Raw genomic sequence first — 68,032 nt, 5'->3', positions numbered from 1 at the left:
ATAGTTGGCTAATACTGTTAGATTACCAAAACCTGCTAACTTATTGCAAGTGGTCCTTAAAACTAGTTTAGTAGATATTGCCCTTTGTTGATCATCCTTGACTAGAGACATAGTATCATAAGGAGGAGCAGATAATATAGTAGCTTGATCGGACGGTGATAGCTTGGTACCTGGTCCTGACAAAAAGTCTGCTACCTTGTTTGCTTTTCGGAAGCTATGTCTGATTGGTGGATTCCCCAACCTCTTCATAAGCAACCTTGAATGATTATTTTTTGTCATATAAATAGGTTGAGAATTTTCTAGTGCTTCTATTGCCTCAATTGAGTCTAGCTCAATTTCTATAGGGACTATAAAAATCAACAACTAATTTTAAACCATCGACTAGAGCTTTTATTTCAGTGAATCTTTGGGTAGTGATGTTACGGTAAACACTCATCACCAATTTTCACTGTGATCCCTGATAACTCCTCCAAGTACCACCCTTATTACAAACTTTGAAAAGGAGTCGTCTTAAGTTTGAAAGATCCTACCTGGGGTGGGGGTGGGGGGAACTAGTCGGATGATTCAGGATCTTGCGCCTGATGAGTATAATGTCATTTTATTATTCACCAGGGTAGACGGTATGGATGCGTTTTTGTTGTTGAAAATATTATGGTTTTTGTTTTTCCATAAACTCAAAATGACGAAAGGGAAAAAATCCGACTAGTTGGATTGGTTGTTATGTTGCGGCAACTTAAGATCTTTCAATGAGTTGAGCGAATGGGTATGGGGAGAGATGTAGGGTGGGTGAGATATGGTTTCATCCTCTTGTTTATAGAATATGCAAATGGATTCTTGGACAATGCCAAAGTGGTGCAAGTAGGGGTTGGTAGGAAATCTATGATGTGCGTACAACCAAAGGAAAAAATTGATTTTGTTTGAAATTTTTCTTCCAAATCCAGCTATGATGAAATGGATTGGGAGGGGGTTATTTCGGAATATGGAGGACGGATTTGATGGTGAATAAACCATTTGGGTTGCCCATCCAGTAGTGCTAGTCTTTGTGCAAAGGATCATGGTCTAATCTAATGAATTTTATTTTTTCCATGATATTCTGAGGGATGTGAAGGTTAAAGAGTGTTCCAGTTCCACTCAGAGTTAGAATTGTCCCAAATAGAAGAAATAGTAGCATTTTCATCTTTCAATATAAGGAGACCTTGAACTGTCCGAGATCCATATATGGTACCAAAGGCTAATAGATCTACCATTATTTGGGGATCAAGCTATATTATTTGAACAAATAGATTTCAGAGTAAGAAAATTAAGTAAGCTCGTACACACTGTTAGTTTAATCTTCACTATTTTGTCCTTTTTTCCACTTTCCCTTAACTAGATAATAAGTGGATATAGTTGTATATTTGAGCCTAAAGAGTTTTCAAATAATTTGATTGGTTTATTTTTTAATTAAGTTATTTCTTATATTTTTGCATAACAGAATTGATCAACCTTTATTCAGGTAGTTTCTCATATACATTTGTTCGTTAAATCATTGATCATTATATATTTAAAAAGTGTACTTTTTAGAGTTTGAACGAATAAAATAAGTTTATATATAATACTATTTTCTCATCATTTGATATTCCTTTTAAGCATTTTTCCTTCTTTTTCTTGTTAATGAGTGAAGAAGATTTTATATTTAGAAACGAAAGGATTCAATTTAGCTTATTAATTTTTGATAAAGTTGTTGAATTTATTAATCTATTTGTATTGTAGGAAAAGATAAACATGTATGAAATAATAAATTTGTATTGTATAAGATAATTTAATTATGAGATTCAAAACTCTAACATCGCTTGTGAAAATAATCTTCAACCAATATTTTTTCAACTTTTGATGTCTACTCAGGATGACTTCCTACTTTGCTATGATGACACAGATTTAGAGCCCAAGGTAATTTCTCACATACATATGTTTTATCATTGAGCATTACATTAATTTTCTTCTCCCTGTTAATCTCATAGTTGATTAGTGGAGATGGTCATTTATTTTGAGGTAAAAGAATTTCCAAATAATTTGGTTGGTTAATTTTTATTTACTTTGTCTGTTATGTTTTTTTCACACTAATTCTATTGAGGGGTCCTGAGCTATATAGTTGCAGTAAATTAGGTTGGTGATGGAGTTAGCTTCATCTTCATCAAGAGTTAGGGGACCATGTATTTGTTCCCTAATGGTCTTAGGGTTGGGTATCCATTTATCAATATATATATATATATATATATATATATATATATATATAGATAGATAGATAGATAGATAGATAGATAGATAGATAGATAGATAGATAGAGAGAGAGAGAGAGAGAGAGAGAGACAGACAGACAGACATACAAAGTGTATGATCAAATCCCACGATCTGGTCGACGAAAGTATGAAGCTTCTACAAGAGTAAAAGTCTCAAAAGTAGACCAAAAAGTACAGACTTGTCTAAAATACAAAACGCTAGTCAAAATTATATACAGATAGAGATAAGTCTAACTAGGACGCCATCAAATCGCCCTTAATCTCCGATGATCTCCACAAAGGCTCGAATTACCATTGTCGGTTGGCGCTCGAATCTTCATAAAGAAAAAAAAGTTGAGTGTAGGATGAGAATCAAAATAACAAGAACTTAATAGGAATCATCGGCCTACTGAGCTTTGAAAGTAAATACAATATGAAAAGCGAGGAAGTAGACAATGACAAGAGGTCAGATATGAACGAAGAAATAACAGAAAGACTAACTATTGAGCTCACAAATCTAGAAAGAACGAAGTAGTAGGGTAAAACAACTATATAAAACTGAATTGGACCTTATAGACCTATAAGGTACACTAGTGCATAATTTGAAAGTAAATAACCCAGACTGACCCCATAAACCCTATGAGTACACAGAAAATCTAGAGACAATGCTAACTAAGATTAATGTATTCCATAATTGAAATGGACGACCCCGAACTCGAACCGTGGCGAAGGCACCTCAAAGAACCCAATATATAAAGACACCATGTCAGGACTCGAATCGATCCTAGGAGAGATATGTCAGGGACTCGAACTGCAACTAATAGAGATGTGTCAGCGTCTCAAACAACTACTAAAAGAATCTGAATGTCTCCAAATCACATGCTCCTCTTCATGATGGAATGTACCATAAAATGAAACCACCTTCAAAGTCACAAGGGACCCACTCACACTCAAAATCCAAGGCCCGTCTACTATAACCAACAAGGACCAAAATTGCAAAAGAAACACCAACGCCAAAACATATGGGAAGTTATTGGTGGACAATTACAAGATTTGAGTTGTATCCTAGATAAGGATTCATACTATTAGACCCAATTCAGTTATATCAATCTATAGGGGGCTAAGCATTCCAAACCAATATTGGAGTATTTTTAAGGCATAACGACTTCAAATAGCAAGTCTAAGGCAAACATTTGCATATGCCTAGGCTAAGTCCAAGAATAAGTCACCGATAACCGACAATACACCAAACATATAGATACCATAAGTCATGATAAAACAACACAAATGAGGTAGACATGCTCAATTTCCTGGAAAAACTACTAGAGAAGAAGGATAAGGCATGTGTTCTATCCATTAAGCATGATACAATCTAGAAACCCTGACCAAAACTATCTAAGCAACATGAATTTACCAACACAAGTTCAATATAAGATCGATAATTTTGAACCTAGCTACCACAAAGTCGACTGGTCGAACTACAAAATAAACTAAACTAGAGTTTTGTCCTTCTGAACTACCTTCAATCAATTCCACACTTTCAAATAAATGATCAAAATGTCAATACAGACGTTTTGATACCTAAATCACAATAATTGAAGATAGGCTAAAAATGAGTCAAAATGGCATTGTGGAACCCACTATCACGATCGGGGAGCACCCCCTAGATGTAACTAGCGTCTGCGTCCTCGACGAGTCGTTAGACTATCTCTTAGCATACATCATGGCATATCATAGGTAGAGAAAATGTATAAAATTTAGATCTTTTACATTTGAAGTATACCTAGACTTCTCATTTATCATATATGAAGTTTACATAGACTTCTCGTTTAGCAACATAGTCAATATCATCAAAATAGTCTATTATTGTCTCACATATACCATATAATAGAGATTAAATTTGAGTATATCCCTTACACTAGTGCAATATGCCTCATCTAGGCTTTGAACAATGCTTTAAATATAAGGAAAAAACAAGTATCTTAGATATAGTCTATACTAGTAAGGCTAGAAAAGTGGCATCATCCTCGGACTTGAGGATTCACCAACAACTTGGGAAAAGTATCCAAGTCTTCCTTGCAAACGGCCTTGAAAATTCTTCAATGGCCCAAACCTACATATTTGTAGAAATGGAAGAAATATGGGTTAGTAAAAACCACATGTATTAAGTATAAATATATGCAAATAAACCATTTGAAGATATGCACAAAAGGGACTTTTCTTTAACGACATGCTAAGTAATTTTGAAAGCATTTATGTACAAATAAGAGCATATACAAATCAATGATCGCAACAACATAAGATTAATCGGGTCAAATTAGGTGAGTCAAGACCCAACCCATTTTTATCCCATAAAGGTCCAACCAATTTGAGCCCAAAATAAACTTGGACGGGTCAAGACCCAACCCAACTTTTATTCAACCCATTTTAATATCTCAAAATTATGATCTTAGAAGTATTACCTATGGCTTCAAAATCTCACCCTCAATTCCACAACATTTATCCAATAATCGTAAATTAAGTAATAACACTTCCAATTACAACAACTCTAATCAAGTATCAATCTTCTTCATAGTTAGGGTTAGGGTATACACATGAATTCATCAAAAAATAGATTCAATCCAACAAATACATGAAAGTAGACAGTCCATGAATGAAATAACATAGTTAACACAAGTCTAACAATCAATACACTCATTACTTTAAATCAATTCATAAGCAAGATCCAAGATTTGGGGAAATTAGGGAAGGAATATGGATCACACGAAATCTCACATCATCAACATCAATTACTCAACAATATGCACTTAATTAGCCTAAGTAATCACCATTTTTCATAATTAATCATCATTTTCAAGTTTAGAAGGAAACCCATTTGTAGAGAAAAACCCTTGAAGTTGGGTGATTTAGAAATTAACTTTGAATAGACCTCACGGGAAATGACCCAAGAGTGAAAGCATCCATAACTTATGAAGGCTTCAGTCATAAATTTGAGTATAAAACTTGAGGTATTTGGTCTTCTTGTTCAAGCTTCAATGCTTTTTCAATGCAGGTTAGGTAGAGAGAGAAAATAGAAAGAGGTGAGAGCCTTTGGGTTTTGATTTGAAATTTGATTTGAGTGGGTAAATGTGACATAAAATTGATTTAAAATCAATATATAACCCCCCCCCTCCCCTAAAATATCCCTCACTTAATTTGACCTTTTTGTGAAGTCAAACTTGAATTCGAATTTTAGATTTTTCGTCGAGAAATAAGTCCGCGTCGTGGAGCTTTTCTCGCAGGATTTCTGAAATTAATTTTTGAGACAGTAGAGTCCTCTACGTGGACCAATATTTTTGGACCTTCGTAAACCATGTCCGTGACGCAGATTGGTTTCATGATAGTGCAATTGCTTGCTGTCTTGGGCAGCTTGTTTGGCTAATGGTGGGGTCCCTTCAAGGACCCCTAGGGTGGTCCTTAGGGGGTCGGACCTAGATGTTTTGACCCTATAAATATTATTTTACTTATTTAAAATATTTTTACAAGTTTTAAACTTAATAAAACACTCCCAAACCTTAACAAGACCTAAAGATGTTTTCTAGTTCAATTGATCTAGTTTTCGAACGTCGTGGTCGTCCCTTGATATTTAGGCTCTAATACTCCTAAATAAAATTTACTACATTAGTATAGGTTTAAAAATGTCATTTAAACCCTTTTTAAATAGGTGAGGATCAAGTCTAAGTCATGAAACTTCCAAAGTATTACACCAATGTGGGAAATCCCTAAATTGACTCTGTCAATTAGTCCCATTAAGCTCAAGGAGCTTGAACCCCAAAAAGGGAAACAATCTAATCTCCAAAACGACCCAAAACAGCTCATGCAACAATAAATATCACAAATAACCATATAAGTCTAATAAGGGAGGTTTTGGACAAGTATTAACCTCCTAGACGAGTCCCAAACACAAAACAAATGGTCCTATCTCGAAGCCCCAAAATTTTTTAGCACTTACCAATAAAAATTAGCTCCGGCGAAGCTAGAATGATGAGAAATTAACTTTACAAAGTTATATAATGATATGAAATTCATGTTAATCACAATATAGTAGGCTAGTTAAATGACCTCGACGAACTGGGGCGGGCCTCATAGACGCGATTGTGGTGGCACTGGCCAGGACAACTCTAACCCTTCTCTGAGAACGCAGGACCAACTGGTTCGTGAACGACAAAGCGTGAGAAGCCCTACATCGTACGAATGATGTTTACACTATCAATTTCTTTTTACCCACTTCTTAAATTTTTGTAGAACGGAAATAATAGACTTTTGTTATATGAAAATTTAAACTTATGTTGTACAAGATAATTCCATAATGCAAATAATTGTCAATAAATATTTTTGTAACTTTCGATGTTTTATTTCAATCATGTGTAGCAAGCTAATCATGAAGGTCTTACTACAAAGAAAGGATTGCTCCAACTTCGTAATGATCCCCCAAACACAACACTTGAGGTGACTTCTTATCTACCTATTGTTTATTTAATTTTTTTCTTATGTTTTTGTCGTATATAAATGATATACTTTTGTTATATGAGTAGTTAAATATGTGTTGAATATGATAATGTGAAATTGAAGATCAATATTTATCATAATTGGCAAAAAAATAATGAAAAAATATTTGTCATAAAATGTACTTACAACTTTTGGTGTCATTATTTCACTATATGGAAAGAAAAGTATGCAGGTATATTATTATATATGAAAAAATGTTCTTTCTACATACATAGTGTTCTTACAAATTTAGAAGCTTTGATAGTTTTTAATATGTCTATGACTGGTCATAGAATATTATATTCTAAAAATATACTTACAGAGTTGAGATTTTTTTTGGATGGAAAGGTTATATATATTATATATAAACTAGGGAGTTACCAGGTTTTGAGGCATCTCTGGCTCTACATTGTTGCCATAGTTGACCATTACAGCTAGTTCACCAAAACTTGCTAGCTTATTACAAGTGATCCTTAAAACTTGATTAGTAGATACCGTCCCTTGTTGATCATCCTAGACAAGACGGTGTTAGCTTGATACCTATTCATGACAAAAAGTCTACTACCTTGTTTGCTTATCGGAAGCTATGTCTGACTTGGTGGATTCCCTAACCTCTTCATAAGAAACCTGCAAAGACTATTTTTTTTGTATAAATAGGTTGACAATTTTCTAATGCTTTTATTGCCTCAACGGAGTCTAGCTTAATATCAATAGGGACAATGGAACAATCAACAACTAATTTTAAACCATCGAGAAGAGCTTTTATTTCAATGAATCGAGCCAATGGGTATGGGGAGATATGTGGGGTGGGGGATACCTAGATCAAACTAGAATTTTTTAGCTATTTAAAAATGGAGGAAGATGTGGGATATAGTTTCATCCTCTCGTTTACAAATAGTGCAAATGGATTCTGGGACAATACAAAACTGGTGCAAGTAGGGTTGGCAGGAAGTCACTCACAACCAAAGGAAAATTTTGACTTTGTTTGGAATTTTTTGCTTCCAAATCCAGCTATGATGAAATGGGTTGGGAAGGGATTGTTTCATAATATGGAGGACGGATTTGGTGGTGAACAAACTATTTAGGTTGCCCTTCCAGTAGTGCTTGTCGTTGTTCAAAGGATCAAGGCCTAATCTAATAATTTTACTTTTTCCATGATATTTTGAGGGACGTGATCCCAAATAGAAGAAATAGTAGCATTTTCATATTTCAATGTAAGGGGACCTTGAACGTTTTTTCTTAAGGGAGGGATATTCGAGATCCATCTATGGTACCAACGGCTAATATATCTACCATTATTAGGGGACCGAGCTGCATTATTTGAGCAAATATATTTCCGAGTAAGGAAATTAAGTAAGCTTGTACACACTATTATTTTACTCTTCACTATTTGTCCCTTTTTCCACTTTCCCTCCACTACATAATTAGTGGATATAGTTGTATATTTTTAGCCGAAAGTGTTTTCAAATAATTTGGTTGGTTAATTTTGAATTAAATTATTTTTTATATTTTTGCGTAACACAAATGATCAATCTTCATTATCAAAATGTTTAATTCGTGTTGTATAAAATATTTCAATAATGAAACTCAAAATTATATAATAACTTATGAATTCTTAGTGCAATATTTGTCAATAAATAGCTAACAATTTTTGATGTCTGATTTTACTATGTAGTAAAATAATTATGAAGGTGTTACTGTAGAGGATACATCGTTCCAACACCACTATGATTTTCCATATTTGGACCTTGATGTAGTTTTTTTTAATATACCTACATATGGTTAATAAACATTTATATTTTGAAAATATAATTACAAAATTAAGAGATTTAAAAAAGTTTGTACACATTATCATTTTTTTCACCATATGAATTTTTTATCCACTTTTCCTCCAAATTAATTAGTGGGAGATCCCAAAATTGACTCCGTCAATTAGTCCCATTCAAGGAGCTTGAACCCCAAAAAGGGAACAATCCGATCTCCAAAAAGAGACAAAACAGCTCATGCAACAAAAAGAATCACAAATAACCATATAAGTCTAAGAAGGGAGGTTTAGGACAAGTATTAACCTCCTAGATGAGTCCCCAACACAAAACAAATGGTCTTATCTCGAAGCCCCAAAAATTTTCAGCACTTCGCAATAAAAATCAGCTCAAGCGAAGCTAGAATGATCATAAATTAACTACAGATTGTTAGAAAATGATTATGAAGTTCATGCTAATCAAAATAAAGTAGGCCAGTTAAATGACCTCCACGACCAGGGGCCTCATTGACTCAATGCGGTGTCACTGACCAAGACAACTCTGACCCTTCTCTGCCTACGCAGGACCTAGTTCGTGAACGACAAAGGGTGAGAAGCCTAACACTCTACCAATGATGTGACCAACTCCTTGGCCTCTGTGAATGCAACTCTAGGACCGTGAACTCGAAGAACAAATGCATGGTGCACTAGCAAAGGCTTAACCAACTCATGTTGGATTTGGCGAAGTGCCATAAGGGGGCTCAAAATTCATTAGAAACCACGTGCACGCAACGAACTATGTTACCTTACAAAATTCGACATTTAATACTCAACAGAATTGTCAAAACTTCCAAAAATGGTAGTCTCCCACACCTAAGCTCCATTTAAAGCCAAAACCCATAAGGTAGCTTGAAATGAGCCATGAAGCCTCGGGGACTACACGAAAGGTCCTTTTGGACCAAACTTGACGTTCTAGAGCTAATAGAATCGTTAGAAATGCATTTCGAGTCCATTTACCTAAAAATTTTACCGAAAGTCAACTCCTCAAGTTTCAAAAGCATCAAAACACGAAAACACACATAATAACCAAACGAATGACCTGGTGACCAAATTGTCAGTCCTATCAAGTCATATATGACTATTAGTTGGTAAAAGAATGTTTTAAACGATGAACATAACTAGTGACGATTATGTTCTTACTTAATCATAAGGTGTTACTTGCTTGATATGACTTTTTTTCCTTTTCCAAATTTTACATTTTCCATTCTTCTTGTACTTAGCTTCAAGTTCCTTCTTCTTAGGCATGTTAGTGTTGCTTTCTTCATTATTATGGTCACCACCATTTCTTTCGATGTTAGAGCTGACACCAGCACCAAGTCAGAGTTTTAGTGTTTAATATATGGATTGAGCAACTTTGTATAGTGCTTCCTAGAACTCCACATCTAGTGCATAGTTTATCTAACCCTCGCAAATAATTGTTCTTTTATGCACTGTCAAGTATGTATGTTTTTTCACACACACCAATAGGCACCTCCACACATATATGGGCATAACATCCTCACAGTGTCTCAACTGTACATATATCTGTGAAAAATAAAAATGATTTTTTGGAACTACAAAAATCCTAGACTTTTAGGGAAGTTTCTTGAATAATTTAGTGTAGTCACTTGGATAAGTATCTTGTATAAATAAGTAGATAATCTAGAGTAGAAGTTAATGTTACAAGACTTTTCTTGTAGATATTCTTGAGAAATTAGATATGTATAGAGAATCATGGAATATTCTAAATTTTGTAGTATATATAACCATCCATAGGTTAGTATAAATATGGGTATATTTTTAAAAACAAGCCCAAGAAAAACTCAAATAAAAGAGTTTCTTTTATAAACAAGTTCTCTTTTCTAGCTTCCTGTTCCTTAGTTGAATCTTCTGATATTAGTTAACGATCCTGGGCTAGTAAAAGACTTTCCGAATTATATTTTTCTTTTGCTATTCTCTACATGGTATCAGAGCCATAATCATTTTTTAAATTTTGGATTTTATTCAAGATCGGGTTAGGTAGATTCATCTGGGTTGTCCATATGGATTCTAGCGGTCATGTTAGTATAATGGATTGGGGATGGAGCTGTTGGATCAGTCCAATTACAAGGCATGAAAAAATATATAAAATCATACCTTGTGGGCAAGGATTTGTGGGATGTTGTGAATGAGAGTAACACAATTTCTCCTGCTGAAGGACCGGGAAATAGTAGCATATACAAGAAGTGGAAGCAGGTTGATGCGAAGGCGGAGTTCATTCTAAAGAGGACAATCTTCTCCGATTTATTTTTATCACATTATAAAGTAAAAATCAACTCATGAAATATGGAGGACCCTCGATCGATTGTTCATAAAGGAAAATAAAGCTCGACTATAGATAGTAAAGAATGAATTAGCTAACACCACTGAAGGTAATCTTTCTATGTCCGGTATTTTTTAAAGATTAAGAACTTATGTCGTAGATATATTTATTGAATTTGGAGGAGGCTATTTCTGAAGCACAAATAAGAAGTATAATCCTTAGTACATTGAAATCTGAATATATTTTATTTGTGACGTTAATTCAAGGATGGAATTAACATTTATCCTTGAAGGAATTTGAAAATTTGTTATCGTCACAGGAATCACTAGCCAAGAAGTTCGATAGTGTGTTTTTCAAAGATGGAGAATGAGATGCTTTTATAGCCGACAAGATAAAAAATAAAGGAAAAATGAGAGATGTATCACACTCTCGATCCTTAGGTGGTTCACACTCACCTAGAGAGAAGGAAGAGCCTTCTAAGTATTATTGTAAGAAGCCTTTCAGATGTTATCGTTGCGGCGAAGCTAGGCACATAAGAAGATATAGACGATCCATATGGCTAAAAAAGTTGTTGAAAAAGAAGAAGAATGGGGAAAGTTTTTAGTGTAGTTGAGGCTCGAGCAACTATGGGTTCGATCAACCTTGAAAGAGATTGGATCGAGGATCCAGAATATAATGCAGTTGACCATGTGGAGAAGCAAGACACTGATGTAATCGATATGAATCAAGAAACTCTTGAAGATGTGTATACAGGTGATATGGTAGCTTCCATCGAAGAAATAAAGTAAGTAAATTCAGAACAAGCAACGCCTGGAGCTATATATACCAATGGTGATCTTTATGGAGAAAGTATTGACAAAGATATATGGGAAGTTGATGTCTTTGATCAATCCTTAGCTATATCAGGCCAGTCATTGACTCAGATCAAATATTGGACGCAAATGGAGAAAATGTTGATCAAATATATGGAGAAGCCGACCCTGAAGACCAAATTTCAGGTCAAGCGATAGACGATATAATCTTCCAAAGCTCAAAAGATGATAAGTGGGTAATTGACGAGCACATAAGCAAATTTGATGGTGTATCCTACAATGGTGCCAAGGCTTCACAAGAAATAGATGAAAATATCATCACCGATTGAGATGAAGAGGTTATTAATAATGAAATCCCTCAATATATTGAATTGCATCAAAAGAAACATTTTCTAAAATTTTGAGCATCACAGTTTCAAACTTTTTCATCTAAGATTCATCTCCAAATAGTGCAACTGCAAGAAAACTAAGTTTAAGAAAAAGTTTGAGAACTCAATACAGAGATAATCTATGTGGATCAACTTACAATGAAAAATCTTTATCATTTGGAGAAGGAAGAGGAGTCTGGAAGAAATTGTTGAGAATTTTTACCTAGACGTAGCTCAAAGCTTCATTTGATCTCTTCCACGACAAGTGTGGGATAGTTTCCAAAAAATCACTTTAAGGGGGAGTGTGAAAATAAAGATGCTTTTTTGGAATTACAAAAATCCTAGATTATTAGGGAAGTTTCTAGAATAATCTAGTGTAGTCTCTTAAATAAATATCTTGTAGAAATATCTAGAGTAATTATATATTTATAGAAAATCATGGAATAGTCTAGATTTTGTAGTATGTAGAACCATCCATAGTTTAGTATAAATATGGGATGATATTGTACTTTTGTAAAAAAAAAACACCAAAGAACAACTCAAATAAAAGTGTCTTCTTTCATAAGCAAGTTATGTTTTCTAGGTTAACGATTTGGGGCTAACAAAAGGCTTCCCGAATTGTACTTTTCTTCTGCTATTCTCTACTGTCTTTAATAACCTACCAAGTTTTCCCCCTACCTCGGCTAGGATTGTGTGGTCGTAAAATTCAATTTGTAGCTCTCGAAGTCTAATCATCATTGCAGATTTCATTTATTACTCATGGCTCTAAATCTTGTTGGTTTTCCTCCACTATCATTTCTATTTAAGATAGTTTAATATTGAAAATCAAAATTATGTAATAACTTGCGAATGTTTTGAAAACTAATTTTCATAAAATATGCTTACTACTTATATTGTCTTATTTCACTGTGTAGAAAGAACAGGATAAAGCTATTAGCATTGAAGAGGAAATACCGGTTCATCTTCGTAATGCTCCCTCAACTAAGGCATCCGAGGTTGTTTTTCATATATCTCTTCCTCTCTTTTTTTTTATCATAGAGAAATATGTTATGAAAGTATTTAATCTTCTGAAAGTATGCCATTTCAACCTTTCCATTAGTGAGGGATTTATCAGTAATCTCTAGACACACGATGATCAAAGTCGAAAGAACATGTTGTTAACTACTGGATCCATCAAGATTTACTCCCATTTATACTTATCCTTATGGTAAATTTGTAACCATATCTCAAATAAAAGAGTATTCTTCCATAAACAAGTTATGTTTTCTAGTTTAATGATTTGGGACTAGCAAAAGGCTTCCCGAATTATACTTTTCTTCTGCTATTTTCTACTGTCTATATTAACTTACCAAGCTTTTGCCCTACCTCGACTAGGATTGTGTGGTCGTAAAATTCCTTTGGAAGTCTCATTGCCGATTTCATTTATTACTCATGGCTCTAAATCTTGTAGGTTTTCCTCTATTGTCATTTCTATTTAAGATGGTTTAATATTAAAAATCAATATTATACAATAAATTGCGAATGTATAATGTGAAAACTAATTTTCAAAAAATATGCTTACAACTTATATTGTCTTATTTTGGTGTGCAGAAAGAACAGGATAAAGCTATTAATACTGAAAAGGAAATGTTGGTTCATGTTCGTAATGCTCCCTCAACCAAGGCATCCGAGGTTGTTTGTCATATATCTCTTCCTCTTCTTTTATCATAGCGAAATATGTTATGAAAGTATTTAACTTATGAAAGTATGTTATTTTTGCACTGTGAACAAAGTCTGACGAACACGTTGTTAACTACTGGATCCATCAAGGTTTACTCCCATTTGTACTTATCCTTATGGTAAATTGGTAATCATATGTCAATTAATAACAAACATGTCTAACATCTCAATATCATATTTAGTTGAAGACTTGTCTCATATGCAAGTTCAAAACATTCGGTAACACATTGACTTTATTACTCATTGTACTGCTGTCAAACTACAAGACTCGTCATTTGATCAATCTACAATCACATCATATTGATCTCCTGTCTTATTTCACTGTGCAGAATGAAAAAGGTAAATCTATTGCTATGGGCACTGCAGAGGAATGACCGGTGCATAAACTGAAAAGGGTAACATATTGATCTCTTTTTTTAATTATTATTTTTTATCATAGAGAAATATGTTGTAAAAATATTTACTAGTTTTGTCTTTGTAATTTTTCAGCCGGGAGGTGTTGAGCATATGTGGGTAAAGAATTATTATTCGTTCCCTTCGACTGCTTATCGGAAGAATGAGAGATACTAATTCAAACAGACAAGGAAGATCTATGGGGTCTATTAGTTTCTGTTCCTTTAATTTATCTTATTGGCGTTCAATCTCTAAGGTGGGTTTCCGCTGAGAACGGAATAGTGTTTGTGGTTCGCTATCAGTACTTGTTTTAGAGAGACAAATGCAATTTTGGGGACTTTCCCTAGCCCTCATTATATTTTATGGTTTCTGCAGTATGTTTTACTCTTAGGACCTTTATGTCTGGTTTTGAATTGGAATTATTCTGTTCAGTATCATTGAATTGGAATTAAAAGATTGTGTTTTTTGGTGGCTTTTAGTTTGGTTGTAGTGTGTGTTTGTCGGCACAGTGGAACGTGTAACCCCACCCCTGCTGTTTCATTCAACTAGGTTTGTTCCTTTAATTCATAACTTAAAAGAACGCAGCAGCGAGGTCTTGTTCCGACAAAGGTCAATTTAGACTTTGGGTATCTGTTCGTAGATGACCTAACTCGTGCTGTGAATCATTTTAAATTTATCCCAACTTGAATTCCTCTCCAATGTTATCAAAATCCGTTGCCTTTTACTGGAATTTTCTGTGATAGTTTTTTCCGCTATTATAGCGATTATGCAACCTAAATTCCAAGGAGAATGATATTCAAAAAGTTGAGGAACGAAGTAACCTCATCCAATAGCTTTATTAAAAAAAAACCAACTCATCTATTCTATGAAATTTCCTATCTATACAAACAAGTTATCTATCCATTTTCTATCCTTACATTTTATACCTCTGTGTATTCTGCTCATAAATTTGCCTTTACTCTCCTCCCTGATCTTCTTCATAAGTTCCTTCGATCTGACTACTGCTTTGTTCCACAATGCTCCATTTTGTGCTTGCCAAATATGATATATTAGGGCTGCTATTATTGCTCGGATAAGTCCTCTGCTGATCTTCCCTGTGGCTTTCCTTGCTAGTCGCCTCCATATTCCCTCCAGGTTAGTTCTTTCGAGAACCGCCATAGATGTTCTGGTTTACACCCGCACAATCTTTGCAAGTCTATATCTTGTTAGTAGCCTCCTATGCATAGTCTGCCAGCATATAAAACTGTGTTTTGGCACGTTCATTGTATTCCATGTATCTCTCCACCATGGCCATTCCATTTCCTGACAACCATCAGTGGCCAATTTGAATTGTATGTTCCTCATTTGTTTCCTGCATAGCCTGTTGCAAACTGTCATTATACTCTTCATGACCTTCTTAGGTAGTAGGAAAATTGTTGACCAGTAGACATGTATACTTGAGAGACACATGTACAGAAGCTAATGACTTGTAGTAGAAAACGAGTATAAAGTTTTATTGACTATTTGTAAACAAATTCATCTTGATATATCAAAAGCATGGGTTTTTACTTTAGGTATAGATAATTCATGGAGAGAGATAATTACATGTGACGAATATGATTATCATATCTGATATCACATATGTGTTGTTCATCTTGTATTTCAAACATACATAGAATAAAACTTTGAACATCTTTGTAAGACAACAAAGTTTAAGAACATTTTCACAACTAGAAAATTAAAGCTAGTAGCGAAACTAGAATCATAAACAGATTTAAAAAAAAAGTATACGAAATATTTTTCTTAAAGAAGAATTGTTGTTAATATGTGTCTAAAGAATCTTACTGATTCCAACAAACTTTCCAGAAATACGAAGTTACCAAATTTAATGAACCAGTGAAGAACAAAAAAAATAGAAGATCTTTGTAAGACAACAAAGTTTAAGAACATTTTCACAACTAGAAAATTAAAGCTAGTAGCGAAACTAGAATCATAAACAGATTTAAAAAAAAAGTATACGAAATATTTTTCTTAAAGAAGAATTGTTGTTAATATGTGTCTAAAGAATCTTACTGATTCCAACAAACTTTCCAGAAATACGAAGTTACCAAATTTAATGAACCAGTGAAGAACAAAAAAAATAGAAGAACTGAAATTAATTCACAAATCTAAAATTTGTAAAACACGTACCAGAATCTGGAAAAATTTTAATAGGAAAAAGATCAAGTCCACTGAACTCACAGTGTCCCCTTAAGGAAATTATTCCCCTCTAGTATCTGAGGTTTGATTTGGAATATGACCTTCCAGGGTAAAATGATCTCAATCACTAGAGTTTAGATACCAAAAACTCCGGTGTCAGCGAACTACTCAACGGCAGTAAAGTACACTTAGAATACTAGATTTAGTAGTTGAAGAAGAGGTCCATGAATTCTATATTAAAATGAGAGGAAATCCCTCAATTTATAGAAAACAAAGGGTAGTGCGAAAATGTTCCTATTGTGCCTTACCGTAAAGGTCATAAACCTTTGGAAAAGTCACAATCTTTCAGAAAGGTCGTCACCTTTCGTAAAAGTCACAACTTTCCATAAAAATCACAATTTTTCATAAAAGTCGCAACTTTTCATAAAATTCACAACTTTTTTCATAAAAATCACAACATTTCATAAAAGTTACAACTCTTCATAAAAGTCGCAACTCTTCATTTTCCATTCACACCTTTTTAAAATCCTAACAATATGGACATTGCATAATTAGTGGGATCATCTATCGATTTAGCTATTCTCGTACTGCATTTTTATAGTTGCATTTTATATTAAATCAGTAACATTCACATTTATCACGAATTTCATAACAGTATAGATACGTATAATTTCGATGAATTTTGATCTAAGGACAATATTCTAATAGAGGTGAAAGAAAAATTAGGGATTATGTATATTCCAGATGATATTGTTAGTAAAGAAATCCATATATGGATTTTGATAACATATAATATTTGAATTTCCTTTAGAATTGAAACATATGGATGATATATACTTGCATCCCTATGGTGTTTGCACGTATGGTGATGAAGAAATTGTATTTACAATATGGAATTGGATAGAAGAATCAAGTGATGTTTGTGATTATTTTTTTAGCATGTGAAGAATAAGAGTTGGAGATATTTTAAAGCAGCTAAGGTTGGTAGCATTTTTAGTTATAGGGAAACCCTCTTCCCTTTGAAAAATATTGGCTTACCAACCAACGGAATAACTGTCTAGACGATTATTTTGTAAGTTGAAATCGGATCGAATTTAAAGAAAAGGATCATTATTAGTTTCAAACACCAATACTCACATTGAATCTTTTCTTCGTTTTTATTCAATTATAAGATTTTGAGCTTAATTGTCATAGCATGCTCTAATAACGATCCAAATTAGAGAATGTCAATATTATTATATATACGTAGGACTTGTACCTACATGTCCATTTTCCATAATGAGAAAAACCATTATAAGCTCAATTGTCATGAAAGATCCATGTTGAAATTAAGAGCAAGTCTTTTTTTAAAAACAATATTATAATCTCTAAAATTTTCTGTCAATTTTTTCTAAAAAATTACAAAAATTTCTTTTCGGGATACATTCATTTCCTCTCTCAAAGACATTTCTCCCCTCTCAGATACATCCCTCCCATTATGTAATGTATCATTCACAATCGCGTGAGCTATGTATACGTATCTGCAAGTTTCTTGATGTATTCGAGATCCTATAAATTTAAAAAAATTTTGTAATTTGAAAAAATAATAGGTATAGAATATAATTAGCTCTTAACACTATGAAACTTATGCAATCTTTTTTACTTTTTTAAAAGAGCAGTCTTGTTTTTATGGCCTAATACATGTACATTATTCTTTAAATTTGATCACAATCCAAAAATGTCGATAATTTTAGAAGAATGACTTTGAAATTGGTGATTGCTTTTAAACTTTTGTCCTCTACTTGTCGATCCATTGGTAAACCTTTAAGGTCAAAAACCGAAAGTTCTATTTATGGGATGAAACTCATTAAACTTAAAATTTTAACGAGAGCTGTCAAAAAGGGTCGGCCCATCCCCACCCAATCCAAGCCTCGAGGCTAAGAAATTTGAAGAGCTAGGGTGGGCCGGCCCTTCATTTGGTAGGGCCAGAAAATTCTCAACCCGGCCCAACCCTAGAAGGTCTGAGGGCTGGGGCGGGCTAGCCCTTCTTTTTTGATTTTTTTCCTTTTTAAACTAATAATTCTATAACATCATGAACATCAGAAGATTTTCAAATCAAATATGAAAAATAATGGTGTTGTTTCAATAACACTCGTAAAAATCTAGTATAATTAACATGTATCTCACATACTAGATACGCGAGCGTGATAAGAGAGTGACAAACAAAATGTGAGTGAAGTGAGGGCGCGAAATTTGCCTATGCATCCTAGATACTGCAAATCTACTTGGATAGAGTATATCTAGAACAAATTAACTTAATTTTGAGTCGATATATTTCTAGATACATGTATCTGGACGTACCAAAATCAGCTAAGATTCATAATATTACAACATGGTGTGTATTTAAGTAATATGATTATAATATTAGTGAGATTATTGTAAGTTACCCTTGAATAAAAAAATGGTCCATGGGTTGACACTGGCCCAGCCTCAATCAAGCCTCAAGGATCAAGGGTTTATTTAAATGGACTTGAAAAAATATATTTCAATCCTCTTTAATAACGAATTGGATTGAATCATCTTCATGAGCTAAGCCCATTTTGACGGCTCTAGTTTTAACAATGAGGCAAACATATCAAAATTAAGTGTGGGTCTAAAGGAGGGATGTATATCATTTGTTATATGTTGAGAACACATTAATGTTTTGTTCCTGAACAGATATATTTTTATGAAAAAATAATATACTATCTCATAAAAGTCTTTGTTAAGAATTTTGAAGTTACACTAGGGTTATTTAACGATCCTTTCATGCATTATGATAGGTATGAAAGAAAAATAAATTTTTCAAAAGGGACGTTCTTTGATGAATAAATGAATATTTTAACTTGTCAGTGTTTGATAATGTCATTTTACTACCTACTTTCACACATGAAGGATACACATATATAAATCAATTATCCAACCAAAGATTATCTTTCAACTGTGACTAAATCAATTAATATACATCGTTATATTTTAGAAAATTCATTTCTAACCAATAATGCAACTCTATGGCGGAAAAGTAAAAAAATGATATCAAGTAGTTTTGATGATTCAATTAATCTTATTATTACTTGAGGTAGTTATAAGTTACTTTTACTGAAGTTCTTTTTAATAAATATATGCAAATAATAAATTTTGAACATAATAAATTAAATAAAATTATAATTTAAAAAATTATATTACTTCATAAAATTCTAATCATGAATATGTCTCTGAAAATGATTCAGAAAGCGATAAAGAAATGAGATTGTTTCACAATATGTCTTATAAGAAACTTACATTGTTAATTGTTTCTTGTTGAGACTTCTAATCTCATTATTAATCATAAAATGTAAGACTTCAAATTAATTCCGCTGATATGCTGCTATCAAACATCATATATATTACCGTCTCAAATAAATTGCATGTTTTGGTTTATAAAATTTTAATTTGAGTTATTCTTAAATTTAAATTAAATAAAATCAACTTAATTCTCTTGTTTAGAATTTGAATACTTCAAATTTGTGCGATAAAGTACTGAAAGCTACAACCATACTCATATTATTTTGATAAAAATATTGTTTTAAAATATTATTAAAGCTATGATTATCTAGTTTAATTCTCAAAAAAGCAAAACATGACAATTAATATGAAGTCGAAAGTGAGTGCTTAATTAATTTCTCAGCTCTTTCTATACACACATGCTTATAGTTTTAAAAACTCTATTTAACCAATCACTAAATAGAGAAGAAACCTTACTACAAAACTACATATATCACCAACAATCTTAGTTCTTTTTATAAACACATAAATTTTATTGGTATCTGATTATTCGTGTAATTTTAAAAATCTTATAATGATACTATATGTTTATAGCTATTCGTATAGTGATATGTTTAAGAGTACAAATTTTACAAAGTCTTATAATTATACCATATATTCATAATCATAAATTTAAAAAGACTTTATTTTAAATTAGAACCATATTAAGTACTATATTTGCAATTTCCCCCCTTCATTGCCAATTAGTTGAACTATAAAAAGTACTATTGTACTATATTTGCTATTGTAAAAACTCTATTATGCGTGTGTGGGGTGGGGGGTGAAAATGAGTGTAATATATATTATCACTATCAATGTGTATAAATTATTTTTAATTCAACCAAATGTCTATATTAAAATTAGTGACAGTGAATGATGTAGCTTATATATTCAAGGGCTAGAAACATTCAAGGGCTACACTAGTCTTTTTTTTCATTGTTTTGGAGTAATTGTTAGTAAAAAAAATATTTTTGAGCTAAAAACGTAACGAGTTAAAAGATTGATCTATATCGACTAGTTCAAACATATTTTCGGCATTGTTCTTTATATATCAAATATCATTAATCACTTGTTCAAGATAAACTCCCAAATCTTAACCACATTTTGGACCAAATTATAATAATACCTTGTTCTTGTTGGGGTTTAGCAAGTGTGAATGGGAAAAAAAAGAGAGAATATGAAAGGTGAGGGAACTACTCTGGAGGGAAACTGAAAAGTCATTTGCAAAGTGCAAATGAAAATTCATTTCTCCCATATCGGCAAAAGAAAGGGAAATTGTTGTCGTTATATAAAGAAACACTTCCATTACTTCTTAAAGAGCTAAGAAGAAGATGCCCCCTCGCGCCGTCATCATCGCTCGACTTTGGATTTGGATTTGGCAAATGATGTGATTGGATTGATAAATTTTTTAGACAAAATTTATTTAATCACTTTTTGTTAAATCAAATAAATCCTGTTAATATTATCTCTAATAAATTTGCGGTTAACGGTAACATTTTGAAAAGTTGTTACTCTTTCGGAAAAGTCGTTACTTTCCAAAAAGTCGTTATTTTCCTAACAGACACAATTTTCCAAAAAGTTGTTATTTTTTCCAAAAGACACAACTTTCTGGATTAAATGGGTCTGAACAGATTTCACAGAACAGACACGTTCCTTGCTGAAAATTGCTATAAAGGAAGTCAATTTTCGATTTTTCAAACACTGAAAATTTTCCTTCTCTGTATTTATTTTTCTCTAAAAAAAATCAAAGTGTCGATCGACTGAGTCTGTGTGACTTGTTGCTGTTCTGAAGTTTGCTGAAGTTAAAGAAGTTTGAGGTACCTCTATTTCTTTAATATGTTTAATCCGTTTTATCTTGGGAGAAATTAATCCATAACCTTGGGTACAGTGAGGGGATTAAATTTCTTAAGGACACACAGTAGTTTCTGTGGACTCGGATTACTTCTTGTATTTTATGTATTTTCTGCTTCATCTTTTTTTATTGTTTCTGTTTATTAACCTTATAAATATAGGTTACTATAAGAATAACAATCTTAAGAAATTTAACAATTTCCGTATTTGAGGTTTCTGGAGATAAAAACTTTTATCGTTTTCTACTCTGCTTGAATTTTTAAAATTCATTCGATTAACGATTAAAAGAATCCAAAAACTTTATTGTTAAATCAGAAACAGTTTGTGTAAAGATTTGTTCTTTACTGTTAGTATTTCAAATAGTTAACTTATCTGTCATTTGTGACATAAAAAAATGACTAACTCAAGTCAAACAAATGCTGGAATAGTAAGTGCTGCAACAACATCGGCTGCACATAATCATTCAGATGTTGTCTTAGCGGCGGCTGAGAAACCTGCAGAGTTTTCTGGAGTCGACTTTGAGAGATGGCAGCAAAAGATGTTCTTCTATCTCACTACGTTGAGTCTGCAGAAGTTCATTAATGAGAATGTTCCTGTTTATCAGATGAAACTCCGGCTGATGAACGATTCTTGGTAACAGAAGCATGGACACACTCAGATTTTTTGTGTAAAAATTATATTTTGAGTGGTCTGCAAGATGAACAACAATGCCAAAACCTCAAAGAACTCTTGGATGCTTTAGAAAAGAAGTACAAAACAGAAGATGCCGGAATGAAGAAATTCATTGTGGCAAAATTTCTGGACTATAAGATGATAGACAGTAAGACTGTCGTCACCCAAGTTCAAGAATTGCAGGTCATAATCCATGATCTGTGCTGAATGTATAAATTTATTTAATGCCTATGTTAGAAATATTAAGTTTTCCCTTAATAAATTTATTTAATGTAGGATTGATTGTGAATGGTGCTTTTCAAGTGGCTTCAATTATTGAAAAGTTACCTCCATTATGGAAGGACTTCAAAAATTACTTGAAATACAAACGCAAGGAGATGACTATTGAAGATCTCATAGTAAGGTTGAGAATCGAAGAGGATAATAAGGCTGCAGAAAAGAGGTCACGTGATAATTCAGCAATATCTGGAGTAAATTTTGTTGAAGAAGATCCCACAAAATTAAAAAAAAAAGAAAGAAAGCATCTGGTCCAAAAAGCAATCCTTCTAAGAAGAAATTCAATGGAAACTGCTTTAACTGTGGTAAACATGGTCATAGGGCTAATGAATGCCGGGGTCCAAAGAAGAATAAGAAAAAGAAGGATCAAGCAAATTTGGCTGAATCCAAAGGAGAAATGGACGATCTCTGTGCAATGCTTTCAGAATGTAACTTCGTTGGAAATCCAAGAGAATGGTGAATAGATTCTAGTACCTCATGCCATGTTTGTGCCAACAAAAAATTATTTTCATCATATACTCCAGCGCTTACAGATGAAAAATTGTTTATGGCAAACTCCGCTGTTGCAAAGGTGGAAGGAACTGGTAAAGTCCTATTAAAGATGACATCAAGCAGGGTGGTGACTTTGAATAGGGTCTCATATGTTCCAGAATTGAGAAAGAATTTAGTTTCAATTCCAGTTCTGATCAAGAATGGATTTAAATGCGTATTTGTTTCTGATAAAGTAGTAGTAAGCAAAAATGATATGTCTGTAGGAAAAGGCTACCTTAGTGATGACCTTTTCAAACTCAATGTAATTGCAGTTGATATGAATAAAGATTTTGCTTCTTCTTACTTGCTTGAGTCTAAATATTTATGGCATGAACGTTTGGGACACGTTAATAACAAAACCTTGCGAAAATTGATTAACTTAAATATTTTGCCAAAATTTGAGTGCAATAAATCAAAATGTCAAATTTGTGTTGAATCTAAGTATGCTAAGCATTCTTATAAATCTGTTGAAAGGAATTCAAATCCTTCAGAATTGATTCACACTGATATTTGTGACATGAAGTCAACACCATCACGTGGTGGGAAAAAGTATTTCATAATTTTTATTGACAATTGCACTAGATATTGTTAAGTATATTTGCTAACTGGCAAGGATGAAGCAATAGATGCATTTAGGCAATATAAAACTGAAGTTGAAAATCAGTTAGATAAAAAGATCAAAATGATCAGAAGTGATAGAGGTGGAGAATATGAATCTCCATTTGCAGAAATATGTTTAGAAAATGGAATAATCCATCAAACTACTGCTCTCTACACTCCTCAGTCTAATGGAATTGCAAAAAGGAAAAATCAAACTTTAAAGGAAATGATGAATGCATTACTTATAAGTTCAGGTTTACCACAGAACTTGTGGGGGGAAGCTATCCTTACAACAAATCAAATACTTAACGCAATGCCTCACTCAAAGACAAATGTAATTCCATTTGAGAAATGGAAAGGTAGAAAACCCAATTTGAAATATTTCAAAGTGTGGAGGTGTCTAGCCAAAGTCCAAGTTCCTATACCTAAGAGGGTAATAATAGGACCTAAGACTGTGGATTGTGTATTCATTGCATATGCCACGAATAGTAAGACATGTCAATTTTTGGTTCATAAGTTCGAACATCCGGATATTCATGATAATACAGTAATGGAATCATATAGTGCTAAATTTTTTGAACATATCTATCCGTATAAAACTAGACTTGAGTCATCTAGTGGGGGATCTAAACAACCCAGAGAAGAACCAAAAGAGAATGAACAAAATGAAGAAAGTCCAAGACGCAATAAATGTCAAAAGACATCCACTTTATTTGGATCAGATTTTGTAACATTTCTTCTCGAAAGTGAGCCTCAAACATTCAAGGAAGCAATGTTGTCTAGCGACTCAATCTCTTGGAAGGAGGCTGTTAATAGTGAAATTGAATCAATCTTAAGCAATCATACTTGGGAGTTGGTTGATATTCCTACGGGGAACAAACCCTTGGGTTCAAAATGGATCTTTAAAAAGAAGATGAAAGATGATGGAACTATTGACAAATATAAAGCAAGACTTGATGTCAAAGGTTTTAGACAAAAAGAAGGTCTTGATTATTTTGACACATACTCGCCAGTAACTAGGATTACATCAATACGGATGTTTATTGCACTAGCTGCAGTATACGGTCTTGAAATTCATCAAATGAATGTGAAAGCAGTCTTCTTAAATGGAGAGCTATAAGAGGAAATTTACATAAAACAGCCTAAGGGTTTTTTAGTTCCTGGTAAAGAAAAGAAAGTGTGCAAACTTATTAAGTCACTTTATGGACTAAAACAAGCACCAAAACAATGGCATGCAAAATTTGATCAAACCATGTTGTCAAATGGATTTAAGATCAATGAATGTGATAAATGTGTTTACATTAAAGATATTCCAAATTAGGAAGTTATTTTAGACATGCTTATAATGAGCAAAGACATTGCTAATATAAAAGCTACAAATCGTATGCTCGCTAGTAAATTTGATATGAAAGATTTAGGAGTTGCTGATGTGATATTAGGAATTAAGAATTCTTAAAACTCCTAACGGTCTAGCATTGTCTCAAACTCATTATATTCAAAAGATACTTGAAAAATTAAAATTTTTGAATTTTAAAAGGGCAAAGACTCTAATTGATGTATACCTTCATCTTGCAAAGAATAAAGGTGAGAGACAGTCTCAATTGGACTATGCTAGCGTATTGGGAAGCTTAATGTATGTCATGAATTGTACACAACCAGACATAGCTTCCGCTATCAATAAACTGAGTCGATACACAAGTAATCCTAATCAAAATCATTGGTTGGCAATGAAAAGAGTTTTGGAATACTTAGATGACATTCAAAACTATGCTTTACATTACAACAAATATCCAGCCGTTCTTGAAGGATATAGTGATGCAAATTGGATTACTGGGTCAACTGAAACAAAATTCACAAGTGGATACGTTTTTACTGTTGGTGGAGGAGCAATATCTGGGAAATCATTCAAACAAACATGTATAGGTCGCTCTACAATGAAGTTTAAATTCATTGTTTTAGAAAAGGCAGGTGAAGAAGCTGAATGGTTCCGGAATTTCATAGAAGATATTCCATTTTGGCCCAAACCAATGGCCCCTATATGCATACTTTGTGATAGTCAAGCTGCAATAGGAAGGGCTGGAAGAATTATGTATAACGGCAAGTCTCATCACAGAAGACGAAGACATAACTCTGTGAGACAACTACTCTCTGGTGGAATTATCACAATTGACTATGTGAAGTCAAAAGATAATGTGTCGAATCCACTTACAAAAGTCCTAAATAGAGAGGGAGTTGAGAAATCATCGACGAGAATGAGACTATGGCCGAGAACAAGTCACCGTGGCGGTAACTCTACCTAGAAGACTGAAGATCCCAAGATCTAGGTTAAAGGAGATAAAACAAAGTCATTGATGACGGTTCAACATTGTCAAGAAAAAAAATTATTATTATTTTATGGTCCATTCTCATGATGAGACAATGTTTAGTAATCAGAATAAATACATAAGGACTTTATAATGGTTTCTAAGTTTGATACAGGGAATATCAAATGGTGTATTTATGGGATAACAAATTTAGAAATCACCTATGTAAGTGTGAAGTGTAAGCCGGTTCAAGGAGAATCCGGTAAGGCCAGTTCTTTAAGCACTTACTATCCAAGATGTGTTCATGGCTGAAACGAACAAAACAATGACAACTAAGAACAGTTCAAGGGTTGATTGTGTGACATATGTTGTCTAGGTATACACCAAAGCTCAACGGTTCAAAGATATCAAATCTACCGATTGACCGAGTATATCCGATATATGTTCACTACGGAAAGTTTAAAGGGAAACCTACTTATCTACATGCGATTAACCTTTACCTACAAGACACACAAGTTTTTTCATGCATATGTTTTAATAATAGTCTTCCCCATTCATGTGGGGGATTGTTGGGTTTAGCAAGTGTGAATGGGAAAAGAAATGAGAGAATATGAAAAGTGAGGGAATTACTTTGGAGGGAAATGAAAAGTAATTTGCAAAGTGCAAATGAAAAGTCATTTCTCCCATATCGGCAAAAGAAAGGGAAAATTGTTGTCCTTATATAAGAAAACACTTCCATTACTTCTTAAAGAGCTAAGAACAAGATGCCCCCTCGCGCCGTCGTCGTCGTCTCTCGCTCGGCTTCGGATTTGACAAATGATGTGATTGATTGATAAAATTTTTGGACAAAATTTATTTAATCAGTTGTTATTAAATCAAATAAATCCTGTTAATATTATCCCTTATAAATTTGCGAGTAACGGTAATATTTCGAAAAGTTGTTACTCTTTCCGAAAAATCATTAATTTCCAAAAAGTCGTTACTTTCCAAAAAGTTATTATTTTCCTAGACAACACAATTTTCTGAAAAGTTGTTATTTTTTCCAAAAGACACAATTTTCTGGATAAAACGGGTCGGAACAGATTTCACTGAATAGACACGTTCCTTGCTGAAAATGGCTATAAAAGGAAGTCAATTTTCTATTTTTTAAACACTGAAAATTTTCCTTACCTGCATTTATTTTTCTCTCAAATAAAATAAAAGTGTCGATCGACTGAGTCTATGTGACTTGTTGTTGTTCTGATGTTCGTTGAAGTTAAAGAAATTTGAGGTACCGCTATTTCTTTAACAGGTTTAATTTGTTTTATCTTGGGAGAAATTAATCCATAACCTTGGGTACATTGAGGGGATTAAATTTCTTAAGGACACACAATAATTTCTGTGGACTCGGATTACTTCTTGTATTCTATGTATTTTCTGCTTCATCTTATTTTTGTTTCTGTTTATTAACCTTATAAATATAGATTACTATAAGAATAACAGTTCTCACCAATCCTAATTATATTATAACCAACTAACATTGAACCTTTTAGATATGAATTAATTTTTTTAACTAAAGAAATATTTAGACTTGTTTATTATTTATTATTTTGAAATATTGTTATATATTTAGATATGTTGTTTGTTATTCATATTTATTATCAGTATACTTAAACTTATAACTATAATACATTTATCTACTTAATTTGTCATGTTGTCACACTTTTTATGAATAATAATCATCACACTTAACTATATTAGTTAGTTAAAAATAGCAACATATATTAATTTGATACAATCAAAATAAAACTACAATAGATATATAATATATTCGATACAATATTGAGAAGCTAAGTAACTCATTTGGTGAGATTCCTATTTTTCATTTTGAGTAATATAGTATTCTCTTTTTATTACCTCTCTCCTATCGATTGCCTCTAAAAAAATATTTTCTATTTAAAATTCGTAGTACAAACTTTAATTATTTTTTTTATGATTAAATACTAATAATCATCTAAAAACTTTATTTTATAATATAAAAAATCTTTCATTCTATAAATACAACTATCTCATCCATCAATCCATCACTCTAATATATCGATAACCTTTTACACTTCTTATTTTCTCCCCCTCCCCCTCTCCAAACCCAACAAAGAGATGAATTCAAAGAAAAACTTCAATGTGAAAGTGAACAAGAGTGAAGTAGTGGCAGCAGTGTTGCCAATGCAACAACATTGGCTACCATTATCCAATCTTGATTTGCTCTTACCTCCATTGGAGGTCGGAGTTATGTTCTGCTATCTAAATCCCATTATTGTTTCGGAGAAAATTAATATGAATTTAGAATTTAACTCCATCGTAAAAATACTCAAATCATCTTTGGCTGAAACATTAGTTTCTTACTATGCACTTTCTGGAGATAAAGTTGAAAATTCAGCCGGAGAACCGAAGCTTCTTTAATTTGCAATAATGGTGGTGTTTCTTTTATTGAAGCTTTTGGTGATGTTGAGCTTAAAGAGGTAAATTTTTATAATCCTGATGAAAGCATTGAGGGAAAATTTGTTCCGAAAAAGAAGCATGGTGTTCTTGCTATTCAGGTATTTAATAATTATGTGTAAAACAATTTCTCCCTATTTATTCCATGCATGTGACTTAGTGAATATCTCAACATATAAATACAACAATAACAATATATTCAGTAATCAATTTAATCTTATATGAAAAGAATAAGGTGTAATAAGCAGACCTTAACTCTATTTGTGTGAGGTGCTGAAGAGGATAATTATTTATGATATATCCAAGACTTTTCTGAAACATGGTTTGAAAATATCTATTAATCGTTGAGGTGTGTGACCAATGTGATTTTAGAACTCCCTTGACAAGCGTAAAGTTGGATGTACGATTCGGGTTATGAATTTGACAAAACTAAGTAACTGTCTAATTTGATTTAAATCTTGTATTTGCCACGAAAAAATGGGTTTAATGTATAAATTATTAATTTAAAATATAGTTACTTCAAACCACTAAAATCTTACATCCATAAACGTCAAATCATGAACTTACCACTTCATATAAGGGTTTTGACTCTCTTCAAGATGCAAACACTTACCACTTCATATAAGGGTTTTGATTCTCTTCAAGAGGCAAACACGCAAAAAAATTATAATAGTGTTCTGTGATTCGAATTCGTATAATACTTCTGTCTACTTAATAGCACGTAAAGTGTGTGACTATCTTCTTCATCGAATAACATAAGCTAAGCTGTTACGCCCCTGGTTAATTTCACTTGTCAAGTTTGGACTTTGTATACCCTAATAAACAATAATCAACATTAATCCATATTAATTGGTGTTTAGTCATCGGTCTGAGATATGATTTGATGTTTAGAGTAAAATAGGAAGAAAATAAGGTTTTTTTTATATGTTAAAAGTGACAAAAGTGATTTTTGGTTTAAACTAGTGGACAAATAAAAATGTGTGGAAGGAGTATATATTAAACATATTTATTAGCACAATACATAAATATGTCCTTTAATTTGGGTATGCATAAGTAGACACTTAAACTTGTATAAAGCTAAACAAATAGACACGTGTTCTATTTGGCATAGTACATTACAATTTTACGTCCTACATGGTGTCGTGTGCATATTATGCCACATAGAACTCACGTGTCTACTTGCTCAATTTTACACAAGTTAAAGTATCTACTTGTATACACCCAAAGATGGGAGGTACTTAAATGTGAAACAAAGCCAAATTAAAGGACTTATTTATGTGTTCCGTCGTTTATTTACTTAACTAATCATGTTTTCAACAAAAATTCTCTGTCTTGATTGTTGAGAAAATAATCACAAAGTTTTAAAAAAACAAATTAAGTTTTTCAAATTTGTGATAATAAATATATAAAAAAGGGTATATTTTCTAAACAGATTAAAATAGAAATATATATGACACGTCTATTAAGATTAAGGAGGTATAACTCTTCTGCTAGAGCAATATAAAAATAGACAACCCCATAACCTAACTTTGTCCTTTTGTTTATTTATTTAATTCCTTGAAATTATACCCAATTTTATTTGATGCAGGTTACACAACTCAATTGTGGAGGAACAATTGTGGGTTGCACATTTGATCATAGAGTTGCTGATGCATACTCAGCCAACTTGTTTCTTGTGTCATGGTCTGAATTAGCTCAATCCAAGCCACTCTCTCAGCTCCCATCGTTTCGACGATCATCACTTTTTCCTCGACATCCTGGTTACTATGATGACTCGATCGATGACTTATATGTACTACTCTCAACCCTACCTCCCATGAAATCCGAAATCTTTAACCCTACTGATCAATTCATTAGTAGAATTTACTATGTCACGGGTGACAAAATTGAGTACCTTCAATCACTAGCCAATTGTCATGATAACCAAAAAGGCACGTCCCAGAGGTCTAAACTTGAATCATTCAGCGCTTTCCTGTGGAAAACTATTGCATGTGGAATTAATAAAGAAACTTGGGGTTTCAACAATTTTAGGTTTGGTATTGTGGTGGATGGTCGGACTCGATTGATCATAAATAATGTGGATAAGTCGCTAAAAGGGTACTTTGGTAATGTTCTCTCCATCCCATTTGGAGAGAAAAAAGTTGAGGAGGTAAAAGAAAAATCGTTAAATTGGGTGGCAAAAGTAATCCATGAATTTCTTGATATCGCGAAAACACAAGAGCATTTTCTTGGATTGATAGATTGGGTTGAGGCTCCTCGTCCTGAACCATCCATGGCAAAAATATATGCGATGAATGGTGATGGACCAGCGGTGGTAGTGTCATCGAGGCAACATTTCCCTGCGAAAAAGTTAAATTTTGGATGGGGTGAACCAGTGTTCTGGTCTTACCATTTTCCGTGGGCCGGAAAAGCGGGATATGTGATGCCAATGCCAAGCCATAAAGGAAATGGAGATTGGATTGTGTATATGCATCTCTTGAAATGGCAAATCGAACTTATTGAGGCTTCTCCATACCATGTGTTCAAACCAGTGACCGCATATTATCTCAATTTAATTTGACTATAGTACGATTTTAGTCATTGAGTCACATCCATCTTATCCTATATCTAAGTAGATTTAACGCTTTTTTCTTCTTTTATTTATCGTCCCATGAATATGTTATTTATAATTTGGACATGTATGTAACATATATAGTTCTTCATTTTCTTACTGGTTGACAATATCATTAGCTTTGACTGAAATTATGTATTATATTTATTTTTTTAAAAAAACTATACATATAAATAACTTATTGATAACTCATTCTTCTAGCTTTTTTTTCTCTAATTAAATATAATTTAGAAATCCTAATTCTACCTTGGAAAAAAAATAGAGTCAACTTGAAGTCAATATTAGCGAGAACATAGATAGGAAGAAGTGTCGTGTATTAGGTTAGAATATTAATAGGAGTATAATGTTATCTTTCTTTGTGAATGTATAGGCTTATTATTAATTAGTGCATGTCATACTACTAGTCGTACCCTTATAGTTCTTATTATGTGTTGTTTATCGTATTTCGCACGGGTAGAGCTACCTTTCTCCGAGGAGTGTCAAGCAACATCCCTTTCTTGAAAAACTTACATACTATATGGATATCAAATTTTGGTTTAAAAAAAATTATATTTGCGATGAAAAATGATTGCAAATGTTATTTGCGATGGGGAGGTGTAGGGTGGATTGAGCTTAACCCGCATAAATGTTTAACGTACCCTACTCCGTCCACACAGCGATCTTTGCCATTTCAACCGGCTTTACTCCGCATGAATTTTTCAATATTTTTCTTTTTTCAATTAATTTAATACTAAAAATAAAAATTTTATAAATAAATTTATTTTCTAATTGAAGTTGTATTAATTCAATAGATAATGACTTAAATTTTTCAATTTTTTAGAGGTTAATTGTACTGAAAATTATGTAAGAAATCGTATTAGTTTTAATGAAACCATTTTCAATTACTATCTTGAATATTTTAGCAAGTTATATTAAAATTATTATTGTAATAATTTTATTTCAATGTTGAACAACTTTGAGAAATAGCAATGGTCATTACCAAATGATCACACATTTTTTGTCATAATGTAAAATAAAATCAAATTCATAAAACTGAATATTCACTCTTTTTAAATTAGAAAGCATTGATTCCCTTCTCTTCTTTTTTTTCCGAAAGACAAGAAATCGATCAGTATTACTCTTAATTGAAAATACCTTATTAGAAATTGATTCAACTGTTAACACTAAAATATGTTATCATATAAATATATATTTAAAGAAACTTTCAATTGATATTAGTTTGAATATAAATGTATGCATTTGTTATGAGATTTGTGTATTTTTATCCGTAAAGGGTGTTCTATCACTCTTATAATACCTAATAAATATGCAATAAAATAATATCACAAAAAGTATTTATGCATACCAAAACACTATGAGATAAGGAGTGGGGATTTAGGGTAAAAAGGTGGACAAGTAAGGAGAAGACAACAAACTTTGAGCGTGTAGAGTTGGGAACCAAAAAAAGCCACAAAAATAAAGTAACCAAAACAAGTTACTATTTTAGTAAGTAACTAAAATAAGCTTAGTGAAAGAAAAAGTTTCACTATATCCTATAATCTAAACGTTTTTCGTTAGTGTCATAAAGTTTATTTTTTATATATAACGAAACTTTTTATTACACTTTATAAGAAGACTATTTTTCACGTCTTGGAGAAGTTTTTTCAATGTTGTCACATAAATTATATTGATTTTGATATGTCATTAAAACGGAAAAAAATATTTCATTATGTATTTTTATTTTTTTTATTCTGAAAAATCTTTCAATCTCTATTTAAGGATGTTTATATTTAGTTGATAGCACCTACAACATAAAGTTTTCTATATTTGTTCATTTTGATCTAAAAAATTGTCTTCTACACCTGAAGTTAAAGTTTCATTTTATTGGGATGACGAAATTATACATGATGGAAATACCGTTTATTATAATTGTCCTCCCAAACACAATGCTAAATATCCAATTAATGTCCGATATCATAAATATATTTCATCAATTTATAAAAGAATGGGTATAAACAGTACGGATTATAATTTAATTATAGTCGGAATATACCCTACTTCATTTTTATCACAAGGACAAGTAAATTTTGGAGAGTAGATTATCTATAATAACGAATCGTTGACCGACTTTTTGAGGATTCCAAATGACTATATAGATTAAATCAAGTTAACCATACTTGAATCTATGTTAGGAAGGAGCCTAAGATTAGTCAACGACTTTCTCCTTTATCAGTTGATGTTCATCCCTAATTAAAAAATCGTAATAGCATTGATGGATTTTCGATAACATCATCTACTGATTTTCCTAAAAGGACACATTATCAAATTATTCTTACCGTCGGATATGATTTTTATTTAAACGAAACTATCAATGAAAGTGATTGGTAATGCTCAATTATTATATTTCGATTATTGTTTGTTGATCTTGTCAATTATATATTAATTGATATTATTTATTATTCTTATTATTATATATTTTGTAGCGGTTTACCTTAGCAAGATAGGTATATTGCTCCAAGTTATGGACTAAATAATTATTTTGGTCAGTCATCACACTTTGAAATGACGGAAAATGTTGGGACATCCTCAAATTTTCATGTCTCGCCTACTTTTGATGCAGATAATTATCGCTATGTCTAACATTTGTTTTTTTTATTTGAGTAAGTTAATTGCATGAGCCAAATATTTATATATTTTTTACATACATAGGGAAAATACTACACAAGATGAGCCCATTGATCCTGTGAATATCGATGATCGTGACCTTCCTAATTACGGCTCACCTCTAGCTAGTGATAGTGATGATTTGCCTAATGCTGAGGAATCAGAAGATAATATTCCATTTGAGGCATCATCACTCATCTAGTGATGATGATTTTTTGACTCCCAATCGATCGCCAAGACTAATGTCCATAAGACTGTTTCATAATCATGAAATTCCTTATCTTGATCATTCCGGATAGTCCAGATATCTTTGGTGATACACATGATGAGTATACATCACAATATACGTGGCATGAACATGAAGATTTCATGAATGATGCTATTTATATTGAAAAAGACATGTTATTCAATTCAAAGAAGTAGTTGCACAGAGCAGTTAAACTTCTATATTTGAAGATAGCAAGGGAGTGATTTGTTATTAAATCGACAAAGAGATCATGATGGCTTGTTTGCAGACGTGTAGAACAAGGATGTCGATTAGGTTGACTTCTTTTATTGATAAACATACTAACATGAAGAAAGTTGGAAGATACATTAAAGAACATACATGTGATATGGGTACGTGTCTCGAAGGGCATTTCAACTTGGATGTTGAGATGATCCTCCATGTTGATATAGAAAGAACGCCAAGGTACTATTTTATCCCTAGATGATTTTTATTAATAAGGAAATATTCATTTTTTATTTGACAATTAATATTATTATTAATTTCAGGTTTCCCATCAAAGACTGTCAAAAAACTGTTCTTAAAGCATATGACATTTCAGTAAGTAAAAGAAAAGTCTATCTTGATTGCAAGCGAGTTTTTGAAAAAGTTTATGGTGCTTGGGAGGGTTCTTTTGCCTAGTTGCCGAGGTTCATGGAAGCTTTGAAACACTTCAATCCTGAACAGTATTCAATTGTATGTTGATAGTCAAGACACATATTGGTGCACAAATAGTCAAACAATAACATCCACCACATGAGAAAATTATGGAAGATTTGTTGATATTGTTTTAGTAAAAAAAAAATCATCAAATGTTTCAACTTAAAGCTAGACAAAAAGATAATTTTTTGTGTACTTTATGACATAGATACTTTTATTTTGTCTTATATTTTACGCTATTCTGCCTCTTAATTTATTTTACTTTATTTTCATATGATTTTGAAATAGTGTTACTATTAAAACTTTTATAGGATGTATAAACCTAAGTTTTTTATCAATGGATTTAGATGCCTTCCTACCAAAACTAATTTAAGTCTAAGGTTGAAAGTAAATCAAACCAAAACCATATTCTAAAAAAGATAAAATTTCCCTACAAGTAGAAGGTTGCAATCCTACCTATTTTTGCACCTTAAGCAACAAATATGAGTTGTATATTGCCGGTTTGTGCTACTCCAAAATTTTGATTTGTTTAGTGTGGGGTCTCCTTATATTGTCGGATAAGGACCATCTTTAAAGTGAATTTTTTTTTTGGGAGCCATGAAAAGGAAAGGGAGAGAAGGTGAAAGTGAAGGTGAAAATGTAAACTTTTTATAAAGTGGAATAAAAAGTTCCACTTGATAAAGTGGAAGAAAAATTTCCGTTATATATTAAAAATAAACGTTATGACACTAACGGAAAACGTTTAGAAAATTGGATATAGTGAAACTTTTTTTCCACTAAACTTATTTTAGTTAGTTACTAAAATAGTGACTTGTTTTGGTTACTTTTATATTTTTGTGGCTTATTTGGTTCCCAACTCGAGCGTGTACTTACGAAACCTATTTTTTCTACTTTTATAAGAAAAATCACTTTTTAAAAAAAATAAAAAAAAATAGGTATTTCTCAAAATATATGGATTAAAATCTTCCTTGGTAAGGGTTCTGAAGAATAGTTTTATAAATTAGCAAAACCACTTCCATCTTTATAATAATTATAGATAAATAAAATTGTTATATGATGCATGAAGAACAATAGATATATATATATTTTAAAATATATGTCACTATAAGAAGAAAATACTTGTGAATTTCATTATTAGATTTGTTGACTATATGCTTTAACGAACAAATATAAAGACATTGAAGCCATAGATTGTAGTGGATTCCATTAAAGAAATTAATTGGGTAAAAACTTATCTTTAATTTTTTTGGAATCTGAATCTATATAGATAATATAACAAATAAAACTAACGCAATATTTTTAAATTATTATTATACATTTACAAAAACAATTTCATAATGCTGACTTTTTAAAAAAATGGGACTCCAATAGAGCTATATTTCATTTCATTTTCCTATTCAATCGTTTAGATGGAAATGTTGGTCCTATGAATAAAACAAGGAAGAGAACATTTATAGGGAAAAGATTAGAAATTAAGACTATATAATAAATTAGAGTAATTAAGACTACATAATAAATTAGAAATTTATTTACTAATATTTAATTAATTAGATTATGATTTAGTGAAGGGGCAAACTTAAATAGTAATCTAACTTTTGCCTAAAATTCTTTCCACTTATAATATAGTGTGATATGATATGATATGCTGATTCATATAAAAATAAGAAGAAATATAATAAAAGGCAAAACATTCGAAATATGCGATATCATTCTCACGATCTTGAAATTAAAAAAATAGACGAAAAATTTCTCACGATCTTGAAATTAAAAAACAAGAAGAAAAATAATTTGAAATTCAATGTACAATCCTTTGAGCTCCTGTCAATATTCACTTGCATAAGTTGATCACAACTCACTAGTCTTTGTTTTATTCTTCAAGTGAAACTAAAACACCAAAAACTTGCAACTTAAAAGGCTAATATGATCATTTCTACAAACAATTGTTCAATTGCCATAAAAGAACTTCCTAGGAAAAGAGACTTCAGGCTGTTCAAGCTATACTTCAAAGGGCGAACAGTTTTGTCAGTAGGGACACACATTTATATAAAGCATAATACATAATTGTATCCTTTAACTTGGTTTCGAATCACAATTTGCCCTTTAACTTTGGGTGTGCACAAGTGACACTTAAACTTATATAAAGTTGAACAAATAAACACACGTTTCCTACATGCCATTTTTGTCTTACGTGATGTCATACGTGTATTATGCCATGTAGGACGCATGTATTTATTTACTTAAAAGTTGGATAGTTAAAGTGATTGTTTGTGCATTATGAAAGTTGGAGGTCAAAGTTAAAATTTGAACCAAGTTTAAGATCCAATATATGTATTATGCCTTTATATAGGGTAGACTATCAATGTTTGGATGACCGTCAAGCTAATAAGCAGTGAAGTCAGCCCCACCAAACCCAAAGTAAACAACCCCTCAGGGTCAAGTAGTCAAGAACTCGTTGGCATTCTTCTTGAGACTATCTCCTCTGAGGTTTTCTAGAGCTATTGGGGAGGATTTCCACGAGTTTTTGACTATCTTCCCTAAACAAACAACATACTTTGGATTTGATGGAGTCAAAAGGAGACGACTTTATTGCTTATAAGCTTGACGGGCCAGGATTGACAATCACCATATGATCCTGGGATTTCCAAATCATTTCTAGATTTTCTTCTTTCACAGGCTGGGTATCCACTATGGCTAGAAAGTCTACCCCATTTTTTTAATTCAAAAGATAAACTTGCGAAATTAATTAGGACTGAAGAGGTTTACATTCCTCATAAGTCATTTTTCCGTTGCTAACATCCTATGATGTATTAATAATATTCCGTTTAAAAAAGAAAAAAATTACTTTTCATCTTAGTTTATTTAAAGAAGAATGATTTTCCTAACATTTTAATTTCAACTTAGTTGAATCTACTGAGTCTGCCAAATTAAATGAAATGACCTCCATATCTACTAATGTTTTGACAAAAGAGATGAAATCAGACGTATTTTCAAATGGAATCTCAGATCCATCATACTGTCTTAATGATCACAAGAAAGGCAAGCAACACATGAGAAGTCTATCCAGATCACCCCTTTCTCAAGAGCTTATTAGATTAGGTTATGCAGCGCAATTACCTGATTTTCTGCATAGAGGTTCACGACGACTAAAAGGTGCAGATGATATTTGTGTCTTGTTCAGCTAGGGCTTGGATAGCAAATTAATCAAGCAGCAGAAAAAGGTATTGTTCCCCATTATCTGAGATATCTTCAACTTTAAATTGAACAAGTGTTGGACATATAAAATATATAAAATGAGAGAACAGAACTTATTCCAATCAAACTTGACCAATATAGTGCTTGTCTTTCAACAATAGATGCAGGTTTGCTGGGAAGATACATAAATATAATCGACAACCATTTGCATTGGAACAAATTAAAGGATCACTAATAAATATTGTTGTCAAGCCACTGCCAATAATATCAATTTCATAGGTACACCTAAAATCAGTAAGTTAATACTTGAAATAGACACATATATGGATGTGCATGTAAGTTTACGATACCACAACTTAACGATCAATTATTAACTAATTTGAATAAAACTTGTCTAGGGAATGAGAAATCATGAAGTTTGTAGTTTTGATGGATGACAAAGAGTTGTAGTTTTGATGACTAAAAAAAAGTCTTGATATGTAACAAATGTTAGGTTTTATTTGTCCTAAATTTCTTACCATAAATAGGTTTTCCTTTTAGGAAAAGGTTTTGAATTGACTAATCATTTTCTTGTAGAAAAGTTTTAGGACTCTATAAATAGAGGCATGTTCCTTCTAACTTAATCAGCATTCATAATGTAGTCTTCAGGGCTTTGAGAGTTTTGGTTAAGGGGAGAAATTGTGGGTCACAAGCTTGATACGTTATCACTTGTGTGAACCTCCCATGTATTCTGAGTGAATTGGTTGAGGTTGTTTCCCTCTGTATTTTGTACTCTCATATTTATAGTGGATTGCTCATCTCCTTTGTGGACGTAGGTCGATTGACCGAACCACGTTAAATCTTTGTGTCTTTTGGTATATTTCTCGTTGTCTTCTTACTCGTGGTCTTTCAAGGTTTGCTTTGCTAGCTTCCGCGTATACACCTGCTTATTTTAGGTCCTAACAAGTGGTATCAGAGCCAGATTCAATGACGGAGTCAGGTTTAGTGGTTCGATAATCGATGATTGAACCAGGTTAGAAAGAGGTGTTAATCTTGACGGGTGTAGTTGTAGTCACAACCTTTTTGACAGTAATGAAGATTTTGTTGGAGAAATTGTTTCAGAGAGGTTTTCTGTGTTGAGACATAAATTTTGCAAAGGAGATTCTGAAGAGGAGAAGCAAGTTGTTGAATATTAAGTGAAGAAGGTGGACAATTTATTTTGTCAGTAATTCAGGCCAAGGGGGAGATTTGTTAGGTTTTATTTGTCCTAAATTTCTTACCATAAATAGGTTTTCCTTTTACGAAAAGGTTTTGAATTGACTAATCCTTTTCTTGTAGGAAAAGGTTTAGGACTCTATAATAGAGGCATGTTCCTTTTTAACTTAATCAGCATTCACAATGTAGTCTTCAGGGCTTTGAGAGTTTTGGTTAGGGGGGGAAATTGCGGGTGACAAGCTTGATACGTTATCACTTGTGTGAACCTCCCATGTATTCCGAGTGAATTGGTTGAGGTTATTTCCCTCCGTATTTTGTACTCTCATACTTATAGTGGATTGCTCATCTCCTTTGTGGACGTAGTCGATTGACCGAACCACGTTAAATTTTTGTGTCTTTTGGTATATTTCTCGTTGTCTTCTTACTCGTGGTCTTTAGAGTTTTGCTTTGCTAGCTTCCGCGTATACACCTGCTTATTTTAGGTCCTAACAACAAATCATTGTTTATCATCATCAAAAAGGGGGGAAATGTTGGAAAGTGTAATATGGTTAGCAAGTTTTGATGATAGACATACATACACCAGTGCAGAAGCCACCAAAAGCTATAAGTGTAAAAAGTATAAACGCGTAATTTATGGCAAAAAGAAATCAAAGCGTGTCCCATCACAAGCTAATGCAGAAGCCATATAATAAATGGCATAAACTCGTAATTTGTTGTAAAAAAAAGGTCAAAATGCGTCGCATCTAGAATTCAAGACAAACAAGAAACTTGGAGCTTGAGTACGTGTACAAGTTTAATTGAAAAAAAGGAAATTGTCTATAAAAAGGTTTGTACATTAAAAGGCAAAATATTGTATTCCTTTTTATACTACAATTGTACTCTTCTCCTTATATGATAAGGAGACATATTCAAGAAGGAAAAGGATTTGTAATTGTAATTCCTTTCCTTGTAGAAGTTGAAAATAAATCAAACTCGATAAAAAGATCAAGAAGTTGAAGGAAAAAAGTGTCTTTACATAAACACAAATCGAGAGAATTTATCAACAAAGCCATAACAATAGTCATTGCATATTCACGAAATATATCATCTAGAGAGCAGTATTTGCTGGAGAAAAAACACAGGCCTTCGTCACAGCAACGTAAGGACCAGGTTCACCTTCACCACAGTAACGTAAGGACCAGGTTCACGAGTTCTGTTCCACACTGAACTATTGAATGTTGAATTCTGATCAATTAAAGTCTAGGGTTAATTAGTCTTCGTTGATTTCATCTAGGTTTATTATTGAGTTGTAATAATTTCTAGATCGTGTAACAAGAAGTGGGTTTGACTTCTTGGGAGTAGAGTGTTGTGAGAATTGTAAACAAGAAGTGGATTTGACTTTTTGGGTGGTTAGAGTAAAGAAGAGTTGAGAGCTTTTGTAAACAAGAAGTGAGCTTGACTTCTTGGTGAGTGGAGAGTTTTCGATTATAGTTAATCGAAAAGGGTAGAAGTTTAGAGTTTGATTCTTGGGAGTAGAGTGTTGTGAGAATTGTAAACAAGAAGTAGATTTGACTTTTTGGGTGGTTAGAGTAAAGAAGAGTGGAGAGCTTTTGTAAACAAGAAGTGAGCTTGACTTCTTGGTGAGTGGAGAGTTTTCGATTATAGTTAATCGAAAAGGGTAGAAGTTTAGAGTTTGATTCATTGATTAACTGAGTTGTAAATCTTAAATTAATATAAAACTTCGGTGTGATTTTTTCCTTCCTTGAGTTAGGAAGATTTCCACGATAAATCTTTGTTTTATGGTGTTGCCACAGAATTACAAGAACCTGGTTCTTGTATCAGGGTAAGGTTTCTTCAACCTGAATTCTAAGTTTTTATTCAAAAATGAACAAAATACATAGCTCAGAAAGCTATGCAGGTTCCAAGAATTCTCTATTCTCTTTACAGCTCTAAAATCTAAAGGCAAAGACTATCTATAATCATATACAAAAGTTTCAATTCAACAAATTCACTAAAAATAACACCAAAGATTCTCAATTTAATGACTTAGAATTAATAAAATTGCTTTGAAGGTAAATGTTTCAAAATTACAAACAGAAAAGCATATTTGAATGATGATAATGACAACAAGTTACTTGGGATGCTTTTCGAACTGCCCAAACATGTTTCGGTATGCTTTTCGGAAGATTTTACAACCACTTTCTTCTTTATTTTTGTACCTCAGAGACCACTTATGTTCAACCCCATCTATTTAATGAATTGAAGTTTTTTTTTTTAAAAAAAAAAGAGAATAATAAAGTGGACTATAGAATGCAACACATAATTCATAATTTGGCATTACCAAAGGCAATGATGTTCAATAATTTATACACAACTATTTATTGGGAAATACAACACTGCAAGTGTTCAATGGTGGGTAAAACAGCCCCGGAGAGGGCATAGAACCCCTTTTATATTAAGTCAAACATGTTGCATGCCAGAAAAAATTCTCAAGTACACATTAGGTTGACAAATTTATAGATACAAATTCATATATATCCACTCCCTAATAACATCTTTAATTAGAAAAATATAGTAAAAATCATATATTACCGAGAATCTAGAAATTGAATATCTATTTCTAAACAAACATAAGAAAATCGGAAAAACATCATAATACCTAAATGTAATTAAGATGACAAAAGTTTCTCAAGTTGGAGGAAAAGTCATGGTTCCAGAATTTTTTAACAATCTTCAATGTTGAGAATATGTATTTATTTAAATTTATGTCCTCAAAATCCCTTTCCAAAAGAAATGACAAAAGATAAAACTTTACATTTATAATCTTCATATCAATTGCACCCCGAGAAACATCAAAAACAAACCCAAAAAGAGGGAGGAAGAAAGAAAGAATCACATAAAACATCCTGATATATAATACTGAAACTGAAAACAGGAATAAAAGAAACCTGAAAAATTCACCAAAAAGAGATCTTCCGCAACTTTCAAGCACCGGGATCGTGCATTTGGAGATTTTGAGTGATAGTGATGAACGGTGAGTATTTTGAAAAATAAATTCTCGAAAAGCTTGTTAACTGGATGCATTCCTTAGTTTGAGAATTGCAATTGTGATTGATGATGGATTTAACATGTTAACTGGTCCATTATCATATTCATAAGAATGTTTTAAAAATGTGGATCAATTGAATTTTGTTCAAAATTTGGTATATGGACAAGTTTCAAAAATTATGTGTTTACACTAAGAAATAGTGAATTTTACTTTTCTATTATAATTGTTATACAAAAGTTTGGCCATCAAGTAGGAAATTAATTAATGAAGTTCAGGATGCTGAAAAATAACTCCATCATTGATATTCCTAATAAGAGATTTATACCGAAACATGTATTATTTAGGATGCAAATTACAAATAAAGGGTGACAGATTTATCGGTATATGACATGAGAGGGGAGAGAATTGAAGAGTGAATGAAATGAAGAATGTGTTAGTGTCTATTTACTTGAGTCATGTACTTAGTTCCAGAAAAATCTTGTAATTTAATTATAGTTTTAAGAATAATCATGTAACTTATGCACGAAATTTAGCCACTTGAAAAAATATATTGACAAATTTAAAAATAGAATTTATAGAATTTTAAAATGAAATATATATGAAAAGACTGTTGGGTTTTATTTGCCCTGATTTCTTACCATAAATAGGTTTTCCTTTTAGGAAAAGGTTTTGAATTGACTATTCTTTTTTTGGTAGGAAAAGGTTTAGGACTCTATAAATAAAGGCATGTTCCTTCTAACTTAATTAGCATTCACAATGTAGTTTTAAGGGCTTTGAGAGTTTTGGTTAGAGGGAGAATTTGTGAACCTCTCATGTATTCCGAGTGAATTGGTTGAGGTTGTTTCCCTCTGTATTTTGTACTCTCATGTTTATAGTGGATTGCTCATCTCCTTTGTGGACGTAGGTCGATTGACCGAACCACGTTAAATCTTTGTGTCTTTTGGTATATTTCTCGTTGTCTTCTTACTCGTGGTCTTTCGAGGTTTGCTTTGCTAGCTTCCGGATTTACACCTGCTTATTTACGATCCTAACAAGTGGTATCAGAGCATTGATTATTGTTGATTGTCGTTTTGAATGATGGAGACAAATATGAGCAAAATGGTGTGTTTAACTGGTAGTAACTATCATATTTGGAAAGGCAAGATGAAAGATCTTCTATTTGTCAAGAAGATGCATTTACCTGTGTTTGATTCTAATAAGCCTCAGTCTTTGAATGATGAAGAATGGGAATTTGAGCATCTGCAGGTTTGTGGCTATATTAGACAATGGGTTGAAGATAATGTTAGAAATCATATTGTGAATGAGACACATGCCAAAAGTTTGTGTGACAAGCTCGAGACACTTTATGCTTCGAAGACTGGCAACAACAAGTTGTTCCTATTGAAACAATTAATGAATATCAAGTATAAAGAGGGCACTCCTATTTCTAATCATATTAATGATTTTCAGGGTGTTCTTGACCAGCTGTCCGGAATGGGTGTAAAGTTTGATGATGAGATACAGGGACTTTGGCTTCTTAATACTCTGCCAGACTCTTGGGAAACTCTTCGAGTTTCTTTGACTAATTCTGCTACAAGTGGTGTTGTAACCATGGAATATACTAAGAGTGGTGTCTTGAATGAAGAAATGAGAAGAAGATCTCAAGCCTCATCTTGTTCAGCTTCACACTCCGATGTTTTGGTTACTGAAGATAGGGGGAGAAACAAGTTCAGAGGTCAGAATGATAGAGGTAAAAGTAGAAGCAAGTCAAAGTCTAAATACAAGAATATTACATGTGACTATTGCCACAAGAATGGGCATATCATGAAATATTGTTACAAGCACAAGAGAGATATGAGACAACAAAAGAGAGAAGGCGATAATGAAAATCGTGTTGCTGTTGTTGCTAATAATGATCTTCTTGTTTCTTGTGATGAAAATGCCATTAACCTTGTTCATGATGAGTCTAGCTGGTTTGTGGATTCTGGTGCTACTTCTCATGTCACGCCAAAGAAGGAATTATTTTCTTCTTATACTCCAGGTAATTTTGGAACGTTGAAAATGGGCAATAATCATGAAGTTGAAGTTATTGGCATTGGGACAGTTTGTTTGGAAAGTAACAATGGTTCCAAACTAGTTCTTAATAATGTCAAGCATGCTCCAGATGTTTGCTTGAATTTGATTTCTGTGGGATATATTGATGATGAGGGTTATGTTAATACATTTGGTGTTGGCCAGTAGAAGCTTACTAGAGGTTTGATGGTTGTGGCCCGTGGTGACAAGTTGTCTAACTTGTATGTATTTCAGGGCTCCATCTCCAGAGACTCAGTAAATTTGGTGGAGAATGATACTTCATCAGAGTTATGGCATAGAAGGCTGAGTCATATGAGCGAGAAGGGGATTGATAGTTTGGCTAAGAAAAATTTGCTTTCTGGAGTGAAACAAGCAAAGTTGAAGAAATGTGTTCATTGCTTAGCCGGTAAACAGAAAAGAGTTTTTTTTCAGAGTCATCCGCCTTCAAGAAAGTTTGATCTGCTGGAGTTGGTACATTCTGATTTGTGTGGTCCTTTTAAGGTAAGATTTCATGGTGGTGCACTTTACTTTGTGACTTTTATTGATGATCATTCTCGCAAACTCTGGGTATTTCCTTTGAAGTCCAAGGATCAAGTACTTGATGTGTTCAAGAGTTTTCAAGGCCTTGGTTGAAAGACAAACAGGGAAGACATTGAAATGCATCCGCTCAGATAATGGTGGTGAGTATATTGGTCCTTTTGATAGATATTGCAGAGAGCAGGGTATTAGGCATCAGAAAACTCCTCTAAAGACTCCTCAGTTAAATGGTTTAGCAGAGAGGATGAACAGAACTCTAGTTGAGAGGGTTAGATGTATGCTTTCAGATGCTAAGCTGTCAGATTCTTTTTGGGCAGAAGCACTTAATACTGCTGCTTATGTTATCAATTTATCTCCTGTTGTTGCTTTAGATGGTGATGTCCCTGACAGAGTTTGGACTGGTAAGAATGCTTCTTATGATCATCTTAGAGTTTTTGGGTGTAAAGACTTTGTACATGTTCCTAAGGATGAAAGGTCAAAGTTGGATGTTAAAACTAGGCAGTGTATCTTCATTGGTTATGGTCAAGATGAATTTGGCTATCGTTTCTATGATCCTGTTGAGAAGAAACTTGTTAGAAGCCGTGATTTTGTGTTCTTTGAAGACCAAACAATTGAAGATTTTGACAAAGCTGACAAGGCTGATTTTTCAGAGTAGTGAGAGCTTAGTTGATGTTAATCCAGTTCCTTTGACTATTGCACCGGAAGAAAATCTTAATAATGATGAAAATCAAGTTGAGAATGAAGATGGTGATCATGTTCAGAATAACCGGCATGATGTTGTTGATGCTCCAGTGCAAGATGATGTGGTTGTCCAACAACCAATTATAGATGCTCCAGAGAGTTCTATTAGACGATCTAGTAGAGAGAGAATTCCTTCATCTCGTTATTCTCCCAATGAGTATGTACTCTTGACTGATGGGGGAGAACCTGAGAGTCTTGATGAGGCCATGGAAAGTGAAGAAAAAGAAAGGTGGTTTGATGCTATGGAAGATAAGATTAAATCCTTGCATGATAATCATACCTTTGATTTGGTTAAGTTGCCTAAAGACAGAAAAGCTTTGAAAAACAGGTGGGTTTTTCGGGTGAAACATGAAGATGGTAATCCAGTTCCACGGTACAAAGCTAGATTAGTTGTCAAGGGATTTAATCAGAAAAGGGAGTTGATTTTGAAGAGATATTCTCTCCAGTTGTGAAGATGTCATCCATTCGTGTGGTTCTAGGCTTGGCTGCAAGTCTAGATTTAGAGGTTGAGCAAATGGATGTTAAAACTGCTTTCCTCCATGGTGACTTAGATGAAGAAATTTATATGGAGCAACCGGAAGGTTTTGAAGTCAAGGGTAAAGAGAATTATGTTTGCAAATTGAAGAAGAGCTTGTATGGTTTGAAACAAGCTCCCAGGTAGTGGTACAGGAAGTTTGGTTCTTTTATGAGTCAGCAGGGCTTCAAGAAGACTTCTTCAGACCATTGTGTTTTTGTGCAAAAGTTCTCTGATGGTGACTTTATTATTGTGTTGATTTATGTTGATGACATGCTTGTTGTTGGTCATAATACTTGCAGGATTCAGAAGTTGAAGCAAGAGTTGAGTAAGTCTTTTGCTATGAAAGACTTAGGACCAGCAAGACAGATTCTTGGCATGCAGATTGTCCGTGATAGAAAGGCCAAGAAATTGGTATTATTACAAGAGAAGTATATTCAGAAAGTACTTCGCAGATTCAGCATGGACAAAGCTAAGGTTGTCAGTACACCTTTAGCTATGCACTTCAAATTGAGCACAAAACAGTGTCCTTCTAGTGATGATGAGAAGGAAGATATGAAGAAAGTTCCTTATGCTTCAGCTGTTGGTAGTTTGATGTATGCGATGGTTTTTACAAGACCGGATATTGCTCACGCTGTTGGAGTTGTTAGTCGTTTTCTTTCTAATTCGGGAAGAGAACATTGGAATGCTGTGAAGTGGGTTATGAGATATCTTTGTGGCACTTCTAGTCTGAGTTTGTGTTTTGGTACAGGGAAGCCTATTCTTTGTGGTTATACTGATTCAGACATGGCTGGTGATGTTGATACTCGCAAGTCTACTTCAGGGTACTTGGTTACTTTTGCAGGGGGAGCTGTGTCTTGGCAATCTAGGTTGGAAAAATGTGTTGCTCTATCTACTACAGAAGCTGAGCTTATTGCTGTCGTTGAAGCTTGTAAAGAATTGCTTTGGATGAAGAGATTCTTGGGGGAAATTGGTTGTGCTCAAGAGAGGTATGTGCTTTATTGTGACAGTCAAAGTGCTATACATCTTGGCAAGAATTCTACGTTCCATGGTCGGTCTAAACACATTGATGTGAGATACCATTGGATTCGAGATGTGTTGGATTCTAAGTTGCTAGAGCTTGAAAAGATTCATACAAATGACAATGGTTCCGATATGATGACTAAAGCTTTGCCAAGAAGGAAGTTTGAAGATTGTTGCATGATCGCCGGGATGGCGGTCTCCTCCACATAGTCGTGAGGGGGATAATTGTTGGGTTATGGGTCTTTTTTCCCTTCCTATGTGGATAAATAAAAGCCCAATTTGGACCAACCCATTTTTGTCCATAAGTCCATTCTTATGAGGCAAATATCAGCCTATTTTAGGTCTTATTTTCAGATTTTTTAGAGAGTTTTTCAGCAGCCAAAAGAGAGAAAAAAGAGAGAAATTCGCAGTAAAAAATCCAGCCATAACAACCAACTTCAAATTGCGATTCCCGCTTCGTTTCTTGTCCGATTGAGCTGATTTTTGGACAGCATATTATATTCATCTCAATCTTTGATTAGGAACTGACAGAGTTGGATTTGGTGGTCTGCAGCTTCAGTTTTTCTGTCGTGAACAGTAGCTGCGAAATTGGTGATTTTGCTCCTTTAATTCTCTAGATTTGGTGCAATCTTATTTTGTTGTTGCTCGTTGTTTGGCACTTTGTTTTGTGGCCAATTTTGGAGAACAATATTGTAACTCTTGGTGATTATAGTGGAGCTTTTGGTCCCGTGGTTTTTTACTCTTCACATCGAAGGGTTTTCCACGTAAATCTTGGTGTCTTGTGTGATTGGTTTATTATTGTCTTGTTATATTTGTTTGGTTGAATTACTTGCTGCCTTACTATCATATTGCTTGTGGTTGTTTGTTTTCTCTTGGTTCAAATCGAAAAGGGAAAGTATAGACTTGGGTATTCTTCCGCTGTTATCCTGTCAGACATTCTTTGTTAGTGCCTTGTCTTTCCCAACAAAGTGGTATCAGAGCCAGATTCAATAATGGAGTCAGGTGTAGTGGTTCGATAATCGATGATTGAACCAAGTTAGAAAGAGGTGTTCATCTTGATGGGTGTAGTTCTAGCCGTAACCTTTTTGATGGTAATGAAGATTTTGTCGGAGAAATTGTTTCAGAGAGATTCTTTGTGTTGAGACATAAATTTTGAAAAGGAGATTATGGAGAGGAGAAGCAAGTTGTTGAAGATTAAGTCAAGAAGGTGGACAAATTTATTTTGTCAGAAATTCTGGCCAAGGGGGAGATTTGTTGGGTTTTATTTGCCCTGATTTCTTACCATAAATAGGTTTTCCTTTTAGGAAAAGGTTTTGAATTGACTATTCTTTTTTTTGTAGGAAAAGGTTTAGGACTCTATAAATAAAGGCATGTTCCTTCTAACTTAATTAGCATTCACAATGTAGTTTTAAGGGCTTTGAGATTTTTGGTTAGAGGGAGAATTTGTGAACCTCTCATGTATTCCGAGTGAATTGGTTGAGGTTGTTTCCCTCTGTATTTTGTACTCTCATGTTTATAGTGGATTGCTCATCTCCTTTGTGGACGTAGGTCGATTGACCGAACCACGTTAAATCTTTGTGTCTTTTGGTATATTTTTAGTTGTCTTCTTACTCGTGGTCTTTCGAGGTTTGCTTTGCTAGCTTCCGGATTTACACCTGCTTATTCACGGTCCTAACAAAGACAACATATTATCCTTGATTATCCTCAACTTCATATTTTTTTGTATGATAGAAAAATATCAAATTTTGGCCCGTCAACTTTAAATTTAAATCAAACTTACGTTAATTCACTCTTTCGGTTAACATATTTGAAATCAAATAAAAGGAAAATTTTGATTATATATTTTAATGAAGAACTACACATTTATAATCTAGTAAACATTTTTAATTTTGCTTTAAAGATAAATATATCATCCTATTCATTTTAGTTGTAAAGTTATTTTCAAATACATAATTCATATATAATTTCAGAAGTGTAATGTTTTCAGTAGGAAGAACCTAATGGTTAAATTCATAAAATTAAAATGTTGGATCTTCCTCTTCAGCTAGAATGTAAAGTAATTGCTTAATCAATATTTTTTTGTGCATATATAACTCAAACGTGGAGGTTACTCCTTGTTGTAAGTGGATACAATTTCAAAAACATCTCATTATAGATTTCCTTAACTGTTACAAGTCACTGGACAAACTTTATGGGAGTAAAAAAAGTGAAGTTACAACAAAATGAGTTAATGGTAATCATAATAACTAAAAATATTTTTAGAAACTATTTGGTTTAATTTCTTCTTATCATTCTTGATAGATTTGATTTGCATGAAGTTGTACTTTTACCTTTGATTTTTGTTAGAATGAAATTAATTTTTATTCGTGGTCGTCTTAAATACAAATATCATCCTATTCATTTTATTTGTAAAATTATTTATTAATATCTTTTTCTTATTTCAATCTAATTTATATTATTTGTTTTATCATATACTTATTTAATTTCAAGTATATTACTTAGAGTCAAAATAAAGGTGAAATTCATAATTATTTTTATATTAAAGTAGACATTTTTGATAAGCATAATGAATAGAAAAAATATTAAGAGTTAAATTAAAGTAATAGTAAAATAGAGTAATGAATGGATATTACAAGACTCACAAAAAAATGTGAATTAATAACAAAATAAATTAATGGTAATAACAATAACTAAAGATGTTTCTAGACTATTTAATTTTCTTGTTATCATTCTTAGTAGATTTTTTTAGCGTGAAATTACATTTTTACCCTTGATCATTATTCACTTCATATATAGAAAGATATTTCTATAATTATTTACTATCTTTCTTAATACATTTTTATTAGAATGAAATTACATTTTTACCCTTAATTATCCCACCACTTCACACTTCTATATAATAGAAAAGAAATATATAGATTCCTCCGCCCAACATTTTTCTCAAATCAATTATTAAAGCAATAGTTTAGGGGTCCCAAATGATATAATGTTTTTTTACGTGGATACCTATTAATTTGCTGACTTATTTATCAAGAACCCACCTTACTATTTTTATATATATTTATTTTTATTCTCTTTTTTATTTTTATTCTCTCATTTACTGAAAATCTATCAAATGGTCAAATTTTTTGCATTTTGCAAATCTATTGTTGTATACAAAAAAATAAATTTATTTTTTTGGTATATTTATAAAATTTCAAGTACTACAACGAACTAATGCTATTTTTGTATCATTATATCAACATGACTATTTTAATATTATTATATGAAATTTTAAATATTCTGAACAACATTTTATATATCAGAACTTTATATTATATTATATTTTTTCATTGTCTACATTTTTAATTCATAATATTTATATACATTCTACTTGCTCGAAACTCCACTTATAAAATTAAATTAAGTATATTATAGTTATATGCTTACTTAAAAATCCAAGAGGCACAATGAAGTTTATAACGCTAGTTGAAACCTCTTTTTTTTTACTAAGATATAAGTTGGATATGCTACTGGTGATAATGATTCTTTTTTATAGATTGTCTTGGCTTTGAATTTGAATCATTAATAGAGTTTAGTTACATGAATCTGTTAAAGCTTTTATTGTAATTGTGTATAAAAATAATGCTAAATAGAATGTATTAATAATGTTTTTATTGGTTGAGTTTGCATTAATTATACATGTATTATTTTATGCATTGTTTAATTTGATGAATTAAAAATGACATTGTATTACATAAAAATATTTATTTACAAAGCCATTATCCACCTGTATGGCGTAAAAGATGTAAAATGAGTTTTGAGGAGTAATTAAGTATTTTATCATGCTAATGCATAAATTAAATTCTCTTGCATTAATAATATCTAGAAATTCATGGTATTACCTAGGAATCATTTGATAGAGTGTTTTGAAAAACAATGCATATATTAATTTTTTGTATTATTAACACTTTGAAAAACAATGCATACATTAATTTTTTTGTATTATTAGCACCTAGTTTGACACTCTTTCCCAAGCTATATATAACTACTACATGAGTCATACACTTTATTGTAAGTTATTAATGTTTGTATTATTAATAATACCATGAGTTTCTAGTTATTAGCAAGGCTTAATAAGTCATCTATAACCACTTAAAGTTGTCCGCATATTTCACTTAGACACCTAATCTTATGTTTGTTCCAATTAATACCTTTATTAGTAAAAAAAATATCTATTGAACATTTTTTGACCATCAAATAAAAACATAAAACTGGGTGTCATCCACTTGGATGACATGACTTAATAGCTAATCAGAAAAAGCCATGTGGCCTTGGACCTATAATAACAATTAAATAAATACATTAAAAATAAAATAAAATTAAATTTGGTTCATCCCCCAAAATAAAATGGAAAAACCCTTCTCTCCAAATTCTTTTTTGCCAAAGACCCAGGCACCCACCCACACTGAGGTTCATCGTTTTCTAGTTTTTTCTTTGCTAGTACACACAATCGCTTTCGACTGAAACCATCCATTATTCGATAATTATTTTCACGTCAATTCCCACACACACCTGCCTCCTCTCCTTTAACGATTTCAAAGAGAACAATTTTTCAGATTCATATTAGTCTTGTCGGAAAAATGGAGTTTCGCCGGAATTGTTCTTCACACAATTTAATTTTCATTTTTGATGAAATCCTCTTCTACAACTCAAATTAAAACCTTTATCAGTAAATTCTTTTGATTTTTTGTATTTTACTAATTATTAGTAATGAATTGATGTTATTCTGTTGAAGAAAATAACTATGACTATATCGATGATGGAGGTATGATTCTAGAAAGAAAAAAAAAGAATGAAGGATTAGACGGTAAAGAGGTATGTCAAGGGATGGTGGCAAAGAAATTTGCCTGATGAAAATATTGGATTGAGTAAGGAAGACAAATTGGGGAAGATGATGCCAGAGATTTTTTAATTTCTCTTTTATATGTTTAAGTTATAAATTTTTCTGTTAGAAAAAAAGTTATTTTTTTTCTAATTTTGACATCTCCATTTTGAATGGTCTGCCAAAATAAGTTTTCGTCTTCACGCGCTTCCTTAGACCTGTAATATACTCATGATGTCATGTCACCGAAAAGTATTTGATATGTATATGTTTGAACTAGTAAAGGTGCTCAATAGGTATACTATTTAATTGAGGTGTCTAAATGAATTATGCGGACAACTTTAAGGGTCTGCAGATGACTTAAGCCTATTAGTAATGAAATGGTTTAAATGCATGTATTAACATGGTTAAAGACTCAATTGTCCTCCAATATTTTTTACAACTTTTTCACTATAATTGTAAAGAGTATCTTTGTTAATAAATTTTATGCAATACATGTTGTTTTAATGCATACCAAGCCATGTATTAAAATAATTTACGTATAATTCGCAAGAGAGTTCTTCTCTTCCCGTAGGGCTTTGAGTTTGAGTATGAGCTCTGCTTCTCTAGAGGAGTGTCTGTTGGAAGTTTTTTCTAGAACCTTATAAGGAGTTCCTTGCGCTCCTTTATAAATTTAATGCAAACATAACTAATTCAAGCATTACTAATGCAAACATTATTAATTCACCTTATTTAATATTATTCTTGTACACTTTACCAAACGATCCCTTAGTAATACACACCTTTATACACAATATTGTCTAACTAATTCAAGCTATACATAGCATAAAAATTGTAGCAAGCAAGGTATTGTTCATACACAAAACTAATACATATATTATTTTTGTTGATACATTCTACCAAACGACTTGTAAATGTAGAAAATAAAAAGGTGTGTATTATAGTCAATTACTCCTTGTAAATTGATATGTAAAATGTCTTTGCCGTAGTAAATTTCTCCACACTTCGCACGATTATGAAAATCTTATTAGATTTACGAATAATTTGTTAAACCCAAAATTACAAGTACTTACTAATTATATTTTAAGAAATTTGTTTTCTTTTGTAAAATAAAAAAACTAAACAAATAAGTTTATAGATTCAACCAATATGTATTTTGTAAAATTTAAAAATTAAATTAACAATTAAATCATCATCAACATTTTATATATAATGACAAATTAACAAATCAATATAAATGTTAATAATCACACTTTGATTTAATTGTATCATGTAGCGAACTGTTTGTCAGTCACCTCTCTCCCTCAAACTCTCACTCGCCACGCTCCCTCTTTCGCTCGCTCCCTCTCACTTTTGTACAAACATAAATGTATAAAATGTGTTTGTGTTTGTATAAAGTGAGAAAAAATTATATATATATATATATATATATATATATATAGACATATATTTTCGTTTCCCTCTCTCCTCTCCCAGATCTCGCTCGTCACTCTCCTAGATCTCGCTCGCCACCCTCGTCTCTATCGCTTATACAAACAGAAACGAAATGTATAAATTGTGTTTTTTTTGTATAAAGCGAGAGAAAATTGTATATACACATGCAAATACGTATATCTTCATCCTATACATTTATAATTATACAATATAAAAATTTCCCTGCACAATTTTCTTTTGTCTTTCTCTCTTTCTCGTTTTATACATACACAAATTATACAATTGATTTGTATACAATTTTTCTTTTGTATATGTATAGCGAATTAGACAATTGGTTATTTGTATATGTATAGTGAATTATACATATTTATGTTTGCTATGGGGTGCAATTATGCAAACTTTGCTATTGCAAACAAATATGAATTTTGTGTTTGTTATATGTGCAAGTTGCTCTACAAAATATTTATCACGTTAAATAAAATATACAAGTTAATTTTAAAAATATTTTATCGTTATTTTAGAAAATACTAACTATTCTATTAGGATCTTTATTGGAGCTCTTTCAACTTTCATGGCAAAGTGAATATGTTAGAATGTATTATGAGTTCACAATACAATAATTTTATGTGAAATCTCTTTACTCAAGAAATATGAAACCATGACGTGAGTATTTATCTAAAATTATTTAGAGATCTTAGCAACAGTTAGATGTTAGGGGTGGATATTTCAGAATCAGGATTGACCAAAATATACATTCACTTTTTGTTTATGCGTTCATGGAAATAAATGGAAAATGTGTTATCTCCTATATGAATGTAGATTCTACTTGTGTGTTAGTGCAAATGTTTTTATGAATATAGGGACATTGAAATTTTGTAGTACTCTATAAGACGTGTTTAATTTGAATTGAGACTCTAGAAGGTGTGTTCAATTTTAATTAGAATTCTTGAAGGCTACTCAACAATAACCCTCTTTATGCATATATAAAGGGTATTACATTCTCTTAAAAGGTAGCTCGAAAATTCCATAAAGAGATCAATATCTTGAACATTCCGCAAATTGATGGAATATTCATATAGAGGTCAAATCTAAATCATCCAGTTCGAGAAATCCGCTACTAGCGGTCCTCGAATCATGGATAAATCTTATGACAGGAGAATAAAGGGAGGAACAGAATTGTACCCGCAATCTTGATGAATAAAATCATGTTTCTTCTTATTTTATTTGTGATTGCAGTTTATTTTCTATCACTTTAAAATTTATTGCAAATACACTTAGTTGATGTGTGTTTCTATGGTAATCAATTGTAGAATATATTACTAATTTTGATTGGCCAACCTTCTATCACTCCACAATCATGCATACACACTACAACAAATATGATATATAACTACAAAATTGTTAGATACATCATTAAATTCTTCACTAATTATTTATTTTTAATGAAAAAATTTACTTTTCGTGTTTAAATATATGAGACACATAATTTTGGTGACGAAACATAAAAGCTCGCAAAATTTTGTCCATTAAAGTTTTCACAAAAAAATTAACTCGCGTCATTTGTTAAGTAGTGTTAGTAACGAATTTAAAGTTATCAGTGAATCATTATTTCCTTACCAATAATGTATATAATTCATGACAAAATTTGCCTTAAATTTATTGATTTTTGGACTCAAAAAAATTTCATCCAAAAAATATGTCGTTACAATATCAACAAATTAGAGCTCGTAGTTAAACATTAAGTTTTAGCAAATAAAAATTTAGATTTAGTTAAGATATTTATTTTCGTCACTAATAATATAAATAATTTGTTGACAAATATTTTATCGTCTCTAATCAATATGTGATTTAGTGATAGCAAAAAAGTTGTCATAAAATATATAAGATTTTCAATAACGATGACCTAAAATTTATAATAAATAATTAAATTATTTGCTACGAATTTCTTTTACAGCAAAATATAATTTTTGTAATTACAATTATTTATAATTACAAGTGACAATTTATAAAAATAATAATACAAGTACCAACATCTAGAATTGAGACTAAATGTGAAAAAGGAAATTTTATCTTTTGAATGCTTTGAATCGAAGAATGACTCTGAATTTACTAAAATTGAAGCAAATATCTTAGATATTAATTATCTAAATCATGATTAGATCATAGATATATACAAATCATAATTTGGCAAATGGCTTTTAATTTAGTCAGTTATTTTTGCATTAGAGCAAAAAAGGACAAAAAAAATAAATACAAAGCTACAAAGCAATCGAAAAGGAAGATTCTAGTACAAAAAGAATGCCACAAATGTATGTTTACCATCGTAATAAATAAATATGTCCCTTCATTTGACTTTAAATGATTTGTCCTTCAACTTTTAATTTACACAAATAAATACTGAATTTTATAAAATTAAACAAATAGATATATTATTTTTAAGTATCGTCCTACATGACAATTTTATGTCTTATGTGGCGTCCCACATGTATTATGACACGTAAAAAACATATATGTATTACTTGTTTAATTTCATACAATTTTTAGTATCTATTTATACTTATTAAAAACTGAAGGACATAAATATGTGTTAAAATCAAATTAAAGGACTTATTAAAGGGTTTATATAATAGTTAGGGAGTGTTCTCTTCAAAATTTTGCTCATCTGTTTAAATTTGTGTTTCCCTTTTAGAAAATACTCTAAAACACCTTGCAATCAATTGTTATCATTTATGTTGTGGGGGAATTAAAATCAATGGAGGTAGAAAATAGTAAAATGGGTAGAATTATGGTTGTGGATGATATCAATTGCCATCTTGCAACTATTGCCTCACTCAAGTATTCCCAATTTGAAGGTATTTAATTTTTTTCGTTAAACGTACGCAATCGTAAATTTAAAGTGTGATGACACATGTTCCATTCCAAAATAGGGTATTTTTTTATTTTTTTTCTTGATCTAAGATTTTATGTACATCAAAATTGACATCAAATGAATCAAAGGGTCTTCTGAATTTAATCAAATCAAAACCGACATCAAATGAATTAAAGGGCCTTCTAAATTTAATCAAGTACAACTATATGAAAATTTAAACTAGACAATTATTCTTTCCATAGCTATTTAATGAATTTTGACCGTATAAAATCATGAAGACACTGATGAGAATATATGATGAAAAGATCAGTTAGTAATTTTCTGTTAGTAACAGTTTCCATTAGTTAGTTTTGTACAATAAAGTTAGTTAGCAAAGTTGTTATAAATCAACAGAATTGTTAGTTAGTTAGGAGTCTTATATTTATAGGTTCATATTGTAACTTTCTTCTCTTAATTCACATTCAATACAATACACGATTTTCTCTCTCAATTCAGTTACTCCTCTAGTTGAAGTTCATCAATGGTGTCAAGGAATGAAGCTCATCAATGGTGCTAATTTTGTCATGGTATCATAGCATTGGTTGATGTATCGTAGTTGTTCTTGTTTCGAAATTGTTTCGTAAGCTTATTCTCTTTCTGTGTTGTTTTCAAATCGATTTGATTAGCTGATTGAGAGATTGTGTTGTGAATTCTCTGTTTCAGTCATTTTCCTTCTTCTTTTTCTTCTTCTTCTTCTTCTTCTTCTTCTTCTTCTTCTTTCCTTCTGATTGAGGAAACACATTTTGTGATTGGAGATTAGCAAGTTTTTCTAGTTGTTTTCGTGTTGGATTTTTTCATAAATATTCGAACACAATGACTGGTACTCAAGCTGATCCCCCTTCTAGTTCAACTACATCTCGATTGGATTTTACTAGTCCCTTTTACCTGCATCAATCAGAAAATGCAGGATAATCCCTGTTACCTAGAGTTTTCGATGGTACCAGTTATAGATCTTGGCGAAGAGCATTTCTCAGAGCATTGTCAGTTAAAAGCAAAACAGGTTTTATCAATGGAGCAATTGTGAAACCTGTTTTTACTGATCCTAATTTCATGCAATGGGAAAGATGTGATGATATGGTCACATCTTGGATCTTAAATTTCTTGTCTCCAGAATTGCGTGATAGCCTGCAATATGTGAATAATGCCAAGGAGTTATGGGCAGAGTTAGAGGAAAGATACAATCAAACCAATTGGTGTAAATTGTATCAATTATAGAAGGAGATTAATGAACTTGTTCAAGGCACTTTAGACATCACTAAGTATTACACAACAATGAAAAAGCTGTGGGAGGAGATGAGTACAGTTGATGTCAATTCTCAGTGCACATGTGTGTGCTCTTGTGGGGGGTAAAACAAAGTTACAGAATGCTGAACAAGATAAAAGACGGATACATTTTTAATGGGGTTAAATGAAATGTATACGACTGTTAGAGGTAGCATTCTTATGATGAGAACTCTTCCTAGCATGGTTCAAGCTTTTGACATTCTATGCCAAGAAGAACAACAAAGAGAAGTGAAGCATCATAATCATACAGCCTTAGATTCTACTTCTCTCAATGCTTATGGAAAATACAAAAATAATGCAGGTTACAAGGGATTCAGAACAAATTATAGTTCATCTAAAGGAGTTGAACTAGTTCTGGTAATACAAGCAATAATAATGTGTCTAGAGGAAATTCAAGTACCAACAGGTCTTTTTTAGTCTGCGACTATTGCAACAAATCAGGACACACGAGAGATAGATGTTATAAACTTCATGGATATCCATCCAATCCAAAGTTTCAAAAGCGAAAAGGAACAAGTTCTGCAGCAAATATGTGTGCTTCTGATATGAATATACAACAATATGAGGAAGAGTCTGAAATGAGAAAGCAGATGCCACTAAACCTGTCCAAAGATCAATATGAACAACTACTCAACATCTTGGGAACTATACAAGCTGGAAATGGAGGTTTTAATTTTGATAATTCAAACAACATGCTGAATGGGGCTGTGAACTTGGCAGGTATACTTGCTTGTTATTCCTTTATCACTGATATAGGTGATCTTTATTGTAAATGTGTTAAACTAACTGCTGGCTCTTGGATCATAGATTTAGGATCATCACACCATATGACCTATGATAAAACCACTCTCACCAACATTAGAACACTCTCATATCCTTTCTTAATATCACTCCCTAATGGTTACAAGGTTAAAGTGACTCAAGTTGGCGATGCTTGTTTAAATCCAGTTTTAACTCTGAGCAAAGTGTTATTTGTTCCTAGCTTCAAGTATAATCTCATTTCTATTCATTGTTTAGCATTACAACTTACTGGAGTAATCAGTTTTGATAAGTTTTCTTATTTGTTGCAGGGCCCTTCTCTGAAGAGCCCTCTGGAACTTGGTAAAGCCAATAAAGGTCTATATTTCTTGTGTCAAAAATGTCACAATTGCTGCAAGTCTACTGAGGAAAAGTCACCTCATTCTAATTGTCATCTTGTCTCAAAAATTCACACTGCATCTTCTGTAAAACAATCTCAAATTTCTACTATAAATAAACCAGATTGTAAGGCTATTCCTTCTTCTTATTCTAATGATAAATGTCTTTCATTTGCTAATGTCTCTAGTCACACTTATAATGATCAACTGCTGTGGCATGCTAGATTAGGCCATGTACCCTTTGTAAAGATGAGGAATATATCAGCCATACCTGTAAATTTTTCTCCTAAACAACCTTTTACATGCAATATATGCCCTATGGCTAGGAAAACTAGGATGCCTTTTCCAGAAAGCACATCTACCACTACCACAATTTTTGAATTGCTACATGTTGATTTATGGGGGCCATATCACATTCCTACTCATGATGGTTACCATTATTTTCTTACTATGGTGGATGACTACAGTAGGTCCACTTGGACACAATTACTAAGGTGCAAATTGTTTCCAATCTGTGTTATAAAATCAGAAATTACTGGTTCTAATAAATCATTCAGAAAAACAAAGTAACTGAGATTTTTTATAACCAGTAAATAAGATGAACAGAAATTAATTTGTAAAAAATAATTTAATCTGTAAAAACGTACCAGAATCTGGAATACTCTTATTGAAAATATAGGAAGAAAATCAAGTCCACTGAATTCACAGTGTCCCCTTAAGGAAATTATTCCCCTCTAGTATCCGAGGTTTGATTTGGAATATAACCTCCCAAGGTAAAATGATTTTAATTAGTAGAGTATAGATACAAAAAACTCTACTGTCAGCGAATCAATCCACAACAGGAAAGTACATGAAGAAATATGTGTTTTGTAAGAAGAAGGAAGATTAGAAAAAATTCGTAGGAAATATTCTGAAGACTGAATGGTATTTATAGGCAAGAAAAATATATTCTGAAAGGTTGCAACCCTTTCAGAATTAACACGACCATTAATGAAAGGTTGCAAACTTTCAAATGGTATTGACTGTTCCTGAAAGTTGCAACCTTTCAGAACAGTCATGGTGGGAAATTTTGAATATAATGGAATTTAAAACGGGTCATTCGCGCGGATCCGAGTCGGGTCGGGTTAACTAAAAAGTTGAAAATATTTCGGTTAAATTCTGTTATCAACTAATTTATTGAAAATAATTTTTGGCCATTTAAAATTAATTAATATATAATTAAAATAAATTTTGTCCAAAAAATTATCTCTCGATCGATCATTTGCCAAAGCCGAAGCGAGCGAGCGACGACGACAACGGCGCGAGGGGGGTCCCTCTTTCCAACCCTTTTAACAATTAATAAGAGTGTTTATTTATTTAAACTCTCCTATTTTCCTTTCCATTAGCGATGGGGGACTATTGCCTTTTTCATTAAAGCATTAGAGGACTTTTCAAGTTCCCAACCTTTCAAGTTCTAAACCTTTCAAATTCCTCTCCTTCCCTCTATTTCCCATCAATTCTTGCTACATACCCAACAATCCCCCACATTGATGGGGAATAGTTATAACATAGGAATGCACGGACAATTGTGTACTTTACAAGCAAGGATTAATTGCATCTGGATAAGTAGGTTTCCCCTTGTACTTTCCGTAGTGAACATATGTCGGATATACTCGGTCAATCGGTAGATGTGATATCTTTGAACTGTCAAACTTTGGTGTATACCTAGACAGCCATATGTCACACAATTAACCCTTTACTGTTTATGATTCTTACGGTTGTGTTTGTTTCAACCATGAACACCTCCTGGTTTCATGAGTGTATAGAGAATAGGCTTTTGACATAAATTCTCTTTGAAGCGGCTTCCACTTCACACTCACATAGGTGATTTCTAACCGTGTCATCTCGTAGATATACTATTTGGTCCAATCTACCAAACTTAGCAAATCATTAAAAACTTTAAGCTTTATTACCTCATTAACAAGCCTTAAAGTCTTAACCTTTTCCTGAACATTGTCTTCATCATGAGAATGGATTGAGTTATTTAACAATGTCGAACCGTCAGCCACAACTTTGTTTTTCTCCTTGAATCTAGCTCTTGGGATCTCCAATCTGCTAGATAGAGTTACCGTCATGATGACTTGTCCTAAGTCGTAAACCCATTCCCTTAGATGATCTTTCAACTGCCTCTCTCACTAGGCCTTTCGTTAGTGGATCTGACACATTATCACTTGACTTTACATAGTTAATTGTGATAATTCCACTAGAGAGCAGTTGTCTTATGGTGTTATGTCTACGTCGTATATGACGAGACTTCCCGTTGTACATAACGCTCTCTGCCCTACCTATTGCTGCTTGACTATCGCAATGTATGCAAATTGGTCTGACAGGTTTGGGCCAGAATGGAATATCCTCTAGGAAATTCCGGAGCCATTCTGCTTCTTCACATGTCTTATCCAAAGCAATGAATTCAGATTCCATTGTGGAGCGAGCAATACATGTCTGTTTGGAAGATTTCCAAGAGACAGCTCCTCCACCAAGTATGACTACATAACCACTCGTGGATTTTACATCATTTGACCCGGTGATCCAATTTGCATCACTATATCCTTCAATCACAGCAGGATATTTATTATAATGCAAAGCATAATGTTGTGTCCATTTTAGATAACCCAACACACGTTTCATAGCCATCCAGTGAGTTTAATTTGGATTACTAGTGTACCGACTCAGTTTACTAATAGCACATGCTATATCTGATCGTGTGCAATTCACAATATACATCAAACTTCCCAACACTCTGGCATATTCCAATTGAGAGTCACTTTGACCTTCATTCTTTTTAAATGTACAACTTAAATCAATTGGAGTTTTGACTACATTGAAATTCAAGTAATTGAATTTATCCAATACTTTTTCAATATAATGAGATTGAGATAATGCTAGTCCCTGGGGAGTTTTGATAATCCTGACCCCTAAGATCAAATCAACAACTCCTAAGTCTTTCATATCGAACTTGTTGGACAACATGCGCTTAGTAGCATTTATATCATCAATTTCTTTACTCATTATTAACATGTCATCAACATACAAACAAACAATGACTTCATGATTCATAACATTTTTTATGTAAACACATTTATCACATTTGTTAATCTTGAATCCATTTGCCAACATTACTTGATCAAATTTAGCATGCCATTGTTTGGGTGCTTGCTTGAGTCCATAAAGTGACTTCACAAGCCTGCATACTTTCTTTTCTTTACCAGGAACTATAAACCCTTCAGGTTGTTCCATGTAAATTTCTTCCTGTAACTCTCCATTTAAGAAGGCTGTCTTTACATCCATTTGGTGAATTTTAAGATCATGCACTGCTGCAAGTGCTATTAACATCCTAATTGATGTTATCCTTGTTACTGGAGAATATGTGTCAAAGTAGTCCAGACCTTCCTTTTGTCTGTACTCTTTGACTACCAGTCTAGCCTTATATTTGTCAATAGTCCCATCAGGTTTCATTTTCCTTTTAAAGATCCATTTTGATCCTAAAGGTTTATTTCCTGGAGGAAGATCAGTCAATTCCCAAGTGTGATTGCTTAAAATTGATTCAATCTCACTATTGACTGCTTCTTTCCAATAAGTTGACTCTGACGAAGACATAGCTGCTTTAAATGTTTGAGGCTCATTTTCAAGCAATAGTGCTACAAAATCTGGTCCGAAAGAAACAGATTTTCGTTGTCGAGTACTTCGCCTAGGTTCCTCACTAGTTAGAATATTTTCCATTGATTCCTCTCGTGGTCGTTTAGATCTTTAACTTGTTGACTCACTTTCAGTTTTATACGGGTAAATGTTTTCAAAAAACTATGCATTATCTGATTCAATTATCGTATTAACATGAATCTCAGGATTATCAGATTCGTGAACCAAAAATCGACAGGCTTTACTATTCCCAGCATATCCAATAAAGACACAATCTATTGTTTTGGGTCCAATTTTAACCCTCTTCGGTAAAGGAACCTCTACCTTGGCTAAACACCCCCACACTTTAAAATATTTCAAGTTGGGTTTTCTTCCTTTCCACAACTCATATGGAATTGATTGTGTTTTTCGATGGGGTACTCTATTGAGTATTTTATTAGCTGTAAGAATGGCTTCCCCCCAAAGATTTCGCGGTGAACCAAAATTGATCATTAAGGCATTCATCATTTTCTTTAATGTTCTGTTCTTCCGTTCTGCCAAACCATTTAACTGTGGTGTATAAGGTGCAGTAGTTTGATGAATAATACCATATTCCAAACATATCTCTGCAAAAGGAGATTCATATTCACCACCCCTATCACTCCGAATCATTTTTATCTTTAGATTCAATTGGTTTTCCAGTTCATTTTTGTATTGCTTAAATGCATCAATTGCTTCATCCTTACTATTAAGCAAGTATACATAACAAAATCGAGTGCAGTCATCAATAAAAGTTATAAAGTACTTTTTTCCACCACGAGATGGTGTTGACTTCATATCGCATATATCTGTGTGAATTAAGTCTAAAGTTTTAGAATTTCTTTCAACAGACTTGTAAGGATGTTTAACAAACTTACTTTCCACACAAATTTCACATTTCGACTTATCGCATTTAAAATCAGGCAATACTTCTAAATTAACCAATTTTCGCAAGGCTTTGTAATTTACATGTCCCAAACGGGCATGCCATAAATCACTTAACTCCAATAAGTAAACAGAAGCAGAATTTTTATTGATACTGTCAATAACCATTACATTTAGTTTGAAAAGACCCTCGTTGAGATAGCCATTTCCTATGAACATTTCATTCTTACTTATTACAGCTTTATCACTAATTAGGACACACTTAAACCCGTTCTTAACGAGTAGTGCAGTAGAAACTAAATTCTTCCTAATAGTAGGGACATGAAGAACATTGTTTAAAGTCAACACTTTGCCGGATGTCATTTTCAACATTACTTTGCCAGTTCCTACAATCCTTGCTGTTGCTGTGTTTCCAATGAATAAATCTTCATCGTACTCAGCAGGAGTGTATGTTGCAAAGGCTTCTTTTTCAGAGCAAATATGTCTAGTGGCACCTGAGTCGAGAAACCACTCCTTGGAATTTCCAACTAAGTTACACTCCGATATCATTGCACACAAGTCATCTGCATCTTCCATTTTTTCCACGATGTTTGCTTGATTTTTCCCTTTGCCTTTGTTTTTGTCCTTTCTTGGAGCATGACAATCAGAAGATCTATGACTAGCCCTGCCACAATTATAACAGTTGCCTTTGAATTTCTTCTTGGCCTGTTCTAACTTCTGCCCGTTGGACTTCTTTCTCTTTTTGTCTTTGGTAGAAGCTTCTTCAATAATATTAACTCCAATGATTGTTGAACTCTTACGCGACTTCTTTTCGGCATTTCAGTTATCTTCCTCAATCTTGAGCCGAATCACAAGATCATCAAGCTTCATTTCTTTACGCTTGTGCTTTAGATAATTCTTGAAATCATTCCACGAAGGAGGCAACTTCTCGATCATTGCAGCCACTTGAAAAGCTTCATTTACTACCATATCTTCAGCAACCAGATCATGGAGAATAAGTTGAAGTTCCTGCACTTGTGATCCAATAGTTTTACTATCTGTTATTTTATAGTCTGAAAACTTTGCGACCACAAACTTTTTCAAGCATGCATCTTCTGTCTTATATTTCTTCTCAAGTGCATTCCACAACTCTTTTGAAGTTGTTATTGCACTATAGACATTATATAAGTCATCCTCTAAAGCACTCAAAATGTAACCTTTACATAGGAAGTCTGACTGTTTCCATGCTTCAACAATCATAAATTTTTCCCTGTCTGGCATATCATCAGCAGGAACTGGAGTATCTTCACTTGTAAATTTCTGCAGACCAAGAGTGGTAAACCAAAAAAAAATACTCATTGCTGCCATCCTTTAAAATTCACACCTGTGAATTTACCCGGTTTCTCTGCTTGTGATACAAGAGGTCGGGTTGGTACAACAACAGCCACTGTAACACCAGTGTTTAACATTTCTGATAAACAAAATTGATACAATATAAGTAAGCAATAAAAATATAATTGCAGACTTAAAGGAGTATAAAATCACAAAGATTTTTGTCTCCACCAGAAACACAGATTTAATAATTTCCTTAAGATTGTTTCCAATCTGTGTTATAAAATCAGAAATTACTGGTTCTAATAAATCATTCAGAAACACAAAGTAACTGAGATTTTTTATAACCAGTAAATAAGATGAACAGAAATTAATTTGTAAAAAATAATTTAATCTGTAAAAACGTACCAGAATCTGAAATACTCTTATTGAAAATTTAGGAAGAAAATCAAGTCCACTGAATTCACAGTGTCCCCTTAAGGAAATTATTCCCCTCTAATATCCGAGGTTTTATTTGGAATATAACCTCCCAAGGTAAAATGATTTTAATCAGTAGAGTATAGATACCAAAAACTCTACTGTCAGCGAATCAATCCACAGCAGGAAAGTACACGAAGAAATATGTGTTTTGTAAGAAGAAGGAAGATCGAAAAAAATTCATAGGAAATATTCTGAAGACTGAATGGTATTTATAGGCAAGAAGAATATATTCTAAAAGGTTGCAACCCTTTCAGAATTAACACGACCATTAATGAAAGGTTGCAAACTTTCAAATGGTATTGACTGTTCCTGAAAGTTTCAACCTTTCAGAACAGTCATGGCGAGAAATTTTGAATATAACGGAATTTAAAACGGGTCACTCGCGCGGATTCGAGTCGGGTCGGGTTTAAAATTAATTAATAAATAATTAAAATAAATTTTGTCCAAAAAATTATCTCTCGATCGATCATTTGCCAAAGTCAAAGCCAAAGCCAAAGCCAAAGCCGAATCCAAAGCGAGCGAGCGATGACGACGACGGCGCGAGGGGGGTCCCTCTTTCCAACCCTTTTAACAATTAATAGGAGTGTTTATTTATTTAAACTCTCCTATTTTACTTTCCATTATCGATGAGGGGTTATTGCCTTTTTCAATAAAGCATTAGAGGACTTTTCAAGTTCCCAACCTTTCAAGTTCTAAACCTTTCAAATTCCTCTCCTTCCCTCTATTTTCCATCAATTCTTGCTACATACCCAACAAAAAGTAATGCTCTTCAAACCATATAAGCCTTTGTATCTCTCATAGAAAACCAATTTCAAACTAAGTTGAAATCCATAAGATCAGACAATGGTTTAGAATTTACCTCAGCTGAAGCTGTATATTTTTTTCAAACCAAAGGCATTATACACCAAAGGACTTGTCCATATACACCTCAACAAAATGGAGTAGTAGAAAGGAAACATAAATACTTACTTGAAACAGCAAGAGCACTCTTATTTCAATCAAAATTACCTACGAAATACTTGGGAGAGTGTGTATTAACTGCCACATATATAATAAACAGATTGCCTACTAAACTTCTTCAAAACAAATCTCCATATGAGATATTATCTGAAGAGTTTTGGTTGTCTTTGTATTCCAACCGTCTTAAAAACTCACAAGGATAAACTTGACCCAAGAACCACTCCCCATGTTTTTGTTGGCTACCATTCAATACAAAAGGCTACAATGTTTTGAATTTAGCTACCCAGAAATTTCACATATCTAGAGATATTATTTTCCATGAAATTTTTTTTCCTTTTGTTCTTGCTCCTGATGACTCTAGTTTCAGTTCTATTTTACAAATGCTCACTCATTTTGTCAATATGCCTTGTGTGCCTGGAAAATAAACATTTTTGTTGTTGATGAAATGCTGGAAAATCTTACACCACATAAAGTCACTGATAATCAAGTAACCAATATTACTAACATACATGAAACACCATCTGTTGATATACATGATTCTACACCATAAGAACCACAAGAACCTAGAAGAACTTCCATACAATAAATACTCCTATTTATCTAAAGGATTACACCTACATCCTACCTAAGTTACATGATTCCTATCTAAGTTACATTCCCTCAATGCTTTTATGTCTCACAATAACCATGTATGTTTCAATAGTCTTTGTTCTGATAGCCAGCAGCTAGTCACAACCATTTCACATGAATGTGAACCTAATTCTTGTGAAGAGGTAATATTGCACCCTGCTTGGAAGCAAGCCATGACACATGAGTTTGAAGCTTTGTATGCTAATGATACTTGGGAAATGGTCATGTTACCTGATGGAAAAAAGGCTATTGGTTGTAAATGGGTATACAAAATAAAGCATAAAGCTGATGGAAGTATAGAGAGATTCAAGGCTAGGCTGGTAGTATAAGGTTATACACAACAAGCAGGAGTAGATTACACTGAAACATTTTCACCTGTGGTGAAAATGACTACTGTTAGAACACTGATTTCGTTAGCTGTTAAGAAATGTTGGAATTTGTATCAAATAGATGTGAATAATGCATTTTTACATGGTGATTTACATGGTACCTCCACAAGATCTTACAACAGGTTGTGATAACATGGTGTGCAAATTAAAGAAATCCTTGTATGGCCTGAAACAGGCAAGTAGTCAATGGTATGAGAAGCTGGCAAACAGTTTGTCTTCAAGAGGGTATCAACATTGAGATAGTGATTATTCTTTGTTTTATAAAAAGAATGGGTGTTCTTTGTTATTTATTGCTACATACGTGGATGATATAATCATGACTGGTAATGATGTTGCTGAAATCAATTCTTTAATGTGTTTCCTTCAAAACTAATTCAGAATAAAATTTTTGGGTAAACTACACTATTTCTTAAGCCTAGAAATCTTGTACAGACATGATGGTGTTCTTATCTCTCAAAGGAAATTCACTTCTGATCTTCTGAAGGACTTTGATGTGTTTAGTTGCAAAACTACTTCATCACCACTTGATTGCACTGAAAAGTTAAAAGCCACAGATGGTAAGCTCTTAACTGATCCTACTCAATATAAAAAGTAGGTGGGCAAGCTCAATTTTCTAACTAATACTAGAATGGACATATCCTATAGTGTCCAACATTTGAGTCAATTCATGCAATCACCCAGGGAACCACATTTGATAACAGCCTACCATGTACTCAGATATTTGAAACAGGATCCAACCATAGGTATTTTTATTTCAAACAAGCCTGAGCTCACTGTCAGTGCCTACTGTGACTCTGATTGGGCTGCTTGCCCTGAATCAAGGAGGTTTGTTAGTGGTTACCTAGTACTTATGGGAGACAGTCCTATCAGCTAGAAACCTAAGAAGCAAGCAACAGTATCATTATCATCTGCTGAAGCTGAATATAGGGCAATAAGACAAGTTGTGGGAGAGCTAGTATGGCTTGAAAGGTTGCTAGGTGAATTGGATGTGAAATGTTCCCTGCCTATACATGTTCATTGTGACAGTCAAGCAACAGTTCACTTTACCAAGAATCCAGTTTTTCACGAACGGACAAAACATATTGAAATTGATTGCCATTTTGTAAGAACTAAACTTCATCAAGGTTTAATCACACTCCCCATCATATATCCACCGATTCACAATTGGCAAACATCTTCAACATAGTCTTGACTGGGGTTAAATACACTTCTCTATTACACAAGTTGTCTGT

General features: G+C 32.7%; 1 protein-coding gene, 1 long non-coding RNA gene and 1 pseudogene across 2 annotated transcripts; all 3 read left to right on the top strand.

Moving 5' to 3' along the window:
* The first annotated feature begins 12,585 nt into the window (after positions 1-12,585).
* On the top strand, positions 12,586-15,238 carry LOC104645324 (uncharacterized). Its single transcript, XR_002026531.3, has 5 exons — positions 12,586-12,821; positions 12,962-13,042; positions 13,638-13,718; positions 14,096-14,161; positions 14,256-15,238. It is a non-coding gene; the product is annotated as an uncharacterized lncRNA (long non-coding RNA).
* Positions 15,239-27,984: 12,746 nt separating this feature from the next.
* On the top strand, positions 27,985-30,926 carry LOC101255576 (coniferyl alcohol acyltransferase-like; annotated as a pseudogene).
* Positions 30,927-57,430: 26,504 nt separating this feature from the next.
* Positions 57,431-67,674, top strand: LOC138337198 (uncharacterized). Its single transcript, XM_069286833.1, has 4 exons — positions 57,431-57,673; positions 57,811-58,946; positions 66,485-66,731; positions 67,531-67,674. The coding sequence occupies exons 1-4, from the start codon at positions 57,431-57,433 to the stop codon at positions 67,672-67,674; spliced, it is 1,770 nt and encodes a 589-aa protein (XP_069142934.1).
* Positions 67,675-68,032: the final 358 nt, after the last annotated feature.

This window comes from Solanum lycopersicum, chromosome 7 (genome assembly GCF_036512215.1).
Source record: "Solanum lycopersicum chromosome 7, SLM_r2.1".
Lineage (NCBI taxonomy): Eukaryota > Viridiplantae > Streptophyta > Magnoliopsida > Solanales > Solanaceae > Solanum > Solanum lycopersicum.
Note: the sequence above shows the minus strand (reverse complement) of the source record. Positions and strands in the feature narration are given on the sequence as shown.

Excerpts from the sequence above, each read along its gene's own strand:
- LOC138337198 (XM_069286833.1), top strand. The coding sequence starts at position 57,431 with ATGGGGTTAAATGAAATGTATACGACTGTTAGAGGTAGCATTCTTATG. Across the intron at positions 57,674-57,810 it reads AAGGAGTTGAACTAGTTCTG|TTTCAAAAGCGAAAAGGAAC; the intron begins GTAATACAAGCA and ends TCCAATCCAAAG. Across the intron at positions 66,732-67,530 it reads AGAGATTCAAGGCTAGGCTG|GATCCAACCATAGGTATTTT; the intron begins GTAGTATAAGGT and ends TATTTGAAACAG.